Genomic DNA, 72,089 nt, shown 5'->3' with positions numbered 1-72,089 from the left:
AAGTATCTAATGATGACAATTAACCCATTGTCGATTGTCAGGAAAAACTCATCTGGTTCACTAATGTTCTTTAGGGAAGGAAACTGCCATTCTTACCTGGTCTGGCCTACATATGACTCCAGATTTACGGCCAATATGATTAACTCTTAGCCGACCTCTGGGCAATTAGGGATGGGCCACAAATGCTGCCTGGCCAGTGACGCTTCATCCTGTGAATGATAAAAAAATTTACAGGAAGGATTTGGAGGTTTTGGAGACATTACGGAATAGGGTTACCAAACTGCCTGGATTAGAAGGCATAAGCCATGAGGACAGACTAGAATAACTCAGTTATTTTCTCTGGAATGGCAGAGCTGAGAGGAGACTTGATAGAATTCTTTAAAGTTATTGATACATGGATAGGTTTGATGGTCAGAATCTTTTTCCCAGAGTTGAAATGTCTAATACTAGGGAGCATGCACTTAAGATGAGAGGGGGAAGATCAAAGGAAATATCGGGAGCAAGTTTTTACATAAAGAGTGATAGGAGCCTGGAACGTGTTGCCAGGGGTGGTTGTGGAGTCAAGCATGATAGAGGCATTGAGAGACTTTGAGATAAGCACGTGAATATGCAAGGAATGGAGGAATATAGACCAAAGGCAGGCAGAAAGAATTAATTTTATTTGGCATCATGAGTTGAAGTGCCTGTTCCTGTGTTGTACAGTTCTATGTTCTAATTACGGAAGCACAGCAGAAATTCATCCCAAGGAAGAAGAAACACATAAAAGGGAAGATGAGGCAATCATGGCTGCCAAGGGATGTCAGGGACATCCTGAAATAAAAAGGAAAAGCATCTAATGTGGTAAAGATTAGTGGGAATCAAGAGGATTGAGAAGGCTTAAAAAACAGAGGATAAGTAAAACAGCAATACTAAGGGGAAAGATGAAATATGAAGGTAAGCTAGCTATTAATGTAGAAGAAGACATTAAAGAAGGCTGAGAGGCTCTGGTCTGAAACCCTTTGGAATATTGTGAGCAGTTTTGAGCCCCCCGTATCTGAAGAAGGATGTGCTGGTTTTGGAGGGGGTCCAGAGGGGTCTTACAAGAATGATCTCAGAGATGAACTGCTTGTTATATAGCTGTTGCAGACTCTGGTTCTGTACTTGATGGAATTTAGAAGGATGAAGGGGAATCTGGATCAAGCTTACAGGATACTGAGAAGCCTAGAAAGAGTGAACATGGAGAAGATGTTTCCATTGATAAGAAACTAGGACCTGGAGACACAGTCTCAGAGTGAAGAGAAGACCCTTTAGAATTGAAATGAGGAGGAATTTCTTCAGTCAGAGGGTGGTGACTCTGTGGAACCCATTACCACAGAGGGCTGTGGAGGCCATTTAATGCATTTAAGACAGAGATAGATAGGTTCTAGATTAGTAAAGGGATCAAGGGTTACGGGAAGAAGGAAGGAGAATGGGGTTGAGAAACATATCAGCCACGATCAAATAGTGGAACAGACTCAATCAGCTGAATAGCCTAATTCTGCTCCTATATCTTATGGTTTTATAACCTCACCAGCGGGCTACAGTTCAAGATATTTGGATGACATTTTCTGAAAATTGACTTGAGGTTCTCCCAGACCTGAAACATCAGGTCAAGAACACTGGATTACCTTATGTCAAGAATTATCTTTTGAAATAGTTCAATCAGCTTTAATGCACACTTTCAGTACCATTATCTGAACAGAATGGGCCTTTTTTTTAAACTTCCTTGTAAAGCTCCACCATTGGAGTTAGGCTATTGATTGTCTTCAGTATTTCAAAAGTTGATTTTGCTTTACCTGACTTTCCGATTATCAAATCAGCAAGTTTAGACTTACTGATTTTCTTCCAGTCCATGTTGAATATGCATAGATGTCATAGATTTGAGGAAGTTACCAAAAAATTGATGAGAGCAGAGCAATAGACATTGTTTACTTGACTTTAGTAAAGCCTTCGACCAAAGTTAGGTCACATGGAATTCAGGATTAGTTTGCCAATTGGTACTTAATTGGCTTAACGGCAGGAGACAGAGAATGGTGGTGGAGGGTTGTTTTTCGGACTGGAAGCCTGTCGCCAGCGGTGTTCCACAGGGATCAATTCTGGGTCCTCTTTTGTTTGTCATGTATATAAAGTATTTGGATGAGAATTTGAGACATGGTTAATAAATTTGTGGACGAAACCACAATTGGTGACATAGTAGACATTGAAGAAGGTTTTCTAAGATTATAAAGGGAACTTGATCAAATGAGTCAATGGGCTGAAGCATAGCAGATGGAGTTCAATCTGCACAATTGCAAGACATTGCATTTTGGTACAATTAGCAAGGGTAAGACTTGTATGGTTAGTGGTAAGGGCTTACAAGGTGTTATAGAAGAGAGGGACCTAGAGGTTCAGGTGCATAATTCTTTGAAGCTTGTATTACATTAGGATCTGGTGGATAAAAAGGCATTTAGCATGTTTGGCTTCATTGCTGAATCCTTTTTGAGTATAGGAGTTGGGATGTCATGTTGGGGTTGTACAGGGACATTGGTAAGGCCTCTTCTGGCGTGTTGTGTCCAGTTCTGGTCACCAAGTTATAGGAAGAATATTATTGAGCTGGAGAGGGTTCAGAAGAGATTTACCATGATGTTGCTGGCATGGAAAGTTTTGAGTTATAAAGAAAGGCTAGATAAGCTAGGATTTTTCTCACTGGTGTATAGGAGACTGAGAGGCAGTCTTACAGAAGTTTATAAAATAATGAGGAATATAGTTGCCTTTTCCCTAGGATGGGTGATTTCAAGACTAGGGGCCCATTTTTAAGGTGAGAGGAGAGAGATTTAAAAAAGACATGAGGGGCAAGTTTTTTACACAGAGGGTGATTCACATGTGGAATGAACTTCCTGAGGAAGTGGTGGATGCAGGCACAATTATAACATTTAAAAGACATTTGGATAAGTATATGAATAGGAAAGGTTTGGAGAGATGTGGGCCAGGAGCAGGCAGGTGGTACTAATTTAGTTTGGGATTATGTTTGGCATGGACTAGTTGGAACAAAGAGTATTTTTCCATGCTGTTTGACTCTATGGCTGTATGACTCTATGATACATGTTTACAGAACATGATAAGAAATATGAGAACTTTCGTTATTCAAGGTGGTTACAATAATCCTTTAACTGGCAGTGTGAACCTGGAATAGTATTACAGAGTGTACATGATCACAGGGAACAGCAAGACTTGTACATTCAAGAGAGTTTTGCACGTGCTGAAATACTGGAATGATATTATAACTTTGCATAAACTGTTAGAAAATTCTTTGTCTTCATTGAGATTTCAGGATTTATATCAGGACCAACAGAATTCATTAATGATCATTGACACATATTGTATTTCTTCACCTTCAGATTCAGGGTTGCATGAAAATAGTTAGTAAGGTTGGTAAGTTTGCAGATGAGACTAAAGTCGGTGGAGTGGTGGACAGTGTGGAAGAATGTTGCAGGGAGACTTGGATAAACTGCAGAATTGGGCTGAAAGGTGGCAAATGGAGTTCATTGCAGTTAAGTGTGAGGTGATTCACTTTGGGGAAAATAATGAGAAGACAGAATACTGGGTCAATGGAAAGATTCTTGGTAGTGTGGATGTGCAGAGGGATCTTGATGTCCATGTACATAGATCCCTGAAAATCGCTACCCAGGTTGATAGTGCTGTTAAGAAGGCTTACGGTGTGTTAGGTTTTATTGGTAGAGGGATTGAGTTCCAGAGCCATGATGTCATGCTGCAACTGTACAAAATGCTAGTGCCGCCTCATTTGGAATATTGCGTGCAGTTCTGGTCGCCGCATTATAGGAAGGATGTGGAAGCATTGGAAAGGGTGCAGAGGAAATTAGCCAGGATATTGCCTATTCTAGAGCGAAGGCCTTATGAAGAAAGGCTGAGGGACTTGGGTCTGTTCTCATTGGAAAGAAGAAGGCTAAGAGGGGATTTAATAGAGACATACAAGATGATCAGAGGATTAGATAGGGTGGACAACGAGAGTCTTTTTCCGAGGATGATGACTTCAGCTTGTACAAGGACGCATAACTACAAATTGAGGAGTGATAGATTTAAGACAGATGTCAGAGGCAGGTTCTTTACTCAGACAGTGGTAAGGGTGTGGAACGCCCTGCCTGCCAATGTAATGAACTCAGCCACATTAGGGGCATTTAAACAGTCCTTAGATAAGCATATGGATAATGATGAGATAGTGTAGGGGTATGGGCTTAGATTAGTTCACAGGTCGATGCAACATCGAGGGCCGAAGGGCCTGTTCTAAGCTGTATTGTTCTATGTTCTATGTTCTTTGACATGTCCTACCACAGTTAGGCATTATACGTTACAGGCGGTCCCCAATTTACGAACATCTGATTTACAAACAGTGTCTCATACAGGGTGCATTAATATTAATTTTAAAGGTCCAATGTTTTTCCTCATCTTTAAGGAAGGCTATTTGATATTATCCTGAACTGTGTTCTGACTTGTGTTCAAATTGCCTTGTAAACATACTCAAGAACAGAAACTGTTCACAACCCAGTGACTGCCTGATTTATAAAAACCAAGTGTTGTATGTTGTTGAGTTGTGCCATTCAACATCACTTTTTGAAGCGACAAGAGGGTGAATACAAGATTGAGTGGTGTAATTACTTCTCTGTGAAGGTTCCTTACTAATTAATGATCAGGGTTGAGTTGAATTACGTATTCATTCTTTCAAATAATGGTACTAGCTTAATTAGTCAGAAGCTAAGAGTAGCAATGGATTGAAGGTGCCTGAGAATCTTTGAGCAGAGCCACTACCTGCAGTGCAAGTACAATGTTTCATCAAGACTAAGAGTTTGACTTGAGTACAGTGGTAGTGATAATATCACTGATTGGCTATCCAGTAACGACCAGAACACGCAGAGCTTTAATCACGTGTATATTTCAACATAGGGAAAGTTTGAAACCTTTGTATTGTACATATAACTAAATTGATAAGTTTACTTATACACAAAGGGTATTAATTCTTACCAAGGCTCAAAGGAACTATGTGCCACTTTAATTTCCAGCACACTACTTTACTTTCTTTTAGTGCAATCAAAGGTACTAACTTGATCTGTTTCAAAAATTGCAAAGACACTTTGGACATGCATGTCAAAGCAGTTACTTGTTTGGCTGTGCCAAATGGTTAGAGGAGAAAAAGCAATCATAAGCTATAAAGTTGCTGAAAAGTAAGATATTGGCAAAACAAAAATGGTATACTAAGCCATGTGGAGAAGCATTAACTTAAAATTCTTTGCTATACATCTTCATTTAACTTATATATATCTTTTTTATGTGACTCCATCCCAATGTATTGATTATTTTGTATAATAATCAGCTTTCTTCCATATCAAACTTACTAATTAAGCTAGACATTGAAAAAAACTTGACATGGAAACCAGAGCAGGTGCATGGCTGATTCAGGCCACTGCTTGTTCTGAATGACCTCCTGCTGTGTTCAATCAAACTACAGTATAGGGCATGATCCATATGCACTGGCTGCATTCACCAAGTGTCGTCCACAGACATTGGCATTCAGCAATTGCCGACTCCTCATTATCATCATGACACTTCTCCAATATATTGCTAAGGCACTCAAGATGCATGGACTTACAGGATACCCCAACAACTTGTGTTGCAACAGTGTGGAAGGGACAGTTTGAAAAGACAGCCAGGGGTACAGCTCACCAGTTGGACAAGGCTGCATCTCAGTGCTACTTGCTTGCTCTTTTAGTACTTGCTCACTTAGTACCTACCCTGCTGCTATCTCCATCCATGCTTTTCCTTAGTTTGCCTTGCCATGCCAATTAGCCCAGTCACATAACTAGGGAATTTGTTTTGTTGTTCAGTAGCCTTCAGTCAAGGGAGGGTACAACTTGTTGTTTGGCAGAGTGCAACATCAATATCACACCTGCAGCATGTATCAGCAGACTGTACAACAAATATGCTGCATGTGCAGCTAGCAGGCAGCCACATCTCACAGTCCTGGGGAAGTAGTCTTCACTTAAATCCATGGAGGGAACTGTCAGTCAGGGGGGTCATAGCACAGTAAGTCAAAGTCAGCCTTTGGCATCAGTCCAGGGGATTGGCCATGATCAGTCAGTTGGATTGGATGATCTTGGTCAGGGAATCCATGCCTCTGCAGTTTGAGGGAGACGGTCATAGCCTACCCTGTTTTTCTGTCCATATAACTTAAGAAGAAAAGCGTGGACATGTGTGTCATAGGAATGACAAATTTGTCTTTGTGACTGGGGGCTGATGGTGGAGAAAGATGGATGACAATTGTGAAGGGGGGAAATACTATCTGTAAGAAGTGAACAGAGAAAAGCATGGCTTGGAAGGGGTCAATGTGGAAGGGAGGTCATCCATGATCAGGAATACTCTGGCTTCAAGGGAAGGGACAGTATACACAAAACAGCAAAATCACAATCCTTTGACACTTGTGAACAAAAGTACCCTCAATAGATATTAGGAGTATCAGAATATAGGAACAGGAGTCTGTTATTTACCCATTCAACCTGTCCTGCCATTCTGTATGAACAAGACTAATCAAACACTTCAGTGTCTTTTTCCTGTCCCATCACCATAACTCTTTATGCTATTGATAATCAGAAGTCTATCAATCTCCCTCTTGGGTATGCTCAATGGATGAGCTTAAATGGCCATTTGTGATACAGAATTCCAAACATTCACAACCTTTTGAATAAACTGAAGTCTCCTCATCTTAGACATAGGTAGCATCCCCATTAATTTTAAATTGTGCTGTATGGTTTTAGACTCCCCATCAGGGACAATATCTTAACAAGTTCCAAAGAAGAGCCACTGGACCCAAAATGTTGACTCTGCTTTGTCTCCACAGATACTGCCAGAACCTATTGAGATTCTATGACCATTTCTGTTTTCACTTCAGACTTCCCGCATCTGCAGGCCTTTGTTGTTTTGTTTAAGAAAAACATCTTTCCTGCATCTATTTTGCAATCACGTTAAGTATCTTAAAGTTTCAATGAGATCACCTCTTATCCTTTGGAACCTTTAGGGAATGCAGGTCCAGTCTGTTCGCTCTCACTCCATAGAGTAGTCTCACCATCACAAGAACAAATCAGTTCAATCTCCATTGTGGTCTTCTATGATAATAATATCTTTCATATGCTAAGTAGACCAAAGATACACACAATACTCCTGGTGCAGTCTAATCATCTCTGAGAAACCTGAAGTAAGAATTCCCTGTTTCTGTAACTAAATCCTCTAGCAATAAAGGTTAACATTTCATTAGCTATCCAAATAGCTTGCAGAACCTGTACATTAGGTTTCATTGATTTATTGATAAGGACACCTTAGTCTTTTTGTACATCTAAACTCCTTACCATTTCTAAACACTTACTATTTTATAAATAATCTGTATTTTTGTGTCTTCTGCCAATGTGGGCAACATCACATTTTTCTCCATTATGTTAAACACACTCCAACAGCACTAACAAATCTCCTTGCAAGCATATCAGTCCTACTTCTGGGATAGTAAGAACTGCAGATACTGGAGAATCTGAGATAACAAGGTGTAGAGCTGGATGAATTCAGCAGGCCAAGCAGCATCAGAGGAGCAGGAAGGCTGACATTTCCAGCCTAGACCCTTCCACATCTTGTTATCTCAGTCCTAGTTCTGTCCAGGTGTATCTGTCCAACTGCACAGATCCCACAACTGTTTCCAAAGCCTCATGAATCTAATGTCCTACACCAGTTCTCCAGCCATACATTCAATCAATTTATTGTCCTGGTCTTATGTTCGCTAGTACATGACACTGTGAGTAATCCTGGGATTACTGCTCTTGAGGTCTTGACTTTTAATTTCCTTTGTAACTCCTTGCATTCAGGACATCATGCATACGTGTGCATCACTCCAGTAGACTCTGAGGGTGCTGAGTCTCCATGGCATCTACCAACCTATTCATGGAGTCAGAATAATGGCCATGTGACTTGTGGCACAACTGTTGCTTGTGGGCAATGAGGAATATTGTGTTTTATATGCCACTACTGCTCCTTCCAGTGCAATTGGATGATATCACAAGATTATCTCTTGCCAGGAACTGTGAAGCTGTTTGTTTTCTGACAGTCCTTTGAATGCTAATGGCTTGGGGTATTTCTTCCTTAGTCAGCTGCGGAGAAGTTGCAGTGAGATGCTTATCAGCTTGTGATCCCACACTTTCCAAAATATGATATTCCCATTGAGGTGTTAGTGTTACTGGTTTTGTGTGATGCAGAAGGCAGTCTTGCTTATGTTTCCTCTGACGCCTTGCTATTTTTGCCCTCATAGGTCCAGGACGTGGTTTTTGTGTGAGTTGGGTATTTCCCCATGGAGGCAATTGACATGTTGGCTGCAAGACACAAGGAAGACAGAAAAGAAATTGTAGCCAGTGATTGGTAGTGGTGTATAATGAATTAGAGTCATGGCAAGGTTAATTTGAGAGTTTCAGTGGAATGAAAAATAGCACCTAACAAAAAACTAAAAGAACTGCAGGTGGTGAAAATCAGAAGCAAAACAGAAATTGCTGGAAAAACTCAGCAGGTCTGGCAGCAGCTGTGGAGATAAATCAGAGTCAGTGTTTCAAGTGCAATGACTCTTCTTCAGAACTTTTCTGCAAAGTAGCTGCTAGTACATGGATGTTTCGGCATCCCTGAAGGAACAGTTGTGGTTTCCTCCTGTGAATGCCAGATTCTTTGCTTGCAGGGACTTTGGAGCCTACTACCAGGCACCCTTCCACCCATATGGGCTTTTCCTACCTGTGAACTGTTTTTTTCCTGGAATGAGAGGAAAAGTGGAATTGAGGGTGAGGGAAGAGGGTCACCTGGCTGTTAGTCCTGTTGTGGATATTTTGAAAGGTAAGTGAGGAGACAGCACAGAGGGGATGCAGTGTTTGTGATGTGTGAACTTGGGATGGGATAGAGAGTGGGGGAGGGCAAGTGTTGCAGGCAATACTGAAAATGGCAAAGCATAAGCCTTTGTGGGAACTGTGTGCAGTGTCAGAGACAAAATGAGTGTTAGGTAGCAGAGAGAAGAGTTTAGCACTTACTCTGGCACAATGTTAGAGGTCATTGACGTTTTTACTGCACTGTTTCACTGTACTGCCTGACCATGGACAGGACATTGACTTGGGTGATGACCTATGACCAGTGCCCAAGTGGGAACCCTAAACAGACTGCCAGGTGTTGTCTCTGCTGCCTATCCTCTGCTAAGAAGGAAGCCCTCCTTTGCATCAACCCCCTCAACTGGAAATCTCCAACCTGTGTTAGAAACCTCCAACTCCTTGTCAGAGAATTGTAGTGCCATCTTCCACTGGCAGCTTCAGAATGCCAGTGCTTGTTAGAATGCACAGCGGCCTTCTAAAACTGGCATGGGAGCAAGGTGTGTCTATCTTTTGGTGGATATCCAGAGCGGTGAGATATTTTGGGAATGGCACATGGTAAAGTGGGGCCAGAAGTTGACATGATGAATGCCATCGAGTAAGCTAGATATTAAATGAGCCAAGGTTAGCAAGATCTGGCAAGGGAACTTGGTAGGCCTTATGGTGAAAAAAAAATTGATGCATCTGGGACTTAGCCAAAACGCAAAAGATTCTGCATTGTTACTGGTTTTGCACTCAATTTTGTGCCTATAATCTAATGAAAAAATAATGTCTAGGTTATAGCATCCCTCCCTTTCCACCCTTTTAACTCTCCTCATTCCTGGATCACAGCTTCTCACTGCAACTTAATATTCATTGCCCTCAAATTGTACAGTCAGTGATACAGGCCAATCCTTTTGAGTCTTTCTGCTTTTTCTGTTTGCTTTACTCTTGCATTGGGAATAAAATTAAATGATCCCTCTTTAAATAAAATACATCCATTTCCTCTCTTATATAACAGTTCACTACAACATGCGAAATGTCCCTAATATCTTCATCATAAGCTTGGATTCTTTCACAACATAACTGTTCAACTCTTTGGTATGGTATTAATATATTTGTAATTTTTTTATATGAAAGAAAAATTGAGTTTATGTGAGCCCTTCCTTGTCATGGCATGTATTCTGTTGCATCCTCCATTCACTATCATTGCAATAAATGGAATGATGAGCCTTGATCAAGATTGAAGCCTGTGATTATGATGAATGATTGCAGGAAGGAGATTTGTTCCAGGTTTCTACTTTGGTAGAAACATTACAATGTTGCAAGATCTACAAGATGCACTGCAGGATGTAAAATTTCAATAAGGCTCCTCATAAAATACCTTTCAAACCTATGACTACTTATATCTTGAAGGAGAAGGGCAGCAGATAAATGGGAGTACCATTACCAACAAATTCCATTCTAAGCCACTCACCATTCTGACTTTGAAAAATATCACCATTCCTTGAGTGTTGTTGGGTCAAAATCTTGGAACTCTCTCTAATAACGTGATAGGTTTACCTACATCAGCAGTTCAAGAAGGTAGCTCACCACATCTTCTCCAGGGCAACTAGGATGACCATAAATTTTGATCCAGTTGGCGATGTCTACATTCTATAAATGAACTTTAAAAAATTAATCACACTTCTCAAGTGAAGCAAGTTTGGACGAGTCCAATGTGGGCTTCTATGACAATCAGGAGTGGATCTACAGGTACCAACTGCACATCCTACTCCTCCTCTGATAAATGGGCTATCTCTATCTTCCTCTTGAGCAAACTTGAGTTGTCTCTGCTGTGGCATGTTGTAAAGTTGCAGCAGATAATAATCCTGATGATCTTGCTGAAGCATATTAAAAGGCACCTCCAGATTTGTAAAGACACTAAAGCATCCACTTAAGCAAGCCAGTAATTTGCTCTTCTATTGCCCTAAAGATGACATGGCTTCTATAGTTACTCTCTAAGTAAGCCTACCTGTTACATAATGAGTGGGTATCCCTTCTCCCAGGACAGAAATGTTTAGTGAAGGTAACATCTTTCTTTCTCTTATGTTTCTCTTTTTAGTTCCAAGAACTGAACTGCTTTCAGAATCTTTTTCTACCGTCTCCTGCAATGAACCCTCCTATTTTATACTTTGTCAGAGTGGATTCCTAGATGGATTACTGACAAGATTAGATGGGCTTATTGCAAAATAATCCATTTAGTGCGCGAGTTCTTTTTCTAAACTTTAGTTGAACACACAAGTTTTGATATCAATCTACTTGTTGGACTTTTGAGCAGTTTAAATGGCCATTTTTCATCATTCTTAACTAATTTCTTCCTTACCATCTCTCGAGTTATCTTTCTCACACTAGTTGTATCCTCTCTTCCATTTTGTTCCAGCTCTTAACCACATTAACCTGACAACAATTTCATAAATGAGACCTGCTATAAACCATTGACAGTGGCCTTCCAGTGCAACTGCACTTACCTCTCTGTCAGAATGGTCATCAGATGCACTCCTCTGCTCCCACATCTTACTGGACATATGCATTTCAACAAGCATATTGGTGAGTTAAATGAAAACTATTGTTATCTTTTCAAGTTATGGATTTTTGTTCAAATTAGGCAAATTTGTCTAAGAATAATTATTTATCTAGCATGGAAAGTTTCATGAAAATATACTTAAGCAGATTCCAGTTAAAAATTAACTGAACAAATGGAATGAACGAGTGACCTTTGTTAATTGCAAATTAAATTTATATTGATTTTTTCAAACCTTATTCCTAATTTCTAAATCTTTCAACTTTACACCAAGCTGCCTTTTTAATGCCTTAATTTGTTTTCTGTCAGGTCAAATGGGATTCCTCAGTGGCCTTAAATCCTGTTTTGGGAAAACTGGAAGAGATTGGGATGAATCTGGAATCTGGAATCTCAAACTAATCCCACTTTCAGGGGATTTAACTGTCTGCATTCCTGAAAACTCACCTTGCCACCCTGCTTCTTGGAAATTTTCCTGACTGTTGTATCTGAAAATCTGTAAAATGCTGAATGGAAAGCTACAGTACTTTTCCTTGATAGTAAAATGTGAGGCTGGATGAGTACTTTTCCTTGAGCTTATGTTGAACATCATTAGGAAAGCATAGGTGGCCAAGAATAGAGAGAGGCCAGAGTAAGAACGAAGTGGAGAATTAAAATAAAAGGCACTCATAAGTATGGACCTCATACCGACTGATTGGAAGTATTGTACAGGGACTGTGCTGTGTGTCATCTCCACGGTGAGGAGAGGCAACATAATGCATGTCGCATACTGTATCCTAAATTGAAAGAAGTACAAATAAACTACATTTTCACCTGAAAAGAACTTGAGTGATAAGAATGTAGGAGGTAAAAGGGGAATAGATGTATCTTCTATGCTTGCCAAAAGTGGAGGGGTTGGTGAGAGTGACCGGGGAGTGGATCAGGGTGTTAAAAAGGGAACCATTCCTTTAGAATGAAGGAAGAAGACAGAAAGGGTGCACAGTGGCATCACACTTAACGTCAGGACGTTTGTCACAGTAAATCTAGAGGCTGATGAAGTAGAAGGTGAAGACATGGAAGACCGCATCTTAGATCTGTGAGGAACAAACAAAAAGGCATGACAGCAGAATCTCAGGAAATGGAATTGACAAAGTCTGTTAGAACAGAGATGAAAAGATTATCATTCTCACCATGTTATAATCTAATGAGCTGCCTGGGTACCAGCCACTGCTCATTGAAATCAAGTGTTGCCACAATTCTCCTTATTACGCTAGTCTAAAGGGCTATTCAATAGATTGACAGAGACGATAGGCCACAAATAATTCACTTATAACAGACTCTTATACTAATTAAGGAGATGTAGTTTCTTAAATTGCAGTAACTACATATAACTACATGAAGATTATATGAATTCTTAAGCATTATTAACTATTATTAACAAAAGGTAGGTAAAATAAGTATACCTCTATCAGGAGCCTGTGCCCAAATTCTGTCTGTCCAAATGACTCAATGTTTCATCCAATGGCTGAATGATATACCAGAGCAGATGAAGCTTCTGTTTAGCTCATGGAATAACCCTCGAACATGCATTACTTTCGAGTCATAGAGATCTACAACCACCTACCTATACCAATCTTATTTTCCAGGGCTTGGTCCATAGCCTTGTATGCCTTGGCACTGCAAGTGCATAGTTAAATAGTTCTTAGATGTCATGGGTTTCCGCCTCTACTACTTATAGGCAGTGAGTTACAGATTTGATTTGCCCTCTGGGTGAAAAAGTTTTTCATCGAATTTCCTCTAAAACTTCCCCTTACCTTAAATCTATGCCCACAGTTTGTGATCCTTCTACCAAGAGGAAAGGTATTTTCCTGTCTATCATATCTTGATCTCATTTAATTTTAATGCCTCTTAATTTTGTCTCCTCTCAATCCCCTTTGTTCTGAGGGAAACAACTTTTGTCTCTCCAATCTCTCTTCATAACTGAAAATCTCCAATCCAGGCAATATTTCTATTTATTCGTTTGTGGGATGTGGGCACTGCTGGCTGACCAGCATTTATTTCCCATTCTTAGTTGCCCTTGGGAAGCTGGTTGTGAGCTGCCACTGTGGTCCACCTGCTGTGGGTTGACTTACAATACCGTTAGGGAGGGAAGTCTAGAATTTTGACTCAGCGATAATGAAGGAATGTTAATATATTACGTAGTCAGGATGGTCATGGCTTGGAGGTACTAGAAGGTAGTGGTGTTCTCAGATATCTGCAGCCCTTATCTTCTAGATGGAAATGGTCATGGGTTTGGAAGGTGCTGTCTGTGGATCTTTAGTGAATTTCTACGGTGCATCTTGTAGAAAGTACATACTGCTACTGCTGAGCATCAGTGATGGAGGGAGTGGGTGCTTGTGGGTGTAGTGCCAATCAAATGGGCTGCTTTGTCCTGGATGGTATCAAGCTTCTTGAGTGTTGTTAAGGCTGCAGCTATCCAGGCAAATGGGGAGTATTTCATCACACTCCTGACTTCTGCCTTTTAAATGGTGGACAGGATGTCAGGAGTCAGGAGGTAAGTTATTCGCCGCAGTACTAGAACATAGAACAGTACAGCACAGAACAGGCCCTTCAGCCCACAATGTTGTGCCGACCATTGATCCTCATGGATGCACCCTCAAATTTCTGTGACCATATACATGTCCAGCAGTCTCTTAAATGACCCCAATGACCTTGCTTCCACAACTGCTGCTGGCAACGCATTCCATGCTCTCACAACTCTCTGCGTAAAGAACCTGCCTCTGACATCCCCTCTATACTTTCCACCAACCAGCTTAAAACTATGACCCCTCGTGCTAGCCATTTCTGCCCTGGGAAATAGTCTCTGGCTATCGACTCTATCTATGCCTCTCATTATCTTGTATACCTCAATTAGGTCCCCTCTCCTCCTCCTTTTCTCCAATGAAAAGAGACCGAGCTCAGTCAACCTCTCTTCATAAGATAAGCCCTCCAGTCCAGGCAGCATCCTGGTAAACCTCCTCTGAACCCTCTCCAAAGCATCCACATCTTTCCTATAATAGGGCGCCCAGAACTGGACGCAGTATTCCAAGTGCGGTCTAACCAAAGTTTTATAGAGCTGCAACAAGATCTCACGACTCTTAAACTCAATCCCCCTGTTAATGAAAGCCAAAACACCATATGCTTTCTTAACAACCCTGTCCACTTGGGTGGCCATTTTAAGGGATCTATGTATCTGCACACCAAGATCCCTCTGTTCCTCCACGCTGCCAAGAATCCTATCCTTAATCCTGTACTCAGCTTTCAAATTCGACCTTCCAAAATGCATCACCTCGCATTTATCCAGGTTGAACTCCATCTGCCACCTCTCAGCCCATCTCTGCATCCTGTCAATGTCCCGCTGCAGCCTACAACAGCCCTCTACACTGTCAACGACACCTCCGACCTTTGTGTCGTCTGCAAACTTGCTGACCCATCCTTCAATTCCCTCGTCCAAGTCATTAATAAAAATTACAAACAGTAGAGGCCCAAGGACAGAGCCCTGTGGAACCCCACTCACCACTGACTTCCAGGCAGAATATTTTCCTTCTACTACCACTCGCTGTCTTCTGTTGGCCAGCCAATTCTGTATCCAAGCAGCTAAGTTCCCCTGTATCCCATTCCTCCTGACCTTCTGAATGAGCCTTCCATGGGGAACCTTATCAAATGCCTTACTCCGAGCCTCTGACCTGCTCCTGTAGGCACTGTGCTTATGTGGTGAGTCCACTTGAGTTTCTGATCAATGATGACCCCCAGGATATTGATAGTGGGGGCTTCAGTGATGGTAACACCATTGAATGTCAATGGGCAGCAGTTAGACTGTCTGTTATTGGTAATTGTCATAGCCTGGCATTTGTGTGGGGTGAATGTCACTTGTCACGTATCAGCCCAAACCTGGATATTGTCTAGATTTTGTTGCATTTGAACATGGACTGCCTCATCATCTGAGGAGTGTGAATGGTGCTGAACATTGTGCAATCATCATTCCCACTTCTGACCTTATGACGAAGAGAAGGTCACTGATGAAGCAGCTGAAGATAGTTGGGCCTAGGATGCTACCCTGAGGAACTCCTCCAAAGATGTCCTGATGCTAAGATATCTGACTTCCAACAACCATGACCCTCTCCTTTGTGTCAGGTATGAGTCGAGCTAGTGGAGAATTTACCCATGATACTCACTGATTCCAGTTTTTCTTGGGCTCCCTGATGCCACACTTAGTCGAATGCGGCCTTGATGTGCAAGGTCTGTCACTCTCATCTCACCTCTGGAATTCAGCTCCTTTATCCATTCTTGAACCAAGAACGTAATGAGGTCAAGAGCCAAGTGACCCTGGCAGAACCCAAATTGGGCACCGCTGAGCACGTTATTGCTCAGCCGGCACTGCTTGATAACACGACTGTTGATGTTATTTTACTGATGATTGAGAGTAGACTGATGGGGCAGTAAATAGCTGAGTTGAATTTGTCCTGCTTTTTCTGTATAGGTCATACCTGGGCAATTTCCTACATTGCTAGGTGGATGCCAGTGTTGTAACTGTTCTGGAACAGCTTGGCTAGGGGAGCTGCAAGCCCTGGAGCAGAAATCTTCAGTACTGTTGCTGGAGTGTTGTCAGGGCCCATAGCCTTTGCAGTAGCCAGCGTCTCCAACCATTTCTTGATATCATGCAAATTGAATTGAATTAAAGTGGCTGAAGACTGTTATCTGTAATATTGGGGATCACTGGAGGTGACCGAGATCATTCACTTGGCAGTTCTGGCTGATGATTGCTGTGAAGGTTTCAGCCTTATCTTTTGCACTGATGTGCTGGGCTCACCCATTATTGAGGATGGGGATATTTGCAGAGTCTCCTTCCCCAGTGAGTTGTTTAATTGTCCACCACCATTCATGATGTGGCAGTAGTGCAGTGTCTAGATTTAATCCGTTGGCTGTGGGATCGTTTAGCTCTGTCTATCACTTGCTGCTTATACTGTTCGGCATATCAGTGGTGTGGCTTCACCAGGCTTACACCTCAGCATCAAGTATCCTTGCTTCTGCTTCTGACAAACACTCCTGCATTCTCCTTTGAACCAGGGTTGATCCCTGGTTTGATGGTAATAGTTGAGTGGGGGATATGCTGGGCCATGAAGTTACAGATTGTGTTGGAGTACAGTTCTGCTGTTGAATACCCAATCTTGAGTTGCTAGATCTGTTCGAAGTTTGTTCAATTTGGCATGGTAAGAGTGTCACACAGCATGATGGAAGTTATTCTCAATGTGAAGGGAGGACTTCATTTCCACAAGAACTATGTGGTAGTTACTCTTACCAATACTGTCATGGGCCAATGCATCTGCAGCTGGTAGATTGGTAAGGATAAGGTCAAGTATGTTTGAGTGATAATGGGAACTGCAGATGCTGTAGAATCCAAGATAACAAAGTGTGGAGCTGGATGAACACAGCAGGCCAAGCAGCATCTCAGGAGCACAAAAGCTGATGTTTCAGGCCTAGACCCTTCATCAGAGAGGGGGATGGGGAGAGGGAACTGGAATAAATAGGGAGAGAGGGGGAGGCGGACCGAAGTTGGAGAGAAAAGAAGATAGGTAGAGAGGAGAGTATAGGTGAGGAGGTGGGGAGGGGATAGGTCAGCCCAGGGAAGACAGACAGGTCAAGGATGCGGGATGAGGTGGTAGGTAGGAAATGGAGGTGCGGCTTGAGGTGGGAGGAAGGGATGGGTGAGAGGAAGAACAGGTTAGGGAAGCGGAGACAGGCTGGGCTGGTTTTGGGATGCAGTGGGGGGAGGGGTCGAGCTAGACTGGTTTTGTGATGCAGTGGGGGAAGGGGAGATCTTGAAGCTTGTGAAGTCCACATTGATACCATTGGGCTGCAGGGTTCCCATGCGAATTATGAGTTGCTGTTCTTGCAACCTTCGGGTGGCATCATTGTGGCACTGCAGGAGGTCCATGGTGGACATGTCGTCTGAGCAATGGGAAGGGGAGTTAAAATGGTTCGCGACTGGGAGGTGCAGTTGATTATTGCGAACCGAGCAGAGGTGTTCTGCAAAGCATCCCCCAAGCCTCCGCTTGGTTTCCCCAATGTAAAGGAGGCCACACCGGGTACAATGGATACAGTATAACACATTGGCAGATGTGAAGGTGAACATCTGCTTGATATGGAAAATCATCTTGGGGCCTGGGATAGGGGTGAGGGAGGAGGTGTGGGGGCAAGTGTAGCACTTCCTGCGGTTGCAGGGGAAGGTGCCGGGTGTGTTGGGGTTGGAGGGGAGTGTGGAGCGGACAAGGGAGTCATGAAGAGAGTAGTATCTCGGGAAGGCAAACAAGGGTGGGGATGGAAAAATATCTTGGGTGGTGGGGTCGGATTGTAGATGGCGGAAGTGTCGGAGGATGATACGTTGTATCCGGAGGTTGGTGGGGTGGTATGTGTGAATGAGGGGCATCCTTTTGGGGCGGTTGTGGCGGGGGCGGGGTGTGAGGGATGTGTTGCGGGAAACGCGGGAGACGTGGTCAAGGGCGTGCTCGACCACTGCGGGGGGACAGTTGCGGTCCTTGAAGAACGTGGACATTTGGGATGTGTGGGAGTGGAATGCCTCATCCTGGGAGCAGATGAGGCAGAGGCGGAGGAATTGGGAACAGGGGATGGAATTTTTTCAGGGGGGTGGTTGGGAGGAGGTGTATTCTAGGTTAGCTGTGGGAGTCGGTGGGCTTGAAACGGACATCAGTTTCTAGCTGGTTACCTGAGATGGAGACTGAGAGGTCCAGGAAGGTGAGGAATGTGTTGGAGATGGCCTAGGTGAACTTGAGGTTGGGGTGGAAGGTGTTGGTGAAGAGGATGAACTGTTCGAGCTCCTCTGGGGAGCAAGAGGCGGCGCCGATACAGTCATCAATGTAACAGAGGAAGAGGTGGGGTTTGGGGCCTGTGTAGGAGCGGAAGAGGGAGTGTTCCACGAAACCTACAAAGAGGCAGGCATAGCTCGGGCCCATGCGGGTGCCCATGGCCACCCCCTTTATCTGTAGGAATTGGGAGGAATCGAAAGAGAAGTTGTTGAGGGTGAGGACGAGTTCGGCTGGGCTGATGAGGGTGTGGTGGAGGGGGATTGGATGAGCCTGCGGGACAGGAAGAAGCGGAGGGCCTTGAGGCCATCTGCATGAGGAATACAGGTGAATAGGGACTGGACGTCCATGGTGAAAATGAGGTGTTGGGGGTCAGGGAATTGGAAGTCCTGGAGGAGGTGGAAGGCATGGGTGGTGTCACGGACGTAGGTAGGGAGTTCCTGGACCAAAGGGGAGAAAATAGAGTCCAGATAGGTGGAGATGAGTTCGGTGGGGGAGGAACAGGCTGAGACAATGGGTCGACCAGGGCAGGCGGGTTTGTGGATTTTGGGAAGGAGATAGAAACGGGCCATGCAGGGTTGAGGAACAATGAGGTTGGAGGCTGTGGGTGGGAGGTCTCCTGAGGTGATGAGGTCATGGATGGTGTTGGAGATGATGGTTTGGTGCTTGGGGGTGGGGTCATGATCAAGGGGGTGGTAGGACGAGGTATCGGGGAGTTGGCGTTTTGCCTCGGCGATGTAGAGGTCAGTGCGCCATACTACCACTGCGCCTCCCTTGTCTGCGGGTTTGATGGTGACGTTGGAGTTGGAGCAGAGGGCTGCCCGTTCTGCGGGGGAGAGGTTGGAGTGGGTGAGAGGGGTGGAGAGGTTGAGGCGGTTGATGTCTCGACGGCAGTTGGAGATGAAGAGGTCAAGGGAGGGTAGGAGCCTGGGGGTGGTGTCCAGGAAGAGTACTTGTGTTGGAGACGGGTGCAGGGGTCAGTGGAGGGAGGGTTAGGCTCCGGGTTAAAGAAGTAAGCATGGAGGCGAAGGCGGCGGAAAAACTGCTCCATGTCCAAATGTGACAGGTATTCGTTGATGTGTGGGTGGAGGGGGACAAAGGTGAGCCCCTTGCTTAGGACTGACCGTTCGTCCTCAGTCAGTGGGAGGTCTGGGGGATGGTGAAGATGTGGCAGGGCTTAGTGTGGCTGTCTTCTCTGGAGTTGCTGGCTGTGGAGGCTGTGGGCGGAGCGATGTGGTCCTCGGCTGTGGTATGTTTGATCCTGGTAAGCCCTGGTTTTAAAATGATTAAATCCTGTTACATTCTGGTAAATCTCCTTTGGTCCTCTCCAATACAATCATATCCTTACAATAATGTGGATTACAGAATTGCATACACTATTCTAGCTGTGGCCTAACCAATTTTATGTAATTGTAACAACAGTAGATCATTCTTTGAGGAAACACAGACTTATCAGAAGCACAATTCATAGAATCATAGAATCCCCACAGTGTGGAAACAGGCCCTTTGGCCCAACAAGTCCACACCGAACCTCAGAACATGCACGCAGTCCCATCCCCCTGTAACTCACCTAATCTATACATCCCTGAACACTTTGGGCAATTTAGCATGGCCAATTTACCTAACCTGCAAATCTTCAGACTGTGGGAGGAAACCGGAGCTGCTGGAGGAAACCCACGCAGATTGGGGAGAATGTGAAAACTCCACACAGACAGTCACTCAAGGGTGGAATCGAACCCAGGTTGCTGGCGCAGTGAGGCAGCAGTTCTAACCACTGAGTCCTTATGAGAGGTTTCTTTATCAGAACCAAAATTGAGAAAATAAAGAAACAAGATATGAGGAGTAAGTGGGCTTGTAATGAATACTATTTGTACATGATATATCAGCTTACTGTTATCTTCTGCCCACCTCTCCTCAAGGAACTAATAGTAGATTTTATCAAGCTCTTGAAGAATGATTGGGAGCATAAAGTAAAGATAAAAGAGAAAGGAATGAAATTTGTTGATGAACCTTACTCTTTGTGAATAATTATCACTAAAATTATCACTAAAGTTCCTTGAGTCTATGTTGTGTTAATTGATCAAAACCCTGATCTTAGGAGCAAATTACCGCAAATGCTCGAATCTGTAATGAAAAGGAAAAATGTTGGAGATTAATAAGGAGTTAGGCAGCATCTATGGAGAGAAAGTAAGCTAGTGTTTCGTGTGTACATGAATCTTCATCAGAGTTTGTTTCCTTCTCTTACTACTAAAAAAAATCAAATATCATAGATTTAGGATGAATTAGTTCTGGAGTTTTAATTTTCTTTTCTATCTAACGTCTCACATCACAACAATAATTTTGACCTGGAATGTTGTCAGGGCCCATAACCTTTGCAGTGACCAATAGCCAACTTGGAACACATTTTAGATTAAGATTTAGGTAAAAATAATTTGCTGTTAGAAATTGGAATCCTGCATTACAGTGCAAATCAAACAGTCGACGATTTTTAAGAAAATCTCACTTCTGGACTTGTATAATTTCCTCAGTGAATATTAGTTTTAACTGATTTTTAAAGATAATGAAAATATGACTTAAAACAAAGCACTGAGCTTTCCAGAATTCCCAATTGTAAGAAAATGTTTCATTAACAAAGTTAACATTTCTTTTGTCGGATAATGAAGAAAGCTGTCATAATCTGTTTCCTTGACTCCATGCACTACACAAGCCAATGTTTGAAACATTGACGCAACAGTGTTTCGCAATACTCTCGGTTTTTCCTGTTTGACAGGGAAGAACTAATTCCAATACACTGACTCACTCACTCATGGGCCAAATTAGTGAATTAAATCCAATTTCTGTAGCATTCTGACTTAATTACTTTAACAGTTGTGTTTACTTAGCAAATGATTTCTTCAAGTAGAAGATTGATGTGCAACTCTGGGTATAGTACAAGACAATAAATAGAGATTTCATTGAATCCAGTCCTTTACTACTAATTATTTGAAGTTACTTCAGAAATAGCAAAAACATTTCATGCCAATCGGATGAGCAGTAACATCTGATGTGATCCCTCATGTGGTTACCCATAAGACCATAAGACATAGGAGTGGAGGTAAGGCCATTCGGCCCATCTAGACCACTCTGCCGTTTAAATCATGGCTGATGGGCATTTCAACTCCACTTCCCTCCAGTCTCTTGTCACAAAGAAGAGTATGACATCTAGTACACGAGTGAATGGGGCAACTTACAGTGAATCTGCTTTACCAATTAAATATCAGAAATGGGAAATAAACACAGGAAGAAATGAGAATGAATAGAATCAAAGGGGATGAGATTTGTACAAATCAGCTACAGAAAGACAAATAAAGAGAGGGAAAGAAAGATTGGATTCAGAGATAGACAAAAAGTAAACAAATTTTAAAAAAATTGATATTAAGCAATTCGCAAGCTTAGGAAATAAGTTTCCACAATTATAGTTATTTTGAATCATAATAAGTTGATTAACAACTATAAAGAATACTTATAATTCCTGGGTATATATACTTTGCAGCAAGTTTAATTCGTATTAAGCAAATACAGCAATTTCATGACATTCTTCGGGGGAGATAGACATGGAACTAACAGTGGAGCAGCACAACTCAGGTAGCCAGTCAGGCATAAATACTGGAACATAACATTAACCTCATTGTTACTTTGATTAAAAATAAAGCCTGTTGTATGTAGCAAGATAATGGTGTGAAAGATCATTGTCAGAGACCAAAGGACTATAAGATATAACAACAGAACTAGGCTATTTGACCCACAGGGTCTGCTTCACCTGTGGATCACAGCTGAAATATTTTCAATTGATTCTCTTCATTCCCTTGCCTTCTCCCCATAACTTTTCACCCCCTAACTAATCAACGAACTATCTACTATTAAATACTCAATGACTTGACCACCACAGCCTTCTGTGGCAATGAATCTTACAGATTAACTACCCTCTAGATGAAGAAATTCCTCCTCATCTCAGTTCTAAATGGTTGTCCTTTCACTCTGAGCCTGTACCTTTGGGTCTTGGATGGTTCTATTAGTGGAAACATCTCTATTCCAGTCTACCCATGCTTATCAGTATTCTGTAACTTTCAATGAGATCTCTCCTGATCCTTCAAAACTCCATTGAGTTCAGACCCAGAGTCCTCAACAACCCCTCATATGTCAAGCTTTTCAAGTACTTAGATACTGCGGAGTTTACAATAATACAGTAAACTTCTGGTAATTGAGGTATATATTTTCTGCCTGCTTATCAGGCATGCTGGTTCACAAGGTACCAGTTAAAACAAAGTTTGCTGTAGTTGTGGTCCCAACACTGTCCCATGTAGAAGTCCATGAGTCACTTGCTGCCATCCTGAAAAAGACCCTGGATCCCCACTCTCTATTTTCTGCCAGCCAGCCAATCCTCTAACCCTACCAGTATCTCACCCCTATCACCATAGGTTCTTATCTTACTTAGCAGTCTTCCATGATCTCATCACATGAGTACCAGCCTAGATGCTGGTACCACACATTCTTAAGAAGCTGGTTTAGAGAATGGATCTTCCTGAAGTATAGCACTGGTCATATATGCAGCATTGGAGTCAATACTGGGTGAAGGTGAGGTTGTAGGGAGGATAGTTGGGAGTAGTCTCTGTGGTAGGAGTTGATGACTAAGAGGATGGCCCTCATGCCAGCTCACTGGAGAGTGAGATTACATATTGTCATTGTTACAGTAGAATCAAGATGCTAACTTTGATACAATGGGGTTGGTACCTGAACTGTGGCCACAGAAACTCCTAGCTTAATATTTTTTAAAATTTCTATTGTTCCACCAATGCATTGAAATCACTTTAGGTTAATTATTCTTTTGGATGACATTCTTAAAGGGTTAAAAGCAAAGAAACTAGAATATGAGCCAAACACCAAGGCTGAAATAGTGGAAGGTTCCAGGTTTCAAAGAAACTGATTGAAATCCAGGTGACCTTCAATCCAGGAGGAATCATTGCTTCATATTTAATCACTTGCTACAAGAATTTCAATACATTCATCTAGTTAATTGGTAAAAGTTTTATTTACTACAGATACCATTAAAACATGTTTGTAAATGCATGCAGCTGACTAAGTGCTTTATAACTAATGATAAATCAAGTTAAAGCACCACCCAATCTGCATCCAGCATTGGCAGTGCGAGACGACCTGTTGTTCAGTGAGGAAACTAGCATTCAGCAAAATTAATTCTGTAGTTTCTCACCTCATGCAGTGGCACATTAAAAAAAACAAAAATAATAAAATGCCTTGATTTATTGTTCTCTATACATGAAATGTATGAATAACGAGTTACATGGTTCTTTTCATGTTGAGCAATTCAACTGACTGCAAATCTTTATCAACCGAAGCCTGAAATCAAATTTCAAACTTGATTTTTTTGTAGCATGTTATGCACTATTTATTTTGATGCCTTGAATTTCTCCATGCTTGTTAATTTCTGATCTCAGATATAAATCTGTATGGAATCTTCAATCATAAGTCAAGTGTCTGTGCATGTAGTTCACTAAATAACATGCAGATAAAAGCAAAATATTGTGGATGCTGGAAATTTGAAATAAAAACAGAACTCTGGTGGCAGCTGTGGTGAGAGAAATAGAATTAATGTTTCGAGTTCTATCTGACTCCTCCTTGCGACTGAAAGGAGCTGCAAAATAATGGCTGTGAGTGACAGAAGGGGAAGAGCTGCAACTGGATAAGATGAAGAGCAGATCATGGGACAAAAGACAAAGGCCATAACAATTGTGGTAAAGAACGTATTCACCTCTCATCTTGCCCAACAAGCTAGAAGTTGGAATAATTCGATAAGGAAACCAGAGTAGGTATATAACAGATTCAAAAGAACAAAGGACAAAGAACAGAGAAAATTACAGCACAGAAGCAGGCCCTTCTGCTCTCCAAGCCTGCACTGACATGCTGCCCATCACAACTAAAACCCCATACACTTCTGGGAACCATATCCCTCTATTCATATATCCTATTCATGTATTTGTCAACATGTCCTTTAAAAGTCACTCTGTTATCTGCTCCACTACTTCCCCTGACAGTGAGTTCCAGGCACCGACCACACTCTGTGCAAAAAAAAATGTGCCTTGGTCATCGCCTATAAATGTTGCCCCTTGCACCTTAAACCAAGGCCCCCTAGTAACTGACTCTTCCAACTCAGGAAAAAGCTTCTGACTGTCCACTGTGTCCATGCCTTTCATGATCTCGTTCACTTCGATCAGGTTGCCCTTCAACCTCCGTTGTTCCAGTGAGAATGCCCTAATCTTTCAATAAATGTAATCATTCTGAACCCATACAAGATAGCTGGTGTAAATCATCTACATTATATCATGCTGCTTATGATATATGATTCATGTTCTCATCAGGTCATAGGACACAAAGTCAAACAATATTATCATATGATGCCTCTTAGTCATACCTTTGTTGATAATCTTCATTTGACTGCTATCTGGAACTACTCAGGTACAGTTTAGTAAAGTTATCAAGAAGATAAGAATCTTGTAACTCTGTAAATACTTCAGTGAGTGAAGTCAGATAATGAAGAGTACACAATTTATATCTTTTAGCAGTGTTTCAAGTGGATGCAAGGTGAAATTATGTAATATGGGTTTAGCCTGATTTGCTTTTCTATTTGACCACCGTTTCAAATACCAGTGGCTCCAAAATATGCAGCAGCTCTAGCTCATCTTGCACATTGCAGGACAGAGTCCAAAAGAATTGCAACAAATGAGAACTAATTGTCAAAATGCTGTTTCATGGAAATGTAATATTTCACAACTGGTGAGAGACTTCTCCTATTCACCTCTATATTTCACCTAATTCTATCAAATATATATCATCAGCATAACTGTTGTTCCAGCAGAACAAAGGAAATAATTTCTTAAATATCTACCTGATTGTTTGGAGATAGCAATGTTGTACATTTACATTTACAGTTTTGTTAACAGTCTGTGGTTGCTGATAAGGCAATGAATTGTAAAATGTGAACTACCAAAAACACTTATGTTGGCTTTATTCGATTGTATTGCAACTAATAGTGAATCTACAAAATCCTGCGTTGGTTATTTGATTTAGAATCATATGGATAGAAATTGTTTGTCTCTGAAATCAGTTGTCATTCTGATTCAGAGCAGAAAGGCCAGATGACCACCTTAAATTAGTCCTGGGCCTCATTATTGGAGGCTACCAAATTTTGTTTGGTGCTTAGTCCCTGAACTGACAAGTACAAAAGTCTGGGGTCAATCAGAAGGGTGGGTTTGCAATTGCAGCTTTTATTGAAGAGTCAGGATGAGCAAACCAGCTTCTTCTGACTGTAAAATAAAGCCGTGTCAAATGTCAAAGATTTGGGGCCTTTTATTTGAACAGTATTCAATGATCAAGTTAAGGACTGCTGATTAGAACACATATGGCCCTGAAATACTAGTTGGAAATCGAGGGAAGGCAGTGACACAATGGTACTACCACTAATAATCTGAGGACATGGGTTTGATTGATATCATGGCAGATAGTGAAATTTTAATTCAATAAAGTCTCGAATCTGGAAAGCTGGTTTAATTGTGACTATATGACCATTGATGATAGTCATAAGAAACCATCTAGCTCCATAATGTCCTTTAGGAAGGAAATCAGTTGATCTCTATGTGATTCCAGATCAACAGCAATGAAATTGATTCTTATCTGTTCTCCGAAATGGCAAGCCACCCATCTCCAGGGCAGTTAAGAATGGGCAGCAAATGCTGGCCGAGCAAGGAATGCTCATATCCCACGCATAAATTCTAAAAATTATGAATTCAAGTTTGAATTGGATGCAGGATTCATTCTACTATTGCTGCATTATGTAGTTTGATCTACTCCAATTTCCACATTCTTCTTCTATATCCCTTTATGTTTCTTCAATTTCTTAATAAATAATATTGCTGTCTCTGCATTAATAATCACTTATGACAAAACATTTTGGGATTAAATTTTGAATGTTGCCCCAATCAATTACAATAATTTTGCAGCCAGGAACTGAAGAGTAACATAAAAGCTTTGAAGGTCCAGTAGCTTTGCATTCACGGTTAAATGAAGTATCATTTTTTTCTTTTTTGTGAACCAACATGCTATCAACTTTATTTTCCACACCTCTTGGGATCCAGGAAGAATTTGACTTTCACTTTGCTTTGCCTCAGTTTGCCTCATCTCCTAATATACTGTGACAGAAAATGTGGGAACCCGACAGCCACTATTTGCAATCAATGTAATAGTGACTTGATATAATGGGACATCAAAGCAACATAGACTGAAGGAACCATTATTTTATAGAAAACAGGTTACACTTCTTAACTTTCCATTTTCTTGTTTCAAAGCCTGAACAATAGTGTCATCTCCATACAATCCATGCCCAGATTCCTGCTAAATCTCCATTGCTGCATCTCTTTAAGACACAGCAGGCTGTTTTCTTATCACTTCAGTCTATGTGAACTACAAAGAACTATTTCACAGTTATTCTAAGAGATTTCAACACCTGCCTGAAAGTTCGCAAGTGGTTGAATGGTTTTTAACATTAAACTGGTGAAGTTAAATTTAAGGTGAACAAGAGTGAGAAAATGATTAATGGTGGATTATTTTGCAGATCAGGGCAGGATAAAAAAGATAAAATTAAACAGTTTTGTGATGTTATAAGTAGTGCTGAAATTGGATTAAAAACCTAAAATAATAATAGATTGGGAGATAATTAAACATCAGAGACAGGTTTTAGGTCCTTTGCATTTTCTAATTTCAGCATTTCACTAGAATTATCCAGACAACACTCAGTTTGGATTAAAACTCAGAGCTTTAGCTTCTTTCACACAAAAATAACAAAAACTAATTTCTCTCCTAATACATGCTTAATTGGTGAATCAGCAACAGCAAATATTATAGCATTCTTTTTATTTCTGTCTTTTTATTTCTGTTTGTACTCAAGTTGTGGATAAAATTTGTAGACATGAGAAAGAGAAAAAAGGGCTTCAGATGTAAATTGTTGCTGCAAGTCTTTTTTAGAATTAGGTTTGCATATCTAAGTTTTCAAATGTGATTTTTCTAAAACTATAATGTATGGAAAATTGTTAACATTAACACTCATGCAAGATGGCAGCGGGGTAGGTCCCCTGAGCCAGAGCTTGTCTGTTCCGGTTTACATGGACTTCAGTAAGACCATTGACAAGATTCCACATGCAGTTCTAGTCCAAAAGTAAGAGCCCGTGATATCCAAGGCAAGTTGGCATATAGGATACAAAACTGGTTTACAAGAGGCAAAGGGAGAATGATTGGGAGTTAATTTTGTGACTGGAAGACCATGACTAGTGATGTACCACAGGGATTAGTGTTGGGACCCTTTCCATCTGCCATGTACTTTAACCACTTGCATTGCACTTCTGCCTCCAGAGAATTTCGTCCATACATCTTGAAGCAGGGAGTGAACAAAACAGGCTCTAGAGATAAATAGCACCACTTTTTTTCAATCTCACTGTGGTTCAGACCACCCGTGAAATTATGCCTTCTTTTCTGCATAGTGGCTCAGCAGTTAGCGTTGTTGCTTCACAGTGCCAGGGACCCGGGTTCAATTCCACCCTCGGGAAACTGTCTGTATGGAGTTTGCACATTCTCCCCCTGTCTGCTGAGGTTTCCTCCGGGTGCTCCAGTTTCCTCCTACAGTCCAAAGATGTGGAGGTTAGGAGGAATGGCAAGGTTAAATTGCCCATGGTGTTCAGGGATGCGTAGATTAGGTGCGTTATAGGGGGATGGGTTTGGTTGGATGCTCTGAGGGTCAGCGTAGACATGCTAGGCCAAAGGGCCTGTTTCCACATTCTAGGGATTCTATGATGACCTATGATCTAGGTGCATACATGATAAAAAATAGTCAATAACAAATTGTGTTTGGAGCAAACCCACAGGGGCAATTAACCTTTTTAAATCTCGTCTCATTATCATGTTCTTGAGGCAGCCTTTCAGGAAAAAAAGGGTTAATAAGTTCCATTTTCTAACACTGATACTTTCATAGAATCTCTACAGTGTAGAAACAGGCCATTTGGCTCATTCAGTCCACTGACCCACTGAAGAGCATCCCATCGAGACCTCCATGCCATCCCTGTAACCCTGCATTTCCTATGGTTAATCCTCTTAACCTACACATTCCTGGAATTTAGCATGGTCAATCCACCTACCCTGCATATCTTTGTGTGAAGAAACTGGAGCATCCAGAGGAACCCCATGCAGATGTGGGGAGAATTTGCAACTCCACCCAGACAGTCACCCTAGGGTGGAATCAAATCTAGGTCCCTGGTGGTGAAGGTAGCAGTGCAAATCATCGAGCCACCATACCACCCCATGCCATCGCTGTTATATATTGGAGGTTATATCATATTTGTGTAGAGCACTAGTTCCAACACACTTGGTGTACTTTATCTAGTTTTGTGGTATCACACTTTGTTAAGGATGAGTAGTCATTAGAGAGGATGGAGTCATAGAGTTATACAGCACAGAAATAGGCCCTTCAGCCTACTATGTCTTCACTGACTAATAAACGCCAAAGTATACTTACCCTGTTTACCTACCTCAGTCCATAGCTTACTAAGCCCTAGTATTTTAAGAACTGATCCAGAGGATTCTTAACTGTTGTGAGAGTACATGCCTCAATCACCCTCTCAGGCAGCATGTTCCATATTTCTTCAACTCTCTGGATTAAAAAAAACTTAGAGCTTATCCAAGCCAATTGCTTTTCACATTAAACATGTGCCCTCCGGACTTAGACATGCCTTTTGTGGAGGAGAGAATCTCGAAATCTACTCGGTCCAATGCTTCTCATTATTTTGTATTGCTCATTCAGATACTCACTTAGCCTCCTCTGAGCCAAGGAAAACAAGCCCGGCCTATCCAGTCTGACATACTTTAAAGGTTTACAAGAACCTTTAAGGGATGAGAATCAATGTTATGTGATAAATTGGAGAAACTGGAGGAGGGTGTTCTCCTTGAAGGAGAAGAGATTAAGTGAAGAACTGATTGAGGTTTTCATATTTTATCATGGGTCTAACCAGGGTAGACAGGGAGAAATATTTAGTGTTGATTGTGGAATTAGATATGATAAGTCACCAATGTATGGCAATTATGAAAAAAGCACTAGGAACACCAGGTACAAGTTTATTTTCGGCAGGAAGTGGTCAAGATCTGGAATGAATGCCTGCAAGAGTTGAGGATGATTTATTCAGAGCCTACAGAAGAGAATTGGTTGATCTGAAAAACCCCATATGAATCAGTGATTGTTTGTAGATTGAATAATGATTAAAAGTTTAAGCTAAAACCTTGAAAATGGTGAAGTATGTATAGAGAGGGTTATTTTAGTACTGTTTGCATCGAGAGCATTCAAGTAGCTTCAAATTTAAAATGTCATTTCTATATAATTGTACTTGCAAATAGGTTTATGAAGACCGATTGAACAATTTCACTTTTTTAGTTTAATTAAGGGCTCATCTCCACGATGAAATCTGTGGTACAATTACACAGGATAGCAAATAACACATTGTGATAAAAAATGTGGTTTACCTTGAGCATTCAAAGTCATCAGTCCCAGCCTTGAACCGATTTGCCTCATATGCGGCTTAATAGTAACATAAATTACACCACCAGTATTACAAAACATCCACCGTTTTAATTACAAGTGAAAACAAAACATGTTTTTCACTCCAGCTGACACACAGGATAGATGGTCAGGTTTTCTGTCTTGAGGAGGCATTACCCTTACAAGGCAAAGTAGGTTTCATCAAGGCATCATGTATGGTCAGGATAAAAAAGCACACTGTATATTTGGTTATAGCTCTCATCTCTTCAAAATATCATATGTTATTTGTTTTCTGAAACATAATCACTAATAGAGAGAAATCTTGTTATTTGATCATTTATGTCTGCTACCAAACTTTTTCTCTTGTTCAATCTAGTCTCCGCTTCTCCTGAAGTTTCTGAATCCTGCTATGGTACAACTGTACATTTCAATTGTTGTTTGACAAATCACTCAAGTGACCAGTCTTCATGTGAGACTTTTGAGTTTACAGACACGCTGATCATGTAACCATCACAATTCGGTTGCTGATTCACCTACAGATGTAAGTACTTTTGAGAAAGTGGTACTAGAACAATGATCAGGAATTTGTACAGCCTCTCTTCAGGTCATGCTGGCATCTTTCAAAATTTCTATCATTTCTCATCTCAGTGGAATGAGGTCAATGATAACACTTATACTGCTGTGGAAAATATGTTGCAAAAATTGTATGTGCCTCAAAGCAAAAAAAAACTCAGTTATAGCTCGTACATCAGTCTCAAACAAAAACAATTTCATAAAGACCAAAGGGTTGCTCTCTCATCAGAGAGAGGTGGCTAATGGTGGTTTAACCTAAGAGTTACCACTCCCCAGATGAACGGCAAGATTGAGACCTCAACCAGTACAGGAATTGAACCCATGCTTCAAGCATTATTCTATTATTGAAAACCAGCCATCCAGCCAAATGTATGTTAGTACAGTAACAGTATTCATGGGATAGACTGAGCTAAGTGATCCCATGAAAAAAGGCTAAATATAAACATGAATGGTGCTGGACAATTGAACAATTAACAGTAGGATGAGGTTCCACAACATTTGCCATTTTTAAAGATGGGGAGACACCACACAAGTGCAAAAACCATGGATGAATGATTTGCAACAATCTTCAGGCCAAAAGATCAATTTTAGCTTCCTTTGGAAGTCCCCATTATCACAGATGCCAGCCTTTGTACAATCTGACCCACTTCATATGACGCCAAGAAATGTCTGAAGGCACTGAATTTTACAAACACAGTGAGCCCCTGACAAAATTTTGACGATAATCCCTGAAGACTTGTACTTCAGATCAAGCTGCTGACCTAGCCAAGCTGTTCCAGTAGAGTAACGGTGCTGGTATATACCCAAAAATGTGGAAGATCAGTGAGTTCACTATCGAGGGCACTTGATCTAAAACCTTTCAACACTTCCTCCCTCTACCATCAAAGTTTACACTGAAAACCCCTTTGTTGAGGGGTTTTTACAGACCTCCTAATAGTTGTCGAGAAGTGGAGGAGCGGATTGGGAGGCAGAGAGCAGAAATGTGCAAAAGTCATAGGGTTATATTCATGGGTGACTTTAACTTTCCAAATATGGATTGGAAATGTTTTAGTTGCAATGGTTTAGATGGAGCGAATTTTGTCTAGTGCATTCAGGAAGGATTCCTAACACAGACCAACATGAAGAGAAGCCACTTTGGATTTGGTGCTTGGCAATGAATCGGGCCAAATATCAGACCTGTTCGTAGGAGAGCATTTTGGCGGTAATGGTCATAACTCTGTTACTTTTACTATAGCCATGGAAAAGGATAGGAACATACAGCAGGGTAAAGTTTATAACTGGGGGAAAGGTAATTATAATTCTGTTAGGCAAGAACCGGGCAACATAAATAGGGATCAGATGCCATCAGGGAAGACCACTCCAGAAATGTGGAGATTGTTTAAGGAATGCTTATTGCGTGTGCTTGATATGTTTGGCCTGAGCAGGCAGGGAAGATGTGGTCTAGTGAGGGAGCCTTGATTCTCAAGAGAGGTCAAACAGCTAGTTAAGAGGAAGAAGGATGCTTAGAGATGGTTTAGGAAACAAGGATCGGAAAAGGCTCTAGAGGGATACAAGTTATCCAGGTAGGAGCTGAAGAAAGGGATTAGGAGAGCTATAAGGGGGCATGAGAAAACCTTGGCAGATAGGATCAAGGAAAATCCAAAGGCTTTTTACTCGTACATGAGGAATAAGAGAATGACCAGAGAAAGAGTAGGGCTGATCAAGGATTGTAAAGGGAATTTGTACAAGGAGCCTAAAGAGCTAGGAGAGGTCCTTAATGAATACTTTTCTTTGGTATTCACAACTGAGAGGGACCTAGTTGTAGGGGAGGACAGTGTGAAACAGGCTGGTAGGCTAGAGGAGGTGGATGTTAGTGAGGAAGATGTATTAGGAATTTTGAGGAACTTGAAGATAGATAAGTCCCCTGGGTCTGATGTGAGTTATCCAAGGATTCTATGGGAAGCAAAGGAAGAGGTTGCAGGGCTTTTGGCCTTTGGCAATGATTTTTTCGTCCTCACTGTCCATGGGTATAGTGCCGGGAGATGGGAGAGTGGCAAATGTCAAAAAAGGGAATAGGGATAACCCTGGAAATTATAGGCCAGTTAGTCTTACTTCAGTGGTGGGTAAATTATTGGAAAGGGTTCTGAGAGATAGGATTTATGATCGGCTGGAAAGGCACAGTTTGATTTGTGATAGCACAGATTTGTGAGGGGTAGATCATGTCTCACAAACCTTACTGAATTCTTTGAAGAGGTGACCAAAAATGTGGATGAAGGTAGAGCAGTGGGTGTGATATACATGGATTTAAGTAAGGTGTTTGATAAAGTTCCCCATGGTAGGCTCATGCAGAAAGTAAGGAGGCAGGGGATAAGGGGAAATATAGCAGATTGGATTCAGAATTGGCTGGCCCTTAGAACACAAAAAGTGGTAGTGGACAGAAAATATTCAACATGGTGCTCAGTTACGAGTGGTGTGCCACAAGGATCTGTTCTGAGTCCTCTTCTATTTGTCATTTTTGTAAATGATTTGGATGTAGGATTAGAATGGTGGATTAGTAAGTTCGCGGACATATGAAGGTGGGTCAAGTTGTGAATAGTGCGGAGGGCTGTTCTAGGTTACAAAGGGACATTGATAGAATGCAGAGCTTTGTTGAGAAGTGGCAAATGGAGTTTAACCTTGAAAAGTGTGAGGTGATTCATTTTGGAATGACAAATTTGAAAGCAGAAAACAAGGTTAACAGTAAGATTCCTGGCAGCGTCGAGGAGCAGAGGGATCTCGGCGTTCATGTCCACAGTTCGCTGAAAGCTGCCACCCAGGTGGATAAAATTGTTAAGAAGGCGTATGGTATGTTAGCCTTCATTAATAGAGGGATTGAGTTCAAGTTCCATGAAGTTATGCTCCAGCTATACAAAAACCTGGTTCGGCCACATCTGGAGAATTGTGTCCAGTTCTGGTTGCTTCATTACAGGAAAGACGTGGAAGCATTGGAAAAGGTGCAGAGGAGATTTACTAGGATGTTGCCTTGAATGGAGGGAAGGTCTTACGAGGAAGGGTTGAGAGAGCTAGGGCTTTTCTCTTTAGAATGACAAAGAATGAGAGGTGACTTGATGGAGATGTAGAAAATGATCAGAGGTATATATAGAGTGGACAGCCAGAGACTTTTTCCTCAGGTGAAGGTAGCTATTATGAGGCACAATTTTCAAGTGAGTGGAGATAGATATAGGGGAGACATCAGAGGTAGGTTCTTTTCTCAGAGAGTGGTCTGGGTGTTTGATGCATTGCTGGAACGGGTAGTAGAGTCAGCCTCATTAGAGGCTCTTAAGTGGCTATTAGATAGGCATATGGATGATAGTATAAGGTAGGGGTGGGGGTTAGATAGGCCTTAGGTTTAGGGTAAAAGTTTCGCACAACATCGTTGGCCGAAGGGCCTGTTCTATGTTCCATCTACAAGATTCATTGTAGAGACTCTCTAAAACTCCATGGATAGCACCTTCTGAATACAGAGCCTCTGTCATCCAAAAGGACAAGGGCAGCAGATGCATGGGGAAACCATTAACGACAAGTTCTCCTGAAAGTCACACATTATTCAAACTTGGAACTACATCTTTGTTCCTTTCCTGTCAATAGGTCAAAATCCCGCATAAATGGTGCACCTATACCACATGGACTGCAGTGGTTCAAGTATATAACTCATCACCACCTTATTAAGGACAATTAACAATGGGCAATAAGGCTGGTCTAATTGCTGAAGCCGATATCCCATGAATAAACATTTTTAGAAATTCCATTCGATTCAGATGAAATGTTAGCTATGTAATTGGTTCAAAGATCACAAAGTTGCTCAAGCCTGAAGTTCACTTGTCACCGGTTCTAGAAACAAATAGTTTAAATCCCTGAAGTGATGTCACTGGGGAAAGGTTGTTTTGAAGAATTGTCTAGCTCCTTCTTGCTTAGTTGTTAGCTTTTATTCTTGTTTTTAAAAAAACCTATAGACAGCTTTGCAACAACAATTTTCTGTCTAGCTTGATTTGTTATTTTTGTTTCTGCGCATGATGTTCTATCAGTAACGGACAAGTTTTGTTATTTTTCCTGTAATGTTTGTTAGAATGCAGGTGTAGTTTATTTTTCTTCTGAAGTGGCAGGAAGGGAAATCTGGAAAAATGTAGCTCATATGTCATTAGCAATTACTCGGCCAGTATGCGTGGTATCGGTGTGATGACAGTTAACATAAGCTTGGGTTAACTTTCTTAGTAACAAGACTTTGTCCGAAGGAGTAGCTAAATAACACATTTGCTACCCTAGATGACAGGCAGAGGCAAGGCATCCTGAATTTCACGATTCTTTCCAACTTATTTGTTTGACTAAATGCGTAAGGAAACAACACACCCTAAGGAGGAGACTGTTTCAGTTGACTTTAAAAAAATCTTTGAAAGATTTGCCTCCAATAAAATTAGTGGGTCATTAAATTCACTGGACTGTAATTGAAACAAGAATGCCTGTGCCAAACACTTAAGTGTGTGATCTAATTACAGAAAGCTTACTTAACTACCTCATTTTGGCTCTCCAAACAGCACTATAGCTGAACCCATGGACCAATGAGAAGTTCATTTGTATAAATTTATGAAAAGAAACATTAGTTACATAAAATGACCATCTCAAGTCACATGGAGTGATCAATAATTTAAAGAACAATTTGCTTGAAGTTCTCGTTTATGGAATCATTGATTTTAATTTCTATTGAAACCTTATAAGGTAGACTGGAGACACCGACCTGAATTTCATCAAATTCAGAAGGGCTGTTTGCCTTAGCCAAAATGGTGTCAGAGTGCCAATTCCATCTGCCCTGCACCAAACTCACCATAATTCACAAGGGGGAAATAGTTGTGAGTTGTACTTTGCAGTTGCATAGTTCACAAAGTGGGTTTTATATAGGTAAGTACAGTTGCCTTCTGTTAAATACAATTTTTTGTAACCAAAGTTTCAGAAATAGTAAAAATGGGTTTCATACATATGAGGAGAGCAAAACACCTGGAGCTCTTTAGAAAGATCAGTTGCCCTCTTGAACAGCTTAAGCACCTCTTTCGCAGAAATCACAGATATGTGCTCACACTCTACAGAGTTAGAGGGTGATGTCGCTGATATTGGAACACTAACATTTTTGCCCCTTGTGACTCAGACTCTCAAGTGGTATAAAGGCAGCTATACCAGGTAAGTACGCATTACAGCAAAATAGCTGCAAAATGGTACTTTTGAATGTCAAGCCATAGGTGAACCTTGGGTGGGGGCAGTAATCAGAGGGAAGAATGCTAGGAGTTGAAGTCAGTGGAGTATGCACTATGGAGGAAGAGGAGCTCAGACCTTTGAGAAAAGGAGTTGAGACATAAAGTTGAGATTGTACAGGACATCGATGAGGCCTCTTCTGGACTACCATGTCCAGTCTGATCGCCCTGTTACAGGCAGGGTATTATGAAGTGGGACAGTACTCAGAAGAGATTTACCAGGATGTTGCTGGGAATGGAGGATTTGAGTTATAAGGAAAGGCTGGATAGTCTGGGACTTTTTCCACTGGAGCATAAGAAATTGAGGGGTAACCTTATAGAGATTAATAAAATCATGAGGGATATAGGTAAGGTGAACGGCTGATGTCTTTTCCCTAGGGTAGGAGGTTTCAAGACTAGGAGGCCTATTTTAAGGTGAGAGGAGAGAATTTAAAAAGACATGAGGACAGTTTTTTTTTACAGAGAGTGGTTCATGTCTGGACTGCACTTCCAGAAGAAGTGAAGGATGCAGGTACAACATTTAAATGTTGAAAAGATATTTAGATAGTGCGTGATATATAGTAAAAGAGCTATTAGGGACAAAAGGTGTAGGATGTGCTAGGAGCCTGAGTACGTGGGTGATGTCTCAAATGAAAACTTATTGCATTTCAGTTGGGATAATGAGGTTCTAGAACATGTTATGGATGAGGTATTACAAGTTTTAGCGGGCATTAAGGTGCTTCTCATGAGAGCCTGATGAGAGTATCCCAGGCTACTGTAGGAGCCAAGGAAGGAGATTGCTAAATCTTTATCAAATCTTTTATCAAAAATTGATAAATCTCCTGGCCCTGATGGGCTACAACCTAGAGTTCTGAGGGAGGTGGCTGAGGAAATAGCGGAAGCTTTGGTCATGATCTTTCAAAAGTCACTGGAATCAGGGAAAGTCCCAGATGATTGGAAAATTGCTGTTGTAACTCCCTTGTTTAAGAAAGGCAAAAGATCAAGGCAAAAGATGGAAAATTATAGGCCGATTAGCTTAACCTCGGTAGTTGGTAAAATTCTAGAATCCATTGTCAAAGATGAGATTTCTAAATTCCTGGAAATGCAGGGTCAGATTAAAATAAGTCAGCATGCTTTTAGTTAGGGGAAGTTGTGCCTGACAAATCTGTTAGAATTCTTTGAAGAGGTAACAAGTATGTTAGACCAGGGAAACCCAGTGGATGTTATCTATCTAGACTTCCAAAAGGCCTTTGATATGGTGCCTCACGGGAGGCTGCTGAGCAAGGTGAGGGCCCACAGTGTTTGAGGTGAGCTACTGGCTTGGATTGAGGATTGACTGTCTGACAGAAGGCAGAGAGTTGGGATAAAAGGCTCCTTTTCTGAATGGCAATCGGTGACGAGTAGTGTCCTGCAGGGTTCAGTGTTGGGGCTGCAGCTGTTCACCTTGTATATTAATGATCTGGGTGAAGGGACTGGGGGCATTCTGGCGAAGTTTGCCGATGATACAAAGATAGGTGGATAGGCAGGTAGTACTGAGGAGGTGGGGAAGCTGCAGAAAGATTTAGACAGTTTAGGAGAGTGGTCCAGGAAATGGCTGATGAAATTCAATGTGAGTAAATGTGAGGTTTTGCACTTTGGAAAAAAGAATACAGGCATGGACTATTTTTTAAACGGTGAGAAAATTCTCAAATCAGAAATGCAAAGAGATCTGGGAGTGTTGGTCCAGGATTCTCTAAAGGTTAACTTGCAGGTAGAGTCCGTAATTAGGGAAGCGAATATAATGTTGTCGTTTCTCTCAAGAGGGTTGGAATATAAAAGCAGCGATGTGCTTCTGAGGCTTTATAAAGCTCTAGTTAGGACCCATTTAGAATACTGTGTCCAATTTTGGGCCCCACACCTCAGGAAGGACATACTAGCCCTGGAGTGTGTCCAGCGGAGATTCACACGGATGATCCCTGGAATGGTAGGTTTAATGTATGATGAATGGCTAAGGATCCTGGGATTGTACTCATTAGAGTTTAGAAGGTTGAGGGGAGATCTAACAGAAACTTACAAGATAATGTATGCTTTAGAAAGGTTGGACGCTAGGAAGTTGTTCCGTTAGGTGGGGAGACTAGGACCTGTGGGCACAGCCTTAAAATTAGAGGGGGTAAATTTAAAACTGAAATGAGACGACATTTCTTCAGCCAGAGAGTGGTGGGCTTGTGGAATTCATTGCCGCAGAGTGCAGTGGAGGCCGGGACGTTGGATGCCTTCAAGGCAGAGATCGACAAATTCTTGATCTCAAAAGGAACCAAGGGCTATGGGGGGAGTGCAGGGAAGTGGTGTTGAAATGCCCATCAGCCATGATTTAAATGGTGGAGTGGGCTTGATGGGCCGAAGGCCTTACTTCCACTCCTATGTCTTATGGTCTTATGGGTTCTGGCGGATATCTTTAATATGTTGCTGGTGTCTGGTGAAGTGATAGTTGATTGGAGGATAGCTAATGTGGTTTCTTCATTCAAGAAGGGCAGCAGAGATAGACTGGGTAATTATAGTGATTGGTTAGCTCACTGACTGGTTTGTTAGTTCACAGACATTTCATTACGCTTCTGGGTAACATCATCAGTGCAGCCTCTTATGAAGTGCTGTTGCATTTTCCTACCTGATATTTAAACTCTGGGGTCTGTTAGAATTGGCTATGTCATTTTCGGTTTTTCTTCACAGTGATGTATACATAGGGTGTAATTCTGTGTGTTTACTAATGGCCTTTTTGATGGAGAACGAAGCCTGTAGAAATTCCTGTACTTGTCTCTGTTTAGCCTGTCCTAGGATCTTCACATTGTTCCGATCGAACTGATGGTTCTCCTTATCCGTGTGAATGGAGTCGAGTGAGTACTAGTTAAAAGTGATGCTAGTGTTTCTCCTACCAGCGGTGAATTAATCGCAGTGAATCGGACAGTAACATCAAAGGACACCATGTTCTCGTCCTTGTCTATTCTTGTGTCTCACTCGTAGTTATTCTGCTCTTGCAGGTACCCCTAAGTAATACTACATGTGATCCTTAATGAGTTGATCATTATCTTTTAGTTGGAACTCACAGAGTTGAGCATCCAAGATGAGTTGGGGCTCGGTACTGCCACGGACCCATCCACTCTCATTATATCAGGAAGCTCTGGCAGATTGTTGCATATGTGCTGCTGATGCTCCAAATATTGCCACTACCACAGCTAGAGTACAGTGAACAATTTTGGGCCCCCTATTAAAAAAAAGACATGTTGAAATTGGAATGTTCACTTGGCTGATATCAAGTAAGGAGAGATGGTTATGAGGAGAGGTTGAATAGATTGAGCTTGCACTCATTGGAGTTTGGAAGAAGGATGGTAACTTTCATGAAATATACAAGATTCTTAAGGGACTTAACAGGGTAAGTGTGGAAATGTTGCTTAAACCTTGTGGGAGTATCCAGGACCAGAGGATATAACCTCAAAATAAGAGATCACAGATTTAAAACAATGATAAGGAAGAATTTCCATTCCCAGAGGTGAACTTCTGGAATTCTTTACCTCAGAGTACTGTTGAGGCTTGGTCATTAAGTATATTCAAAGCTTAGTTAGACTTATTAGATGGCATAATTCTTGGCAGTGAGGAGGAACAGAGGGATCTTGGGGTCTATGTCCATAGATCTCTCATTGTTGCTACTCAAGTTGATAGGGTTGTAAAGAAGGTGTTGGCTTTCATTGACAGGGGAATTGAGTTTAAGAACCGCGAGGTTATGCTGCAGATCTATAAAACCCTGGTTAGTCCACACTTGGAATATTGAGTTCATCTCTGGTCACCTCGTTATAGCCATGATATGGAAGCTTTAGAGAGGGTACAGAGGAGATTTACCAGGACACTACCTGGGCTGGAGGGTGGGCCTTATGAGGAAAGGTTGAGGGAGCTAGGGCTTTTCTCGTTGGAGCGAGAAGGATGAAAGGTGACTTCATAGAGGTGTACAAAATGATGAGGTGCATTGATAGAGTGGATAGCCAGAAACTTTTTCCCATGGTGGAAATGACTATTACAAGGAACATAATTTTAAGGTGATTAGAGGAAGGAAAGGGCAGATGTCGGAGGTAGGTTCTTTACACAGAGAGTGGTGGGCATGTGGAATGTGCTGCTGACATTGGTAGTGGAGTAAGATCCATTAGAGACATTTAAGCGACTCTTAGATAGTTATATGGATGATAGTATAATGTAGGGTATGCAGGGTAGTTTGATCTTAGAGGATAATAGGTTGGCACAACATCGTGGGCTGAATGGCCTGTACTGTGCTATTCTATGTTCTATGTTCTTATTTGTTGTATTCGCTGTATTAATTTTAAAATCATTATGGCAAAAGATAGATCTGGTCCTCAAGTTAAAGTTCTAAATTGGAGCAAAGCCAATTTTGACTGAATTAGACAGGAGTTTTCAAACGTTGACTGGGAAAACTGTTCGCAGGATGTTTGACAAGAAGGCTTCCAAGAGCAGGAAATCAAGAGTTCAGGGCAAGAATATTCCTGTTAGTGTGAAGGGCAAGGTTGGCAAAAGTAGGGAACATTGGAAGGCTAAAGATATTGATGTTCTGGTCAAGAAAAAGAAGGAAGTATACGTCAGGTATAGACAGCTAAGATCAAGTGAATCCCTTGAGGAGTGTAAGAAGTGTAGGAGTGCATTTAAGAGGGAAATCAAGAGGGTAAAAAGAGGGCACGAGATAGCTTTGGCATAAAAGAGACTCTAAAGAGATTCTAAAAAGGGCAAAAGAGCAATGGGGTGGGAATAGGCCCCTTAAAGATCAACAAAGCCATCTACATGTGAATCCACAGGAGATGGGTGAGATCCTAAATGAATATTTCACATCAGTATTTACCATGGAGAAAGATATGGAAGCTAGAGAACTCGGGGAAATAAATTGTGATGTCTTGAAGAGAGATCACATTACAGACGAAGAGGTAGCTATGGATAAAATTGTGAGACCCTAGCGGAGATTTTTGAATCAACGATGTCCACAGGTGAGATGCCGGAAGATGGAATGGTGGTTGATGTTGTGCCATTATTTAAGAAAGGTTGCAAGGAAAAGCAAAAGAACTACAGACCATTGAACATAATGTCAGTGGTAGGTAAGTTGTTGGAGGGGATTCTGAGAAACAGGATCTACATGCATTTGGAAAAGCAAATCCTGATTAGAGATAGTTGGAACTGCAGATGCTGGAGTATCTGAGGTAACAAGGTGTAGAGCTGGATGAACACAGTAGGCCAAGCAGCAACAGAGGAGCAGGAAAGCTGATGTTTCAGGCCTAAACCCTTCTTCAGGTCTAAGCCCGAAACGTCAGCTTTCCTGCTCCTCTGTTGCTGCTTGGCCTGCTGTGTTCATCCAGCTCTACACCTTGTTATCTCTGATTAGAGATAGTCAGTTTAGCTTTGAGCATGGGAAATCGTGTCTCAAAACTTGTTTAAGTTTTCTGAATAAGTGAAAAAAAAATTAAGGAGGAACAGTAGACATTGTCTACGTGGACTTTTCTAAAGCATTTGACAAGTTCCCGCATGGTGGACTAATTAGTAAATTTAGATTGCATGCGATTCAGGGAGAGCCAACCAATTGGTTACGAAATTGGCTTGAATGGTAGGAGATAGAGGGTGGTGGTGGAGGGCTATATAGAATTCCCACAGCATGGAAACAGACATTTTGGCCTAATAAGTCCCTACCAATGCTTTGAAGACCTTCCCAACCAGACCTGTCCCCCACCCCTTTCACTGTATTTCTCATGTTTCATGTACGTAATCAATACATCCGGAACAAACAGAGAGAATTAAGGGTACAGGTACATAATTCCTTGAATGTGGTGTCATAGACAGGCAGGGTGGTGAAGAAGGCATTTGATGTGGTTGCCCCCATTGCTCAGATCATCGAGCAAAAGAGTTGGAACACAATGTTATAGCTGTACAAGCATTGGTGAGGCCACGTTTGGAGTACTGCATACAATTCTAATCATTCTGCCACAGGAAGGGTCTTATGAAACTGGAAAGGGTATAAAAAAGATATGTAATGATGTTTCTGAGATTGAAATGTTTGAGATCTAAGGAGAGGTTGGATAGGCTGGGACTATTTTCTCCTGGAACGTATGAGGCTAACAGGTGACCCTGTAAGTTTATAAAATCACTAATGTATGGCTAAGGTGAAGAGCAAAGGTCTTTTCCTCAGGGTAGGCAAGTGTAAAACTAGAGGACATAGGTTCAAGGTGAGAGGAGAAAGATTTAAAAGGGTTCTGAGGGGTAATTTTTTCACATAGAAAGTGGTGCATATATGGAAGGCTCAAAAAACTCAAAATGAAGATTAAATGCTGCTTTATGTTAATTCTGTTAAAAACTTCTGAAAGATGGATATTTATGAACCAGCAAATCTTGTTCATGTATATTAGTAACAATTTCATCAACCTAAAAACATGAATGTGCTTCTCATTTAAATAAGTCTGGAATCAGTTCACAAAAACCCCAAAGATTCTGAATTAAACTGAAAGAGCAAACGATCTGCATTTATGTAGTACCTTTCACAACCTCACTATGTCTCAAAGTATTTTACAGCTAATGCTACATATTTGATCAGTTTTTGTCAGCTTTTTGTTTGGTTTGAATCCAGCTGGGGAAAAATTTTACTTTGGAAACTAATTGATTATTTTTGTACATGTAGCTAAATGGAGTCTGCACCGCACCAGCCAACACCTCTTTTAAATGTAGAGCTTTACAGACCCTGCTTGATCCAAAGTTGTGGAGGAAACCATTTGCTGGTAAAACTAGAAGTTCTTGTGTTGAACACAAAGTGGGTAACTGCAACAAACATGGTTTACTGCACAAAATTAATGTCTTAACATTTGAAGTCTAGTTGAGTCTGGTATGAATACCGAACTTGAAACGTTAATTCTATTTCTGTCTTCCCAGATGCTGTCAGACCTGCTGAGTTTCTCCAGCTTTCACTCTGTCCATTTGAGACTTCCAGCATCCCCAGTAGTTTGCCATATATTGGCAGCCATGTTTCCAAATAGTGGGGTGCAGACTTGATTTAGCTACATGTACGACAAAAAGTAGTTTATTGTGCAAAACCAGAGTGAGAAATCACAGGCACTGGAGCTTCACCTGGATTTAACCCTAGAACCTATTCCTGACCCCAACTGTGGTCACGGAAAGCCTGCCCTCGAACTGAGAATAGCAGCAGAGTTCCCACTTTCAATCTGAGCACAGATGGCAAAACCCCAACCCATGAAAAGTTGCCTTGCCCCAATATGAACACCTCACCCCAGTTCCCATCTTGAGCACAGTGACTCCTCATGTGTCCGGGCCCGAGCTCTGCAGGCCTCTAGAGTTCTACACCCTGGTGATTGAACCTTGATGCAACTTTCTGTCCTGGACATTGATTGCATGTGAGCAACTGTTTTTCTCTTTTGCATCAGTAAAGGACTAAGGATCATAATTTTTAAAAAATTAGCAGTCTTCCTTTCATGACAGAGATGAAGAACTCTTTTTCTGAAAGAATTTTGTGTGAGGTTCCAATTCTCTGCTTTAGAAAGAGGTAAGTGGCCCAGGTGAGATCATTGAGGCAGGCAGAAAAGGAAAGTTGTCAGGGATAAATGAGAATATGGAATTCAAAACATCAACAGATCAACCACAATCTTATCGAATGGCAGAACGGATTCAAGGTGCTGAGTGCCCAACTTCCGTACCTAATTAATACATCTGTAATCATTCATATTTGTAGTTACAGGTTGATATGGTAGACTTTCCAAAAAAAAATTGTTCATTGGTTGAGGGAATTGATCACATTTATTGCTTATGCCTAATTGCCATGGTGAAACTGGATGAGATGCCTTCTTGGAAAGATGTAGTCCTTGGAATATAGGAGGCAAATTGTTCAGAAAGGTGCTCTCCAGAATTTTGTCCAAACAATGGTGAAAGAATAGCAATATATTTGTAAGTCAGAATGTTGTGTGGTTGGAGGGGAAAATGTGGTGGTGTTCTGAATCACCTATTTCCCTGTCCTTCCACATGTTATATATCATGAGTTTCAAAAGTACAAATGAAAGAAGCTTGGTGAGTTACCACAGTGCATGTTCTCAATGGTATGTAATGCTGCCACTATGCATCAGTGGTGAAGGGAAAGAATATTGAAGGTGGTGGATGGGGTGCCAATCAATGAAGTCGTGCATGGGTTCAAGTTTCTTCAGTGTTACCAGAGTTGCACTCATCCAGGCACATGGAGATTATTCCATCATAGCCCTAATTTGTCCTTGTAGACAGTGAAAAGACTTTGAGGAGATAGGAGATGAGTTACTGAGATAGTAGGAACTGCAGATGCTAGAGAATCTGAGATAACAGGGTGTAGAGCTGGATGAACACAGCAGGCCAAGCAGCATCACTGGAGCAGGAAAGCTGACATTTCGGGCCTAGACCCTTCTGTTTTTTCCTGGAGAAGGGTCAAGGCCCAAAACGTCAGCTTTCCTGCTCCTATGATGCTGCTTGGTCTGCTGTGTCAATCCGGCTCTACACCTTGTTATCTCAGATGAGTTACTGACACTGGATTCCTATCCTCCAAACTACTCTTCTTGCCACAGTATTTATATGGCTGAAACAATTAAATTTCTGGTCATAGATAACCGCTGCATGTTCATTCATGCTGGGACATTCAGTGACAGTGATGCTATTGAATGTCAAGGGGTAACAGTTATGTTTTTTGTTGTTGGAGATGATAATTGCTTGGCACTTATGAAATATTTACTGGTTGCCCTTTGACTGGCTGTTCCTTGGCTTTAGTTAGCTTAACTCCTACAATTTGACAAAAATTAAGGCCAAGACATGCATTCCTATTCAAGATTGAGATTCTTGATTGTGCGTCACATTTTTATGTTCTGTGGAGAGAAAACAAAGTTAACATTTTGAGTTCAGTAATCCTCCTTCAGAATTTTTTAGTATGTGGTATCCCCTAAATTGAAAGCTAAATGAAATTCACACATGTCCATCATATAATATATTAAGCTAAATCATTACTGCACCTCACCATGTGGTTGCCACCAGCCTCTTCAGAGATCTACATCACCTACTTGTGTGATAGGGGAAAATCACTGGCTGGTCTAATTAGAAGAGGCTTTTGCATTGACCATGATTGATGTGATAGACATTGTCACAGAAATGTTGAGGTGATCAGAGACATTAGGTCTCAGTCCTTTGAGATCCCAAAATATTCTGCATACAGTTTTGAAGGATATGGGGGGATAATTGAAACTTTCAAAATACTGAATGGCCTGGACAAAGTGGATGTTGGGAAGATGTTTCCATTGGTGGGAGAGTCTAGGACCCGAGGGCACAGACTTAGAGTAAAGGGAAGACCTTTATAATGGAGATAAGGAGAAACCTCTTAGCCAGAATGTGGTGAATCTATGGAATTCACTGCCACAGAAGGCTGTGGAGGCCAGGTCATGGAGTACATTTAAGACTGAGATAGATAGGTTCTTGATTATCAAGGGGGTCAAGGGTTACGGGGAGAAAGCAAGAGAATGGGGTTGAGAAACTTATCAGCCATGATTGAATGGTGGAGCAGACTCGATGGGAAGAATGGCCTAATTTCTGCTTCTATGTTTTATGGTCTGATGATCTTAAGTCCATATAACATCATCGTACTGGTGGTGCTTATGGCATCAATCATTCTTATCTCCTGCAGACCCAAATTCATCACTTTAGGGCAAGGCTTACAAAGTGTAAAAACAGATTGAGTCTATGTCCAAAGGGTGTTTTCAAGCCTATTGTTTTAAGTGCCTTTAAATGGTCTCACATCAAATTTCAATGAAAAAAACCCATCCGCATTAAAGACTAAATAAACAAAATATGACCAGTCAAGCCAGATTTCAATTTGGGATCTGATGTCCATTAATGACATCAGCTGGGATCATAGCAATGCATCACATAGATTCAACAACATAACAAAAACATCTCCGCTCTTTTGCTTTCACTCCTCTTTCGTCACAAAATAATGACAGTGTCCCCAGTCCTCACCTTCCACACAGCAGCCTTTGCTACTAAACAATCATAAGCCACCATTTCTGTCACCTCCAGCAGCTGCCACCACCGGACACATGATCCCCTTCCCTGCCTTGTCAGCATTGCACAGGTAAGTTACGCCCAGAACACCCTGGTCCCCTTCTCCATTTCTAAAACCTTCTCACAGATCTGTAGAGCATTCCCATGCAGTCGCAGAAGGTTCAACACTTGACTGTTTACCTCCAACCTCCTCATTATCCAAGGCCCAAACACACTTTGCAGTGAACAGCAATTTAATCATTCAATCTAATCGACTGAATTGCTTCTCACAATGTGGTTGCTGCACACTAGGAGGACAAAATGTGGACTATGTCACTGCTTTGCCAAATACTTACACTGTCCATAAAGATGGCCCCGCACTTTCAGTTGTTTGTCTCTTCCACACTGTGTTCCTCTGCCAATATTTCTATCTCAGGCCTACTGCAAAACTCCAGCAAGGCTCAATGTGACCTGGAGAAACAAAATCTCGTCTTCTACCAAGGTCCCTTACAGTCTTCAGGACTCAGCATTGAGATTAACAATTTCAAAACATGAACACACTCCTCTATGCTCATTATCTTCCCCCCACACCCCTAGGTCCTATTTTATACAAGCTACTCCCAGCACATTTTTAAACATTTAAACTTATTACTATAACCCTACCCAGCAATTATTCCTCTCTTTTGGCTTATCATCAGCAATCTGTTTCCTATGTGAAATAACTCCACAGAAACCAGCATCCTGTCACCAAGTCACCCTTTACTTACATGTGCATAGTACTCAACACTGGTCCAGTTCCTCAGAGCCAGCTGTCAGAGTGAACAGAACCTTTGACACTCCTGTTTATCATTAGATCAGTTTAATGGCTGTAATCAGGGAACTCAGAATATAGAACTCACCTGGCTGACTGCACCAAAATCACCACAATATGCCTCTTTTCCTTCTCACTGCACCATTTTCATATACTCTATTCTCATCACTGTCATTAGCATAAATAACACCATTCCCCAGCTATTAGCAGTCTTGATGAAGGGTCTTGAGATGTTAACTCTGTTTTCTCTACTCAATTGCTGCCACATCTGGTGAGTTTCTTCAGCAATTTTTGTTTTTGTTTATAACAAGAGCCCCTATTTACCTCAAGCCTCTAATGTTATGAAATGGTCTCAGGGGTTTTGGGAAGCATTATGGAACTTGTGAAGCAGAATAGAACAAAATTTTACACTGAGGTACAGTTGAGATAATAGGCTAGATGACTAAAACTTGGTAAAAGATGTAGGTTCGAAGGAGTGTCACCAGGAAGGAAGTGAGGTAGAGCATAGATAAGGGTAGGAAGGGAATTTTAGAGTCTTGGGCATAGGCAACTGAAGGTACATAACTACTGGTGAAGCAATTAAAACAAAGAATGCTTAAAAAGCCAAAATAAGATGAGCACAGATATCTCAGGGCTGTGCATGGGGTTGCATGCAATTAAAGATATTAGTCGGGATAAAGATATGAAGGGATTGAAAAACATTACAATGTTAAAATCAATACTTTGCTTGACAGTGAGTCAGCAGATGAATGAACATTTGTTTGAAAAAAAAACTCATCAAATTCTATGTCTGGATCAAAATTACTCAACATTTTGTCTCATGTTTATGATTTTTGTAGACACAAGGTATAGTGATTGTCATGGCCCAGTTCAGACCACTCATGGCTCTGAATAGGCAGGTTCTGGACTGTTTTCAAGTCTATTTTGTGAGTCTTATGGACATAATCTAGGCTGAGACTTTAGCGTAGTACTGAGAACTGCTGGTTGGACATCCTGTCTTTTGATGAGACCTTAAACTAAAGTTAATTTACCCATTTACTTTAATATAACAGGTTCTGTGGCACACTGAAGATAGTACAATTTTTCACCTCATATCTTGTCCATTAATTTTTCCTTAACCAACAAAGCAGATTATCTGGTCTTACAAATAATTGGCTGGCCAACAGAAGACAGCGAGTGGTAGTAGAAGGAAAATATTCTGCCTGGAAGTCAGTGGTGAGTGGGGTTCCACAGGGCTCTGTCCTTGGGCCTCTACTGTTTGTAATTTTTATTAATGACTTGGACGAGGGAATTGAAGGATGGGTCAGCAAGTTTGCAGACGACACAAAGGTCGGAGGTGTCGTTGACAGTGTAGAGGGCTGTTGTAGGCTGCAGCGGGACATTGACAGGATGCAGAGATGGGCTGAGAGGTGGCAGATGGAGTTCAACCTGGATAAATGCGAGGTGATGCATTTTGGAAGGTCGAATTTGAAAGCTGAGTACAGGATTAAGGATAGGATTCTTGGCAGCGTGGAGGAACAGAGGGATCTTGGTGTGCAGATACATAGATCCCTTAAAATGGCCACCCAAGTGGACAGGGTTGTTAAGAAAGCATATGGTGTTTTGGCTTTCATTAACAGGGGGATTGAGTTTAAGAGTCGTGAGATCTTGTTGCAGCTCTATAAAACTTTGGTTAGACCGCACTTGGAATACTGCGTCCAGTTCTGGGCGCCCTATTATAGGAAAGATGTGGATGCTTTGGAGAGGGTTCAGAGGAGGTTTACCAGGATGCTGCCTGGACTGGAGGGCTTATCTTATGAAGAGAGGTTGACTGAGCTCGGTCTCTTTTCATTGGAGAAAAGGAGGAGGAGAGGGGACCTAATTGAGGTATACAAGATAATGAGAGGCATAGATAGAGTCGATAGCCAGAGACTATTTCCCAGGGCAGAAATGGCTAGCACGAGGGGTCATAGTTTTAAGCTGGTTGGTGGAAAGTATAGAGGGGATGTCAGAGGCAGGTTCTTTACGCAGAGAGTTGTGAGAACATGGAATGCGTTGCCAGCAGCAGTTGTGGAAGCAAGGTCATTGGGGTCATTTAAGAGACTGCTGGACATGCATATGGTCACAGAAATTTGAGGGTGCATCCATGAGGATCAATGGTCGGCACAACATTGTGGGCTGAAGGGCCTGTTCTGTGCTGTACTGTTCTATGTTCTATGTTCTATGTTCTAAATAATCACATGATAGTACTGAACTTGAATATTGCTAAAAAATATGATTTTGTCAAACTTTTGCTTATATGGACGTGAGTTTGCTTGCTGAGCATGTAGGTTAGTTTTCAGACGTTTTGTCACTATTTTTTATTTGAAAAAATATACTTTATTCATAGAATATACAAAAAATAAAACATTTATCCAGGTACCCAGTCATGCAAACTACTCCCAGTTACCCAGGGGGTACGTACACCAACTAAAGGAAAAAAAACAAAACAAAGAAAAAAAACAAAGCAAAGAAAATACCCCAGCAGTCGTCTCCCTGCACAGTCCCCGTTGGTCCCCTGACCAGTTGGGGAAGGCGCCAGCTGTGCCCAGTTACCAGATAGGGCCCTTGTTTCTATTCTGGACGAGGGGTTTCATACGGTGGTCTTTCCCCACTGCTGCCACAAGCTTTACCGCGTCCCTCAGCACGTAGTCCTGGACCTTGGAGGGCGCCAGTCTGCAACACTCGGTCGGGGTCAGATTTTTCAGCTGGCAGACCAGCAAGTTGCGGGCAGACCAAAGAGCATCTTTTACCGCATTGATGGTCCTCCAGGCGCAGTTGTTGTTGGCGTCAGTGTGCGTCCCGGGAAACAGCCCGTAGAGCACGGAGACCCCGTGTCATGGAGCTGCTCGGGACGAACCTCGACAAATACCACTGCATCCCCCCCCCAGACCTCCTGCGCATAGGCACACTCCAGAAGGAGGTGATCGACAGTCTCATCCGCACCCCCCCGGAGCCGCCTCGAGGGCAGCGTGCGGTGGCGCAGAGATTCCGGATGTGCATAAAGAATCTCACTGGCAGAGGCCCTCTCACCACCAGCCAAGCAATGTCCTTGTGCTTGTTTGAAAGTTCTGGTGATGAGGCATTCTGCCAAACGACTTTGGCAGTCTGCATCGGGAACCACACGATGGGATCCACCCTCTCCTTTTCCCGAAGGGTCTCGAGAATACGACGTACTGACCACTGCCTGACAGCCTTGTGGTCAAAGGTGTTTCCTTTCAAAAATTTCTCAACGAAGGACGGGTGGTACGGGACGGTCCAACTGCTCGGAGCGTTCCACGGCAGCGAGGCCAGGTCCATCCTTCGCAACACTGGGGACAGGTAGAATCTCAGTAAGTAGTGACACTTGGTGTTTGCGTACTGACGATCTACGCACAGCTTGATGCAGCCGCAGACAAAGGTAGCCATCAGGGCGAGGGTGGCATTCAGTATGCCCTTTCCCCCATTTTCCAGGTCTTTGTACATGGTGTCCCTGCAGACCCAGTCGAGTCTCGACCCCCAAATGAAGTGAAAGATGGCCTGGGTGACCGCAGCTGTGCAAGTCCAGGGAATAGGCCAGGCCTGCGCCACATACAACAGTATCGAAAGCCCCTCGCACCTGACAACCAGGTTCTTACCCGTGATGGAGAGGGTCCGGAGTGTCCACCTGCTCAGCTTCTGCTTCAGTTTGGTGATACGCTCCTCCCAAGTCTTAGTGCACATCCCAGCTCCACTGAACCAAACACCCAGCACCTTCAGGTAGTCTGTCCTGACGGTGAAGGGGATGAAGGAGCGGTCGTCCCAGTTCCCGAAGAACATGGCCTCGCTCTTACCCCTATTGACTTTGGCACCTGAGACCAGTTCAAACTGGCCGCAGATGTCCAACAGCCTACTCACTGACCAACGATCGGTGCAGAAGACGGCGACATCGTCCATGTACAGGGAGGTCTTGACCTGAAGGCCTCAGCTGCCTGGGATAGTCACGCCCTTCAGGCTCACGTCCTTCCTGACAGATGCGCCGAAGGGCTCCACACAGCACACGAACAAGGCAGCAGAGAGCGGGCAGCCCTGCCTGACTCCAGATCTGATGGGAAAACTGTCCGATTTGCACCCGTTGATCGAGACTGCGCTAACGATGTTGGTATAGAGCAGCCAAATCCAATTGCGGATGCCCTCCCTGAACCCCAATTTGGAGAGGACGCCCCTCTTGTAAGCATGAAAGACCCAGTCAAAGGCCTTCTCCTGGTCCAGGCTGACGAGGCAGGTGTCCATCCGCCTGCCCTGCACGTAGGCGATCGTATCCCTGATGAGCGCGAGGCGCTCAGCGATCTTCCTGCCCGGCACAGCACAGGTTTGGTCAGGGTGAATCACTGACTCCAGGACAGGCTTGACCCGGTTGGCTATGACCTTGGCCAAGATTTTGTAGTCCACGTTCAATAATGAAATGGGACACCAATTCTTAATTTCTTCCCTCTCCCCTTCCTCTTGTAAATGAGGGTGATGATGCCCTTCCTCATGGACTTACACATTTCCCCTGCCCAAAGCGCACTATCGTACACCTCCAGCAGGTCCTGGCCGACAAGGTCCCACAGAGCGGAATACAGTAAGCGGTCACTCCCGGGAGTTTTATTCCTCTCAAAAGGACTTGAGGGCTCTGGTCAGCTCATCCAGGGATATCGGCCAGTCCAGCCACTCCCTCGTGCCGTTGTCTAAGACCTCCATGATAGACGACAGGAACGACTCGGAGGCCATGCTGTTCTTTGGATTCGCGTCGTACAGTCCGGCATAGAAGGATCTGCTGACCCTCAAAATGTCGGGCCGAGATGTTGTCACTGAGCCATCGCCCTCCTTCAGCCGGCGAAGCACAGAGCTCTCTTTGTGCGCCTTCTGAAAGAAGAAACGCGAGCACGTCTCGTCCTGCTCCACGGAGCGGTCCCTGGACTGGTCGCGACCAGGTGTATCTCCGCTGCGCTCTGTCTGCAGGGGTGCTGAAGACGTCGAGCAGCTTGGCGTCCTTCACCGTGCCCATCAGGAATCTGGACGGCCAACCGCTCACTCCGTACCGCTGGGGCGTACACGTTGATCAGCCTCAGGGGAGCGTTCCTGTAGGTGACATCAGCCACTAGGAGGCGCCCCCCACCACCACCTCCTGGACTTGAGAGATGGTGACGTTGCGCGCTCGCAGCAGAATAGCCAGGCCCGAGGAGTGACAGTCGTTACCCCCCGACCAGATTGAAGGCCCACAGGTCCAGGTGCCTGACCATTTCCCGTACCTGCTGAGGTGCGGTATCCCGCACTCCTGCGGAAACAGGGGGGCTGTAAGTGCTCCTCCGACGAGGGGGACTCAGAGGAGGCCTGCCCAAATCAGAAGCTGAAGACTTCCACTGAGAAGGAAAGCAGCACCCCGCTTCCAGGGGACGGGAGGTGTCCTGAGGTTCCCTCCGACTCCCAGCCACACGCCGCTGGGGTCCTGGAGGGGCCCCTGGAACCTGCAGGCGGGAAGCAGGAAACAACGTGCCCACAACCTGACCCAGAGCCGGACTCTACTGCCTCCGTACCCCCGATGGGGGGATGCCCCCCGGAAGGCAGCGCGGACGGTTTCCTGAGCCCAGAGAGCGTCCAGCAGTTAGTCCGGGCAATGGGCATGAAGGGACAGATGGAGGGGCTGGACCTTGGACTCGGGGAGGGTACTGGGGTCACTGCCCACAATGGGGGTACGAGTTGCTAGCGTTAATGTGTGCAGCGTCAAGTCCACCGCAAGATGTGTGTCCACATTGGCCTACCTGACCACCATCAAGGCAGACCTGCTGTTTCCGCAGGAGTGCAGGATACCGCACCTCAGCAGGTACGGGAAATGGTCGGGCGCCTGGACCTGTGGGCCTTCAATCTGGTCGGGGGGTAATGACTGTCGCTCCTCGGGCCTGGCTATTCTGCTGCGGGGGCGCAACGTCACCATCTCTCAAGTTCAGGAGGTGGTGGTGGGGTGTGCCTCCTAGTGGCTGATGTCACATACAGGAATGCTCCCCTGAGGCTGATCAATATGTATGCCCCAGTGGCACGGAGTGAGCGGTTGGCCGTCCTGCAGCGGCTTCCACGCCCGCTGGCTATGTCCAGGCTGGTCATCCTAGGCGTAGACTTCAGCTGCATCATCGATGCAGATGGAAGGTCTGGCCTGGGGACAGCGGGTGCAGGGAGTCAACTGGATTTCACGTCCAGATTCCTGATGGGCACGGTGAACGACGCCTAGCTGCTCGAGCGTAGATACACCTGGTCGCGGCCAGACGGGTCTATCCGCTCAGGGATAGACTTCCTGTTTGTGTCACGGGCGTTCTCGGTCAGGTCCACCGGTGTCGAGCCGGTGTTCTTGTTCTGACCACTGCCTCCTGCTGGCCGACTGTCACTTACAGGACAACCAGCCGGCCGGCAAGGGGACGTGGGAGCTCAACATGACTCTGTTGACCCCAGAGAACGTCGAGGAGCTTAAGAGGGAATACGCCGGTTGGAGAACCGTGAAACCCCTCTTTGAGTCTCCGGCAACTGGTGGGAAACGGTGAAGGAGAACATCAAGAGGTTCTTTGTCCTCAAGGGTGTTCGGAAGGTGAGAGAGGCGGGGAAAGCTGTCGCAACTCCAGAAAAGGATGCAGAACCTGCTCCTTCTGCAGTTGATGGGGGTCAATGTCACGGAGGACCTCCGCGAGGCGAGGGGCCACCAAACCGGCTCTTCGCCGTGGAAGCCTCCAGGATAATCTTCCGGTCCAGGGTCCGCTCCGTGGAGCAGGATGAGACATGCTCGCGTTTCTTCTTTCAGAAGGTGCACAAAGAGAGCTCTGTGCTTCGCCAGCTAAAGTAGGACGATGGCTCGGTGACGTCATCTCGGTCTGACATTTTGAGGATCAGGAGGTCCTTCTATGCCAGACTGTACGACGCAAAGCCCACGGACAGCACAGCCTCCGATTTCTTCCTCTCGTCTATCACAGAGGTCTTAGACGACGACACGAGGGAGTGGCTGGACCGGCCGATATCCCTGGACAAGCTGACCAGAGCCCTCAAGTCCTTTTGAGAGGAATAAGACTCCCGGGAGCGACCGCTTACCGGTAGAGCTGTATTCCGCTCTGTGAGACCTTGTCGGCCAGGACCTGCTGGAGGTGTACAATAGTGCACTTTAGGCAGGGGAAATGTGCAAGTCCATGAGGAAGAGCATCATCACCCTCATTTACAAGAGGAAGGGGGAGAGGGAAGAAATTAAGAATTGGCGTCCTATTTCTCTGTTGAACGTGGACTACAAAATCCTGGCTAAGTTCATAGCCAACCGGGTCAGGTCTGTCCTGGAGTCGGTGATTCACCCTGATCAAACCTGTGCTGTGCCGGGCAGGAAGATCGCTGAGAGCCTCGGGCTCATCAGGGATACGATCGCCTACGTGCAGGACAGGAGCGTGGATACCTGCCTCGTCAGCCTGGACCAGGAGAAGGCCTTCGACAGAGTCTCTCATGCATACAAGAGGGGTGTCCTCTCCAAATTGGGGTTCAGGGAGGGCATCCGCAATTGGATCTGGCTGTTCTACACCAACACCATTAGCGCAGTCTCGATCAACGAGTGGGAATCGGACAGTTTTCCCGTCAGATCTGGAGTCAGGCAGGGCTGCCCGCTCTCTCCTGCCTTGTTTGTGTGCTGTGTGGAGCCCTTCGCCGCATCCGTCAGGAAAGATGTGAGCCTGAAGGGCGTGACTATCCCAGGCAGTGGAGGCCTTCAGGTCAAGACCTCCCTGTACATGGACGATGTCGCCGTCTTCTGCACCGATCGTCGGTCAGTGAGTAGGCTTTTGGACATCTGCGGCCAGTTTGAACTGGCCTCAGGTGCCAAAGTCAATAGGGGTAAGAGCGAGGCCATGTTCTTCGGGAACTGGGACGACCGCTCCTTCATCCCCTTCACCGTCATGACAGACTACCTGAAGGTGCTGGGTGTTTGGTTCAGTGGAGCTGGGGCGTGCACTAAGACTTGGGAGGAGCGTATCACCAAACTGAAGCAGAAGCTGAGCAGGTGGACGCTCCGGTCCCTCTCCATCGCGGGTAAGAACCTAGTTGTCAGGTGTGAGGGGCTTTTGCTACTGTTGTATGTGGCGCAGGCCTGGCCTATTCCCTGGACCCGCGCCGCTGCAGTCACCCGGGCCATCTTTCACTTCATTTGGAGGTCAAGGATGGATGGACCGGGTCCGCAGGGACACCATGTACAAAGACCTGGAAAATGCGGGGAAAGGACATACCGAACGTCACCCTCGCCCTGATGGCTACCTTTGTCTGCGGCTGCATCAAGCTGTGCGAAGATCCTCAGTACGCAAACACCAAGTGTCACTACTTACTGAGCATCTACCTGTCCCCAGTGTTGCGAAGGATGGGCCTGGCCTCATTGCCTCGGAACGCTCCGAGTAGTTGGACAGTCCCGTACCACCTGTCCTTCATGGAGAAATTTTTGAAAGGAAACACCTTTGACCACAAGGCCATCAGGCAGTGGTCCGTACGCAGTATCCTTGAGACCCTTCGTCAAAAGGAGAGGGTGGATCCCGTCGTGTGGTTCCCCACGCAGACTGCCAAAGTCGTTTGGCAGAATGCCTCATCGCCAGAACTTTCAAACAAGCACAAGGACATTGCTTGGCTGGTGGTGAGAGGGCCTCTGCCAGTGAGATTCTTTATGCACATCCAGAATCTCTGCGCCACCGCACGCTGCCCTCGAGGCAGCTGCGGTGGAGGAACAAGACGGTCGATCACCTCCTTCTGGAGTGTGCCTATGCGCAGGAGGTCTGGAGGGGGATGCAGTGGTATTTGTCGAGGTTCATCCCGAGCAGCTCCGTGACACGGGACTCCGTGCTCTCTGAGCTGTTTCCCGGGACGCACACTGAGACCAACGTCAACTGCGCCTGGAGGACCAGCAATGCAGTGAAAGATGCTCTTTGGTCGGCCCACAACTTGCTGGTCTGCCAGCTGAAAGAACTGACCCCGACTGAGTGTTGCAGACTGGCGCACTCTAAGGCCCAGGACTACGTGCTGAGGGACGTGCTGAAGCTTCGGGCAGCCGCCGCCAAGGCGCGGTGGGGAAAGACCACCGTATGAAACCCCTCATCCAGAATAGAAAAAAGGGTCCTATCTCGTAACTGGGCACAGCTGGCGCCTTCCCCAACAGGTCAGGGGTCCAACGGGAACTGTGCGGGTAGATGACTGCCGGGGTATTTTCTTTGCTTTTTTTTTCTTCTTTGTTTTGTTTTTGCCTTTAGTTGGTGTATGTACCCCCTGGGTAACCGGGAGCAGCTTGCATGACTGGGTAGTTGTATAAATGTTTTTTTTGTACATTCTATGAATAAAGTATATTTTTTCAAATAAAAAATAGTGACGAAACGTCTGAAAACGAACCTTCCAGCTCAGCGAGCAAACTCACATCCAGAAACTCAACCTGAGCTACAAATCTTCTCAAAACTCGTTTTGCTTTTATCCTTGAACTGGTATCCTTGTAAATTGTCCTGATGATTGCAAGTAAAATAAAACACTGATTTGCAGCTATATTGGTCATTATCACAGTACTGTTTCTGGGACCTTGCTGGACACATCTTGGCTGCTGAGTTTTCGATATTGCAAGGTCAACTATACATTAAAACTACTTCATTGACTCTGAAGCACTTCTGAAGTCTCAGGAATCATCATATGTACAAAAGTCTTTCTTTCCATAGTCCTATTCTATTGTGTGATCCGTGTAGTTACACCATCTATGACAACATGAAGCAAATTCATTTTAAATGGACCTTGGTAGTTCCAGCAAGTGTACATACATTCTCACAGTGTTTAATAATTACAATCAGATTATCTTTCCAAATAGAGTATGTGGTGCAAACAAATCTTTTTTCTTGCCAATTTTCCAACAAAGTTTTATTATTTGTCTCCACATATTAGTCTGTTTGAAAAAAATATTTGACAAACTATGTAAGTTAGTAACAAAACTAAAATTCAAGCAACCTTGATTACATTTCTTCTTTAATTGTTTTATACCGCAATATTAATTCTATTCAGTATATAAATGATGGATAGGTTTAAAAAATATATTTTCATGATGTCATACTTCATTTTGCTGGATAACAATGTTGCTAACAATAAAACATTTTATTTTAATGATACATTGGTTCATTGTGCATGAATACCATGTTACAAATAATAAGACATGAACTTCACTGACATTTTCTTGACAAGCATGTATTGCTATGATTTGATTATATAGCAAAAAGATTCCATTGAAGAAATTATCTGTTTATTTTTCTTAACACTTTCTCTGTTCCTGTAGGCATAGTATTTTTCTATCTTACAGTTCCATTGACAAAGGCTGTCTTTCAGAAGCTCACTGACATGGATAGTTTTTATACTGGAACAAGGTAGTGAGAAGACAGTTTGACTTTGGTTGGTAAAAGCATTGCCCTGAAAAATGAACTGGAGAATGGCTGTCATCTGTTTTATGGAGTTGAAAAAGGTGCAACAGTGTTCTTGTTTTTTTTTGTTCACAAACTACAAGACCATTTGTATCATTCTACAACATCTGCTCCACTGGATTAATGCCCAAGAAGTAGGGAGCATAATCTACTCTCTATAGCACCAAGCCACCCTGTTCAACTTTGGCAAAATATTGAATCAATGGATAAAACTGATCAACAAGATTTGCTAAGATTATTGAAATGATGTCTGACAAATGGTCAACTGTTTATTGATTTGAGAATGATGATCTGTAACGATCAATTATCAACTTTCTGAACTTTATGGAGCAGCCATTTCCAAATGCATGGACATTGAATACCCCCCAAAAAATAAGGTATGCCTAGGCACCAACACTTGCCGAAAGGTTACAATGTTTCACAGCTTAGCAAAGGATTTCCGAGACCCTGAAAAAATAGGCATGGAGGCAGAAAAAGCTCCCTAATTAGACCCGTTAGGTAATTGTGCTCTCTCAGCCATTGTCTGATCTGCTAGTCTTCTCACTCCGTTGACAAAATGGCATGATATTGGGCACACCTGGGCCATTTTCCCAACCTTTTTCAAATGGTCTTACAGAATTCCAGCCTCTCTTTTCATAAAGGAAGAGATAATGGCGATTAGAATCCCTGAAATACCTCAGCTCAAAGTTAGCACTGCTGCCTTACAGTGCTTGTTAGGTGAATTGGCCATGCTAAAATGCCATCCAGGAATGTGCAGGCTAGGTGGATTAGCCATGGAAATTGCAGGGTAACAAGGTTAGGGTGGGATGTTCTTCAGGGGGTCACTGTGGATTTGAGGGGCTGATTTGTCTGCTTCCATACTGTAGGGATTCTTTGAGTAGTGATAGTGTAAGTTGACATGAACTCGTAATCAGAGCTTTTTCTAATGGGAATATAGTGCGTTTGATATGAGTTTAAGTTGGTTAATTCTGATGGCAATCTTTGTTTGAAAAAAATGGGAATAACTTTCCAGATCATTTCTTATCATCCATCAAAAAAACTGCATTCAGCAATTCTGTGAGCACCCTCTTTACAAATGTTAAGATTTTGAAAGCTTTTCTTCCTTTGGATCAACTATTGTACCAAATCAAGAGGCCTGTTTCCAGATAATGATTTGATTTCTCCACCAGTAATATTATTTGGATTTGCTCTTGCTGTTATACTTTTGTGGGCCTTTTTCATATTTTGGTTTTTTTTTAAACTGAGGTGTGAGACATGGGTATCGCTGGCTGGCCAGCTTTTATTGCCTGTCCATAGTTGCCCTTGAGAAGATGGTGACGTGTTGCTTTCTTGAACTGCTGTAGTCTGTGTACTGTAGGTTGACCCACAATGTCCTTAGGGAGGGAATTCCCAGATTTTGATGCAGCAAAAGTGAAGGAAAGTTGATATATTTCCAAGTCAGGATGGTGAATGGCTTAGAGGGGAACTTGCAGGTGGTGGAAGTGATTGTGGATTTGGAAGGTACTGTTTAAGGATTTTTAGTGAGTTTCTGCAGTGCATCTTGCAAATGGTACACCCTGCTGCTACTGTGCATTGTTGGTGAATGGAGTGGTGCTTATCAATCAAGCAGACCTCTTTGTCCTGAATGATGACAAGCTAACAGAGTCTCGTTGGAGCTGGGCCTATCAAGACATGTGGGGAGTAATCCATCACACTCTTGACTTGTGCCTTGTAGATGGAATAGGCTTTGGGTTTTCAGGAGGTGAGTTACTCACTGCAGTATGTCTAGCCTCTCACATGGTTATGTAGTGACTATGTTTTTGTGGTTAAATCCAGTTGATTTTCTGGTCAATGGTAACTCTCAGGATGTTGTTTGTGGAATAATGATTAGATTGCCTGGCATTTGTGTGGAACAAATGTCACTGGCCATTTGTCAGTCCAAGCCTGGATATTGTCCAGATCTTGTTGCATTTGATCATGGCCTGCTTCATTATCTGAGGATTTATGAATGGTGCTGAACATCAAGTAATCATTAGTGAACACCCCACTTCTGACCTTATGATGGTGGGAAAGTCATTTATGAAGCAGCTGAAGATGGTTGGGTCTCAGACACTACCTTAAGAACTCCTGCAGAGATGTCTGGAGCTGAGATGACTGACCTCCAACAGCCACAATAATATGTGCCAGGTACAACTCTAACCAGTTTGTGCCCGATACACATTATTCCAGTTTTATTAGGACTCCTTGATGCCACAATCAATTGAATGTGGCCTTGATGCCAAGGGCTGTCACTCTCATCTCACCTCTGGAATTCACCAATTATTTCCATTTTTGAACTAAGGCCGTAATCAGATCAGTAGCTGAGTGGCCCTGGCAGTACCCAGATTGGGTGTCACTGAGCAGGTTATTGCTGAGCATATGGTGCTTGATAGCACTGTTGACGATACCTTCCATCACTTTACTATCGATCAAGAGTAGACTGATGGCGTGATAATTGTCTGGGTTGGATTTGTCCTGCATTTTATTTTACACATTTGTGGCGTAAATGCTTGATGAGGGGAGCAGCAAGTTCCACAGCACAAGTCTTCAGTACTACCGCCTAATATTGTCAGGGCCCACACCCTTTGCACAGCCAGTGTTTCTTGACATCACTTAGAGTAAATCAAATTGGATGAAAACCGTTATCTCTAATTCTGGGGACCCTGGAGGAGACCAAGATAGATCATACGCTTGGCACTTCTGGCTGAAGATTGCTTCAGTATTACTTTTAAGTACTTATAGTTGGATTCTTTCATCATTGAAGATGGGGATATTGTTGAGCTTTCCTCCTCTAGTGAATTGTATAATCATCCAACCCTATTCCTGACTGCATGTGGCAGGACTGCAATTTAGATCTAAACTGTTGATTGTAGGATCGCCTAGGTTTGTCTATCACTTGCTGTTAGTGGTGCTTGGCATGCAAGTAATCCTGTTTGGTAGCTTCACTAAATTGTCACCTTTATTTTCAGGTGTGCCTGGTGCTGCTCCTGGCATGACCTTCTGTACTCCTCATTGAACTGGGGTTGATCTCCTGGGATCATATAAGGTATATATCTTGTCCTCAACTCAGCTGCAGCAGCAATTGTTTGAGTCTGTCTAAAGAGGAACAGTGATGGAAATGAATCAATTGAGATGACAGTGGAACCACAGGACTCACACTCACGTCGTAATGCAGAAACAAATGTGAAAAAGCTTACTACCATTTGGGAAAAAAAGGAACATGTTTGTCCCACTCATAAATATGTCTGATCACCTGGAATCGACAAGCAGGGGCCGTATTTAGTTTGTTAAATATGCAAAACAGAATGTCAAACTCAGCGTACGAATTTGCTGATCTGACAAATTTGACAAGATATAAAATTATCAGTAAACTATTATCATCTGTATATCTACAGCAGCTATATATAAATTTGTGCTAAACTACTGTAGAATATTTCTCAAGAATACAGTTAGAAATTTCCAACAAATGAAAGTTGGCAAATTGTGACTCACACCCTCAGTATTTGGGATGAGCCTTTTGCAATAATTAAAAAAAGCTGATGAATCAGTTCTATTGTATTTACGCAAACTTTATGTCAATATTACCCGAAGGAACTCAATCCAGTGTAATACAATGGGTTAAATATATGTAATGAGATGATACCATCACCTAGATTAGAGATTGATTAAAGTCTCACTGACGAACAATCCCAGTTTACATGTATTCTGTTGAAAACTTTTGGGTTCTGTAATAGTTTTATATATAATCAATTTGTTGGCACAGTCAAAAATAGAAAAAATCCTCTAAATAAAGGTGCCTTTCATCTTCAAAAGGCCAATTTAGATAAAGTGAGATGAAATTCACTGTAAACCTTTGTTGTACTTAAATTTACGCTTCAATCTCAGCATGCTTTTACAGCAAAATCTAAAGAAGTGTTCCACATAGAATAAAGCTTGAAGGTATGATTCAATCTTGAAATAAAGTCCCCATGAATTAGGTGCAAAATATAAACAGCAAAAAGTGAATTTTCATATCTGCACAGTTTTGGTTAGCTGGAATCAATGGCATTTCAGTTAAGGTAAGATCCAATTCAAGATTTGCTTTAAATAAAAGTGTCACACTCGTATTTTCAAAACAAAAACAGAAAATGCTGGATAGATGCCACATCTCAGAAAACACATCTGAAGAGAAAAGACAAATATACCTAACCTTGAGATGCTATAACCTGGCTTTCACTTCACAATTTCTCAGATTTATAGCGTGTTTCCAGCATTTTCTATTTGTTTTACAGAATGTCAGCATTAACAAATTTTGCCTTTTACAATCTATGCAGTCTTGGAGTGAAAATTACTCCTGGCTTTCCTCACAGGTGCCAATGTTTGTCTTTTGTGAAAACAAAGATTTTTGAGGAAGTGGATTCAAGCTTTGCAGACTTTATGAAACTAGTGGCATTTGCTGTCATGGCAGATGTCTGACTGTGTTCAAGTCATGCCTTGGTTTTTTTCGGCACTCTCGTTGTTTTCCTCATTTTGTTATAATTGGGCCACAAAATGTTGGGATCATTCCCCAAGTTTGCCTCATTTGGTGTGTTCCAGGGCAATGCTCTCCAAGAGTTAGTGTCAATGTTACATTTCTTCATGTTGGCTTTCAACACTTTCTTGAAATACCTTTTCTGTCCTCCTCTGGTCCATCTGCCCTAACTAAGCTAGTGGAAGCAATTAATCCGTGACAGCCTCCTTTGATATTGAGACAGAAATCAATACGGTGTGTAATCAGTTGAGTTCTTTCTAGTTGGCGTGTGTCATCTGACTAAAGTTAAGCTCCTTGCTGGAGCACAGCTTATTTACTGAATGCAACTATTTCATCTCAGACAACTCCAAACAAATACAGGGGCCACCCTGACTTCAGCTATTGAGACTTAGTATAATGATAATGTTGCAGGAACATCCAAAGAATCCAGATGAGGACAGAAAAGGTGTCTCAAGTATGTGCTGTATTTATTGAAGCATTTTAATAAGATGGCACTCACACTCAACATTCAGAAGAACAACTCTTTCATCAGCAAGCTTCAAACCCACTGATGAGGACTCATAATGCATGTTTGGAAACTGAAGGCAGAATTGAATCTTTTCATTGATATCTACCCTGTTGACAACAGGCTTCTAAGGTTCAGCATGTGGTCCACATTGTCCAAGATCTTGTGGATTTTGGTAATGGGGAACAGTGCAATGTGAACATCTGGAATAATTTTACAAATAACAGGTTAATTGTAAAATATCCATAACTCTGATAATGTCACAAGGACCTCATTCTGAGATATCTAACATTCAGTTACCTGCTGACCGTGTGAAATTAGCTGCACATGTAGTGACATTAGATCAAAGAATCTCTCCCACACAAAATCTGGACTCTGTACACTATACTGAACAAACAAGCCTAGAACTCACAACACTCAAACTCTACCAGGCTCCATCTAGAATGTAAGCTATCAACTATTTATAATCTACGTTAATGACTTGGATGCAGAGATAGAAAATACCATAGCCAAATATGCAGTTGACACTAAAACATATGGGATAGTAAGTTGTAATGAAAAAATGTTTATAAATGGAAATAGATAGTTTAGGTGAATGGGGCAACACTTACAGATGAAGTTTACTGTGGATAAGTGTGAGGCTATCCATTTGGTTGGAGTAATGAAAGGCAACTCATTATTTAAATTAAGTGAAACTTCAGAGTTCAGAGGAATGATGGTGACCTTGAGCATGATTTGCAGAAAATGAGTATGCAGGTACAGCAGGTAATAAGGAAGGCAAGTGAATTTTGGCATTTATTGTTAAATCTGTAGAATACAATAGCAGGGAAGTGTTACATCAACTGTATAAGGCAACAGTGACAAAGCTCCTCGAGTACTGCATCCAATTTTGGTCTCCTTACTTGACAAGAATGCAATTGCCTTGGAGGCAGTTCAGAGGAGGTTCATGAGATTGATTCCAGAAATGAGGGGTTAGTTTTATGAAGTTTAGAAAATTGAGACAAAATTTCATTGAGTTATATAAGAGGCTAAAGGGGGAAAAAAGACACAAAAGTAATGTTTCCTCATGTCTAGAATCTAGACAATCTAGAATGTGAGGCAATAGTTTTAGGATAAGGGGAGCAGGTTGAAATCAGAGATAAGGAGAAACTAGTTTTCTCAGAGGGAAATGAATCTGCGGAAATCACTACCCAAATTGTGGATGATTCTGGGACAATTGAGCAAATTTACAGAGATTTTTAACTGGTAATGTATTGAATGGTTATGGAGAGCGGGCAGGAAAGTGAAGTGAAAGTGAAAGGTAAGATCAACCATGATTATATTAATAGCAGGCTCGAAGGTTTGAGTGATAATGGGAACTGCAGATGCTGGCGAATCCAAGATAACAAAGTGTGAAGCTGGATGAACACGTCAGGTCAAGCAGCATCTCAGGAGCACAAAAGCTTTTGTGCTCCTGAGATGCTGCTTGACCTGCTGTGTTCATCCAGCTTCACACTTTGTTATCGAAGGTTTGAATTGTCTGTTCTAGCTCCTAGTTCTTATATTATTATGTTCAAACTTAGCATGCGCTTTAAAGTCATTCTTTCAAATAGACTCAAAGTAATTCTCTCCAAGGACTCTGTTAGATGATACTGTCCCGTCTTTTACAAAGTTGATTCTCCTAAATGAACTGCTGTATTCTAATTACCATAAACCAGATTCTTCATGAGTGGGGACAAGATATTTGAGCATGAGAATATTGGCCTTATCTAATATCCATACCATCTGTTTATATATCAATAGCCATTCTCACTGGTTCACAAAGACAAATAAGCACCTTGACTAATCTTTGTCCTTTTTGTAGGGTAATGAAGTCTGTTAAATGCTCCCATCATTGCTCTGAATAATCATAACTAATTTACTAATCAGGAACTGATTCTGAGATTTTTTCATCTATTTACCTCGAGGGCATGTAAAGTGTCAGATTTATTGATCATTACATCTTTAAGATCTTTAAGATGATAACCAGATCATCAGCAGGATCATGCTGGGGCAGAAACTTGACTCTGGAAACTGGTATAGTTTAGATTAGATTCCCTACAGTGTGGGAACAGGCCATTCGGCCCAACAAGTCCACACCGCCTCTTGATATATCCCACCCAGACCCATCCCCCTGTAACCCACACACCCCTGAATACTACGGGCAATTTAGCACAGCCAATCCACCTAGCGTGCACATTTTTGGACTGTGGGAGGAAATCGGAGCACCCGGAGGAAACCCATGCAGCCACGGGGAGAATGTGCAAACTCCACACAGACAGTTGCCTGAGGCTGGAATCGAACGCGGGTCCCTGGTGCTGTGAGGCTGCAGAGCTAACCAAATCAAGAATAGATATTTAAAAAATATTGGAAAACTGGTGTGAAACTAAGGTACACATAGATGTCAAAACTCAATTATGCAACAGTTTATATAACGGGGAGGTCATGGTAATAGTAGTGTTACTGGCCTAATGATCCAGAGTTCCAGACTAATATTTTGTGGTCGCAGTTTTGCTGCCCAACTTGACAGATGAAATTTAAATTACAAGAAGAAAATCTGAAATTTGGCATGGGATTATGATCAGTTGTTGTAAAAGTCCATCTGCCTCACTAATATCCTTTAGAAAAGGAAATGTCATCCTTCTCTAGTCTGGTCTACATGTGAATCAAGTTCCAGAGCAATGTAGTTCACTCCTAGCTGCTCACTTAAAACAGCCTAAAATGCCATTCATTTAAAGGCAGTTAGAAATGGGCAACAGTTGCTAGCATTATGACACTTAGATTCTGCGAATGAATAGCCGGACACAATTGCTCTGTATATGAGTCTAATGCTGCTAAACCCAACCAGTTCATGAAATTACTAGTATAAATATTGGCAGCCATTGTATTTTTTTTAAATTGCACAGTGGCTTTGAAAGTTTTTTATACAGCATGCAGAGTGACCTTTACAAAGTCATTCCAAGAACTAGTTAAAATGTAGCATTCCTGACATGCTTTGAAGATCTATTTGTTGACAGATTGGATAAATTCTAGTTGATAATGTGCCCTAAGATCAGGTTCTATTTCATTGTTTGGATGCAAATCTCCTCCTCTTGGAAAACACTCATCTGGTTTATCAAGTTTGTGGTACAATCAGATTGTATTTCCTTGACTTTTCCTCTGTAATAAATCAGCCTTTCTATTCATTTCTTATTCTCAAATGTAGGAACAGTTATTACCCACTATATTGTTGACCAATTTATATTTTAGGCTGAAACAAAGCTGTTTGATCGAATAGTAAGTACGTCAATGTCTTTGCAATCTGAGAGTTTTCTATATCCTCATCAGGACCTTGCCAAAGAATGTTATGTATTTATAATTGTTCTGGAGTGAGGCAACCATAAACATTCTATCAAAATTCTAATAATCAAAAGTGCCAAAGAATTCTAATTTAAATGAATTCATCTGGAAACAAACTAATCATTCTGAATGAGTTAGTAAGTACTGCCAATGCTGGAGTCAGAGATAACACAGTATGAAGATGGAGGAACACAGCAGGCCAAGCAGCATCTTAGGACCACAAAAGCTGATGTTTCGGGCCTTGACCCTTCATCAGAAAAGTGGGATGGGGACAGGGTTCTGAAATAATTAGGGAGGGAGGGCGAGGCGTATCGAAGGTGGATAGAGGAGAAGATAGGTGGAGAGGAGACAGACAAGTTAAAGGGGCAGGGATGGAGCCTGTAGAGGTGAATATAGGTGGGGAGGTAGGGAGGGGATAGGTCAGTCCGGGGAGGACAGACAGGTCAAGGGGGTGGGATGAGGTTAGGAGGTAGGGAATGGAGCCTGTTCTTCCTCTCACCTATCCCCTCCTCCCACCTCAAGCTGGACCTCCATTCCCTACCTCCTAAACTCATCCCGCCCCCTTGACCTGTCCATCCTCCCAGAACTGACCTATCCCCTCCCTACCTCCCCATCTCTACAGGCTCCATCCCCACCCCCTTAACTTGTCTGTCTCCCCTCCACCTATCTTCTCCTCTATCCACCTTCGATCCGCCTCCTCCTCTCTCCCTATGTATTTCAGAACCCTCTTCCCATCCCCCTTTTCTGATGAAGGGTCTAGGCCCGAAATGTCAGCTTTTGTGCTCCTAAGATGCTGCTTGGCCTGCTGCGTTCATCCAGCTCCACACTTTGTTATCTTGGATTCTCCAGCATCTGCAGTTCCCATTATCTCTGTTTCAGGTCAGGACCCTTCTTCAAAAATGAAAGCTGACGTTTCGGGTTGGGACCCCTCTTCAGAAATGGCCATTTCCTTCAGCTCCACACTGTGTAATCATTCTGAAATTTTCCTTTTCATTATTTGCTCTCACCATTCTTTGTGACCTGAAGTGTTTGTAAGGATAATTTGACAAATAATAGTTTACTTCGAAATGAATATTGTCAAACACAATATATGAATACATATATTATCACTACACAAATTTTGGACTGTCAGTGCTGTTGGCGTAAAAAAAATCCATAGCTAGACTTAAGTGGCAGCTGTTAACTCATCTACTTTCTTCTTAAGCAATCTAACAGGATTGAAGGAGACTTGCTTCCATTCTGTTTCACTGCTATCTGAGATAGTTGATCATTTCAATTATTTAAAGTGGTCGATAATGGCACATGGGTTGAAAGAGCCATACCTCACAACAAACTTCTGATAATACTACAAAATTGAATCTTGCACCCAACTGGATAGTAATCAACATCCAGAACTTTGGCTATTTTTTTCTCCTCTAACAAGATAGTAATACTGATCTTTTAGGAGCTCGTACTGCTGCTTTGACTGAGGTCACTTAGCAGCTGTCCATTGTGGTGTGTGCCTGTCAATACAGTTGTAATCTGAATCAAGTGCTAGATTGAGTGAGATTTTGAGTTCAGCACAAAACTTTTCAACTGTTCATAAGACATATATATTTATGTGATGACAACAACTTAACATTTATTTATATATTGCTTTAATGTGTCCCAGGCAAGTCTGGAGCAAATGCTGAACAGAATTTGGCACTGAACAATTATTACTGCAGTAATGAGAGAACTAGATTCTTGTGAGTGAACAGCAACAGACTTTTTTGAGCCTAATTATATACTGAAGTGGGTATCTTATCTTTTCAGTTTATTCGTTCATGGGAGTTGGGTTTTACTGCCTAGGCTAACAATTTGAGGTGCATCTCAACTCACTAGCTCTCCAAGTGTTCATTCACATTGTGCATATTGGATATTCACAGCATCTTCACCTTACCTTGTTAGTGCTTTTGCACCTTGTTCAGAACTTAAGGGCTCCCAGTCATTCTCTCATGTCTTGTTGTTTAAAAGCGACACAAAAGCAGATAGCTTGTCATGATCTTCAGCAGTTATTGGTCAAGGGTTGAAGATGTTGTACAGCACCATGCCATGTTAATCTCACATATACATCATATGCCAGCAGTCAGCAGACTGTACATGCTTCAGCTAAATGACCACATCTCAAAGGGGAAGAGTCCTCAGTCAGATCAAGACAGACTGCATTCAGTCAATGTCCAAAGCCTAGGACATGGTTAGTCAGTGGCTCAGGTCAGTCAGAGTCAGGTGGTCCATATCACTGTAGTCCAGTGAGTGAGCCACAGTTCTACACTTCTGCACTATTACTACATTACTTGACTGCGTATCTGATTATCCTGCATTGGATAAGCAGAAATTTCCTCCAAGCAAATGTTGAGAAGAATGAAGCCAGCCATGAACTACTCAATTACTGGCCTATTGCTTTTTCTCATCAGAGATTGACTGAAATGAGATTTAATTCCGTTTGCTTCAATGGTTCCCCATTCAGCTCCAATCAATTATTCAAATTTCCCACAATAGTAAATGTATTATTCTTGTCAACTTAATCCTAGTGCACACTTTCTCTTCCATTTACTTCCTATAATTTGAAGATTTGAATATCTCCAATTACAAAATGTACTGCATCAGCAGTATTATTTCTGTATCCCTTCCTTCTCTACATAAGCCCTTTCTACATCATATTTTCTATTTGAAATCAATGTTGCCATTCAGCCTCCTGCTTTTCATTTTCATCCATCCAAAGTATATCATATGTACAAGTAAGCAATGGAAGAACATTGGGCCTGAAACGGACTCATGGTGGCAATGGAGTCAAGTTTAGGCTGGTGCGGTATTGATGGCATTTGCAATGGTGAGGCCCAGTGAGGACTCATTGTGGCAAGGATGTTTGTGGAGGCTGAAGACTGGTAACTTTCGTTCCAGCAGCAGTGCAGCAAAACGACTCATGCTTGGTCACCAGACTCATGGCTCATGGAGGAGCACTTAACAAGAAGGACTGTAAAATTGAAAATCTTTTCTTTATTTTTCTGTATTTAATTCTCTGTTTTGGTTTACTTTTCTGTGTTTAAAGATGGTGCTGGGCAGTATATTTTGTAACAAAATGCATGTTACAAAAATAAATCAAATCAAAGATGTTGTGAAACTTGAAAGGGTTCAGAAAAGATTGACAAGGATTTTGCCAAGGTTGGGCGATTTGAGCTCCCTGGGGCAGGCTAAATAGGCTGGGGTTATTTTTGCTGGAGCTTCGGAAACTGAGGGGTAGCCTCTTAGAAGCTTATAAAATCATGAGATTTACAGTCATAGAGATGCCTAGCACAAAAAGAGACCCTTCGGTCCAACTCATCCATGCCGACCAGATATCCTTAACAAATCTAATCTCATTTGCCAGTATTTGACCCTTATCCTTCTAAACCCTTCCTATTCATATATCCATCCAGATAACTTTTAAATGTTGTATTGGTCTCGACCACTTCCACTGGCAGCTCATTCCATACATACACCGCCCTCTTTGTGAAAAAAGTTGTCCCTTTTAAATCTTTCTCCTCTCACCTTAAGCCTATGCCATTTAGTTTTGGACTCTCCCACCCCAAGGAAAAGTCTTTGTCAATTTACCCTATCTACACCCCTCATGATTTTAAAAACCTCTATAAGGTCACCTCTCAGGCTCTAATGCTGCTGGAAAAATAGCCCCAGCATGTTCAGCCTCTCCCTACAGCTCAAACCTTCCAACCCTAGAAACATGCTTGTAAATCTTCTCTGAGCCCTTTCAGTTTCACACCATCCTACCTATAGCAGGTAGACCAGAATTGCTTGTAGTGTTCTAAAACAGGTCTAACCAATGTTCTGTATAGCCACAAATGACCTCCCAACTCCTACACTCAATGCACAGACCAATAAAGGCAAGCAAACCAAACATCGTCTTCACTATCCTATCTATCTATGACTCTACTTTCAAGGAATTATGAACCTGCACTCCAAGGTTTCTGTTCAGCAACACTCCCTGTGGCCTTACCAGTAAGTGTATAAATCTTGCCCTGATCTGTGTGTTCAAAAGGCAGCACTTCACATTTATCTAAACTAAACTCCATCCGCCACTCCTCGGCACATTGGCCCACTGACCCATCTAGATCCTACCGTATTCTCTGTTTTGTTCTTGTCTGCTCTAACTGTTTGATTTGCTCCTTTATTCAACTGTACCAGTTTCAGACTGATCTCTTTCAACACTATCTTCTTCAGTACACCCCCGCCTCCCCCAACTAGTTTAAATCCTCCTGAGCAGCTCTAGCAAATCTCCCTGCCAGTATATTGGTCCCTTCCCAATTAGGGGTAATCCATCTTTCTAAAACAGGTCACTCCTGTCCCAGGAGAAATTACAATGATCCAAAAATGTGAATCATTTGCCCCTGCACCAGTTCCCCAGCAATGCATTCATCTGCTCTATCCTTCTACTCCTACCCTCACTGGCTCATGGCACCAGGAGTAATCACTTGAGGACATTCTTTTTTTAAAATTCCTGCCTAATTTCCTATGTTCTCTTCTCAGAATCCCGTCCTTTTTTCTTTCTATGTCATTAGTTCCAATGTGTACAACAACCTCATGTTGGTTCTGTTCTTCTGTTGGTGTAGAATATTCTCTCCCCTTTGAGAATATTCTGCACCCTCTGAGATATTCTTGATTCTGGCACCAGGGAGGCCACATGCCATTCTGATGTCTGGCTATCAGCTACAGAAATGTCTGCCTGTGCCTCTGATTAGAAAGTCCTGTATCACAATTGATCACATGGAACCAGAAACCATGCTGTCAGTGCTATGTTCCCCTAAGAGCCCATCTCTGCCTATATTTTATAAAACAGCATACTTGTTTGAGATAGGGATAGCCACAGGAGACTACTACACAACCTGTCTCCTCATTCCTTTCCTGGAGTTAACTCCTCTACCTGACTGTACCTTCAGCTTATTACCCTTCCTGCAACTGCCATTCATCACACCCCCTAGCAGCTGTAAATTCCTAATTTCTTCTAATTGCTGCGCTGACCGATCCACGTGATCCAATTGGATTCCCAACAAAGCACACATCCTGTAGACATAATCATCATGGAAACACTCCCTAATCTCCTACATCTGAAAGGAAAAGCACATCGATCTACCAAAGACCACCTTTGCACCTTAACAATCTACAGACCTAGAAAATAGCAGTTTTACTGCTCTAAAACACAGCTACAGGCTAACAGTAGTACCTATGTGTTAATATTTTAAAAGCGTAATTAAGAGTCACATCTGAATAAAAAACAAAATCAAAAAAGAACCCACTCTACTCACCACTGTGGATTTACAATTCTTGCTTAGCTGATGAATCCATTATGTTGAATACTATGTGGAAGAAGCACTGAAAACCTTGTAGGCATCAAATGTTCTCTGATAAGACAACTCCAAAGGCCATCATCAACAGTGGTTTGGTAGCACCTGTAGACAACAAACAGTCAAGTCCTGTTGGAAATATCTATCAGACTGGGCCAGTAGCAGGTTGCGACAGAATGATCAAGAAGAAAAACCCACTGAGGAAGGGCCCTCGACCCGAAACATTAATTTTGATTTCTCTCCACAGACGTTGCCAGGCCTGCTGAGTTTTTCCAGCAATTTTTATTTTTTCCTCAGACCGACCAGTCTGCCTGTCACAGATGCATTTGTCCATGATAGTATTAACAAGATTGATCACCGGACAGTCCCAATGGAGATAATTGCAGTGGTAGCTGTCACTGGATTCAAAATGACATCTACACGCAATTATAGAATCATGGAGACACAGAAGCATACAGCATGGTTTCCTCCCACAGTCCAAACATGTGCAGGCTAGGTAGATTGGTCATGCCAAATTGTCTATAGTGTTCAGGGATGCGTAGATTAGGTGGGTTATAGGGGGATGGGTGTGGGTGGGATGCTCTGAGGGTTGATGTGGACTTGTTGGTCCGCACTGTAGAAATTCTATGATCTATGATTAACTTATCGGTTAGTATATTTTAAGGACTGGCAATCACAATTAGGTTATCACGGTATTACTAAATATTTGCATTAGGACTGACATCCACATTTTGGCCAGTAATACCTATCACAGCTTCTTTAGAAATATACAGCAAACCTGAAATTTACCGCTTTCCTTGTCATGCCTGACTGTCGAGGGAAATCAAACCATGCCTTTTATCACAACAATTGAATCAGTATTTTGTGATATATATGTCCATCAACACTTTGACTGCTCCTGAGAAATTGTAAGTAAATGTAGGGTTACAGCCATAGTTGGTTAAGTGATTCAAGTACCAGGTGCATAGAGTGTCAGGCAGGTAGGTAGTAATTCATATGGCTAGGTGGGTGCCAGATCGAAGGGTGCCAGACTGCCAGGCAACGTGATCAAATACTTAGGATAAAACAGGGTTAGGGAGCATTATCAGCTCCAGTGGCACACAGGAGGGCTGTTGGGTGTGGCAGCAGTGATGTTGGCAGTGGGGAATACAGATCAGTGGGGAGTCATCTGTCTGTCAGGCAGGGAGTTTGAGGTGTCAACTCAGGTGTTGAGGGGCTGGTTGTAAATGTCTGGCCTGGCAAGCGGGTGC

Source organism: Stegostoma tigrinum, chromosome 5 (assembly GCF_030684315.1).
Source record: "Stegostoma tigrinum isolate sSteTig4 chromosome 5, sSteTig4.hap1, whole genome shotgun sequence".
NCBI lineage: Eukaryota > Metazoa > Chordata > Chondrichthyes > Orectolobiformes > Stegostomatidae > Stegostoma > Stegostoma tigrinum.
Note: the sequence above shows the minus strand (reverse complement) of the source record.